This window comes from Lissotriton vulgaris, chromosome 4_1, assembly GCF_964263255.1.
Source record: "Lissotriton vulgaris chromosome 4_1, aLisVul1.2, whole genome shotgun sequence".
Classification (NCBI taxonomy): Eukaryota; Metazoa; Chordata; class Amphibia; order Caudata; family Salamandridae; genus Lissotriton; species Lissotriton vulgaris.
In genome coordinates this window covers 1,552,705,052-1,552,777,140 of record NC_141691.1, presented here as the reverse complement: position 1 = coordinate 1,552,777,140, position 72,089 = coordinate 1,552,705,052, and positions in this window count along the sequence as shown.

Sequence of the window (72,089 nt, the reverse complement as noted above, 5' to 3'; positions counted from 1 at the left end):
CATGCTTCTCTCGTCTTTTTAAAAAAAAATGTATTGAAGTACCTGACATTCTACATCAAAACAAATGATACACAATGGATAATAAGGCTTTAACACTTTAACATAACCCATATAATGAAACTAATATTAATATAGGAATAAAAAAACTTACTTGTACTTTTCTTTATCTACTGACAAACGTATCCACTAATCAAAATATGATTCCCATATTTTTGAAAATTTTCTCAGCCCCCGATCCTTTGTGCATATACATATTCACTTTTCCTGACTCTTTTAATTTTTTGAAACAACTCATCTGCAGTAGGAACCGTTTCTGACCTCCAGTACTAAAGTAACAATGATCTTGCCACTGCAATTACGATATAAATAGGTTTAGCTAGCGATTCAGACAAATTAAGTTCTGGATCAAAACCATATAATATTAAGTTAACATAGCAGGGAACGAAAATCTTTAAATAATTTTGAAGCAAAGCAAAAATTTCCTGCCAAAATATCCAAATTTTAGGACAATGGACCATTATATGAGACCAGTTAGCAAGAATCCTGTTGTCTATATCTAAAACAGGTAGATGGAGTGTTAAGATACATTTTAGAAATAACCGCTGGAGTGCAATATAAGAGTCATTTACTAAAAAAAAGCATTCTTTGCTAATTGGCGCCTCTCAAAACACTGAAAATAAATTTATTTATGGTTTTCCTAGTATTAGGAGTCAACTCCGAATTTTCGTGTTTCCGCCATTTCCTAATTGCTTTAGAATTTAAGTCTCCCTCCCTACTTTGCGCTAAGCAGCGTCTCCACTCTCCGGGTTTCTTAGAGCATGAGTGCAAGAAAAGATCATTAGTCAGATGAGAAGATTGATTGATCTGTGCTAGATCAATTTGTCTCAAGGATTTATGAATCAATTTATACGAGCCTATCAGCAAAAAATTCCCCGGGATTAAACTTGTCATCTCATTCAAAGATATCCATGATCCATTTTTCACAAAATGTATCAACGTTGAAAACCCTGCTCTACCCCAGTTAGCAACAGTTTCAGACCCAATTTTGATACCTATAAAGGAAAAAGCATTACTTAGTGAAGTTGTTAAATTCAAGAGAGAAAGTAAATATCTTGTAAGTATGGCCCCACGTTTAAAAAAAAAAAAAAGCAGGACCTTGTAATTCACAAATTTGGGTGATTTAAGGACCTGCAGCAGAGAGGGGATTTTAATTTCTTGACATATTAGGTCAAACATTTTTTTTTATAAATAATGTCTGGCTATTGACTGGTTGTTTAAATCTTGACAGATACTGTGCAAAGTATGCGTTGTAGTAATCTTTAAGATTCGGTAAAGCAAGACCTCCTTGTTCCGTAACTGCATACAGTGTATTGATTGCAATTCGGCCCAAACAAAAGCTGAAAATAAGGACTCTACTTTTGAAAAAAATGAACCAGGCAAAGAACAAGAAATCGTAGAAAACAGAAAATTAAATAGGGGAAGCACTGACATTTTAATTAGAGCCACCCTGCCCAAGATGGATAATGGTAATACGTTCCAGCGTGCAAACATGTTGCGAACCTTTTGAATGAGGGGATCAAAATTCAATGAGTACAAATCTCTTACTGAGGTAAAAAAAAAAGACCCTCAAATATCTTTTTGATCTATTATTAATACAGCTGTGTATATCGGGATGAAGTTTGGGATCTATACCACCACAAACCAAGATCTTGGTTTTCTTTTTATTGATTCGATATACCCCTAGAGCTTCAAATTCTTCGAAGATTAAAAGAGCCTGTGTTTGAGAATGCATCTCAGGTTTAATCAGTAACATTTTAGCGTCCGCATATCATTTAATCTTGGCCCTGGAAGTTATGGGAGGAGAAATATATACGCAGTTCCGAATTGCCACAGCTAAAGGCTCGATAAAAAAAGCAAAAAGGGCAGGTGACAATGGGCAACCTTGCCTCGTGCCTCGCTGAACTACAATCGAGCCCACAAAAACTGCATTAACAATAATATTAGCTTTTGCACCCCTATATAAATTCTGAATTAAGTTAATCATTTGTGATGGAATCCCAAAACGCTGTAAAATAAAAAAAAATGTGTCTCCCAAACCACCAAATCAAAAGCTTTTTCTGCATCCATAAGTAAAACTAAGGCAGGAATCTCTCGAGTTTGAAAATAATCTAATGCTTCAATCAAATAATGTGTATTAGTAAAAAGTTGTCGACCTACAATAAATCCATTCTGGTCAGGATGAATCAATTCTGCGGAAACATTATTAAAACGAATTGAAAGTAATTTTGTAACAATTTTTGTGATTGGCATATAAGAATTAGGATCCTTAGGTTCCTTCCCCTTCTTCTGAAAACTGGCCACCGTTCCATCTTGAAAGGAAACTGGAATTGGACCTCCCTCCAGCATAGAGTTTAATAATAACAAAAAAGTTCCAAAAGAGAATTTAAAAAAACCAGGAAAAACTCAGCAGGGAGTCCATCCGGACCACATGCCTTACCATGAGGAAGACTTTTTTACCAACAGCTCTATTGCTTCCCTAGAGAATGGGGTTGCTATTGTCCGTTGGTCCACTTGAGAAAGAATCGGAAGAGCATATTTATCTAAAAAGTCATTTAGCCTTTGTTGATCTGTGTTATGTAACGTGCTATAAATATTCTCATAATGAGAAAGAATTATTGACCCTATCTTTCCGGAGTCTGAGGTTTCCGTGTGAGTGATTGGGGATTTTAAGGAGTGAATCATGTTGGCCGCAGCTTGTTCCTTAATCTGCCAAGCTAGAAATTTTCCAGTAAAGTTACTATGTTCATAGATTTGTTATGATTGCCTGCAGAAAATTTCCTCACTTTTTACGAAATAATGCACGCTAAGCTCCCACTTAGCAGCATTTAATTGGTTTTGTACTCTAACAGAAGGATTATAGTATCTTTGTTCTATTAACGCCTGTATTTTTTGCTGCAACAAATTCTTCGTATTCCTAGTAATGGAAGATTCCATTGCATCTTTTCCTATAATGACCCCCCGGATAAAGGACTTCAAGGAGTCCCAAACGACGTGAAGAGGAGCAGTACCAATATTGCGTGCAATAAATTCTCCTATCTCTAATTTAAGTGATGTTACCCATGATTCATCGGACAAATATATCTTATTAAAAACCCATCGTTTAGAAGTTCTCTTATTTTCCCCCCAAAAAAACTCAATGATTAACATAGCATGGTCGGAAAAGCCATTGTGTAAAATCTTCTGGTACAAAACATTTAATTTTGTAGAAGCAAGAAAAAAATCAATGCGAGAAGATGACTTAAATCTTCCCGACCAGCAAGTAAACTCTTTTTTTAAGGGATTCTGTACCCACCATGGATCACAAAGATCGAGTATCTTCGCATTATTAATAATAGAACTAAATGATTTAGGTTTAGACTGTTTTTTTATATCAGTAGTGGAGTCTAATTTTAGATTCATGAGAATGTTGAAATCACCTCCTATAACAATATCCTCTCCCACCATTAATAAGGACTGAAACAGGTCTTCATAGATAAGAAAATTATCATTTAGAGGAGCATACAGGCTAACAAAAGTTAGAAGTATTTGTCTGTTTTTCAGTTTACATGTGGCCCAACACCAACGGCCTTGGCCTCTCTCCTCTGTTTGAATAATTTCAGTGTGCAGATTTTTATTTTAAAAAAGTGCAACGCCTTTCTGAGACTCGGTAAATAGGGAAAAACCACAATATGAGGCCCAAGCTTTAAACATAGTGAAGTCATCAACTTTTGAGACTGGAATATTGATTTTGTGTAGCAATATTACTGCCGGATTCTCAGTCATAATCCATGTTTCTATTGCGCGCATTTTCTTCTTGTTATTTAAGCCATTCACATTAAAAGAAACAATTTTCAACCCAATTCTCGTAGACATTTAACTTTAACAAACATCATTCATTCTCCGTTAAACCGATCAAAAAGCCCCCTCATTCGTATCTGCCAAAAGGAAAAAACAATTCTTTGTCCTCTGTGCCTAGCAAAAGAGAGATTTAAACCATCAAGGACTTCATGTTTTATTCTTTTTACCGCCCAACACCCGTCGACCCAACCCCTTGATCCCCCCCGCTTGTGGCTCTTCTCCTACTGTACTTTCCCTCCCCCACGCTAGCCACAGAGCTCTATCCCTTAACATTGAGGTGTCGTGTTATTACACCCCTTCAGCCGTCCCCTTGATTCTCCTCCCCCCATAAAAAAATAAATAAATAAAATAAAAACATGATGAAGATGATTAAGGATCGAAGGATGGAATTTCCCATCTCATCTAACCATCTTCCATCTCCTTAAGCAGTTCCTGAGCTTCCTCAACATCAGACAGCATATAGAATTTACCCTTAATCAAAACTCTTAGCTTCCACTGCTGAGCTATCATAGCCTGAGCCCCCTTAGCCTTAAATAGGTGTAGAATCTTTACGAACTCCTTCCTTCGTCTAGCTGCAACGGCGGACATGTCGGAAAAAATTAGACATTTCACTGCTGCATTTACTGGAAACTGCCTCTGTTTAATGGCTTTTGAGAGGATTTGTTCTTTAACCCTAACATCTGCAAAATTTAACAAAATAGTGCGAGGAAGGGTAGAATTTGGGAGTGGGGGAGCCGGAACCCGATGGGCTCTAGTAATGGTTAGATCACCTTTAAATTCGGGAATCATGCCCTGCTGAAGAAATAATGTAACCCAGAGAAGCATATCGGATCCCTTGATTCCTTCTGGAACCCCCACTATTCAAAGATTCGATCTTCGATTATAGTTTTCTATATCATCAAGTTTAACCTCCATTATATTCAATACGCTTTTAGCCTACTTTTTGGCCTCCGTCATTTGGTCGTCCAAATTAGAAATTCTCTCCTCTGCTTCTGATAGACGGGCAGGAAGAGTGGATACTAGTTCTTCAATTTTATCCATTTTATCCAGACTCTGATGTATAGAGGCAAGTTCCGTATTTTGAGACCTCTTCACCTCCCTTATCTCGTCTAAAATTAAATTTAACATGTCTTTAACGGACATCTTATTTTCGCTCTCAGTATCCATATCTAGAATAGGGCTAAGAGACTCCACCTCATTTCCAAATTTTGCATCCTGTATTACCGTAGTACAGACTGTGCTCGCTGGTTCTTCCGTATTTTGATCTATAGTGGCTGAACTTTTTATTCCATATGCGAGGGTGCTTACAGAAATAGTATTAGGTGCCAGTTTCGTCTTTGAGTTATCTAAAGGGACAGTGCCAGCCGGCATATCTGGAAGCTGATTTGAATTGGAAGGCAGGGGAATCAAAGTACTAGGAGGAGACACAGTTAATTTCTTATCAAACAATGGGAATTGCTTTGAGGGCTGGGGGGCCCGGTGTCTTAGCCTTGTTATCCATACTCAAATTGTGATGAATGAATTGATTAGGTGACAACTCTCGAATGTTGATTTTCCCAATTCAAGTTTCCCAAAATTAACTCCTGGGCTGGATTGAACAGGACGTTCTGTAAGTGATTCCTACAGCTCATCTGAGCTTGCCGAGGAGTGTACCGAATTTTCTTCCCTGGAGTCCCCTTTCTCCGCTAATTTGGCAGCTGCTTCTTTAGCCTGCTGTTGCCAAGCCCACGCCTTACTTTGAGCAGTTAAAAGCTTGCCCATATTACAAACAACAATTATATAGGTTACAAGACCTAATTAGTGTTGGGGGGGGGCTTACCGGACAACAAATGGAATTGCAGGCTGGAAGTCCTCTATGCCCACGATGCAAAAACAAAGCCCAGATCCAGATGACTCTGATGGTGAAATGTACTTTTTCCACAGCCGTGACTCCTACAGTTGTCACTCCTTTCACATGTTAAATTGAGAAAAAAGAAAAAAAAAGGAAAAAAGAGAAGAGAAAAAAAAAGGAAGACGTAAATGTTTTTCTATTCCTTTTCCTTCTCCGTAGCCGTAACAGCCATCTGCACACTAGCCGTTGCACCCTTCACGCTTTAGATTAATAGCTTTATTATCGCTTCATGCTCAAAAAGAAACCCGAGCTGTGAGCAATAAATTCTTCAACTCCGGGTGCACGATACTGTGAAGCCGTGTAGTCGAGATTGAGTGGACCTGTTATCCTCCGTGATGCACTTTCCTCTCTCTGCCGTGAGAGAAACGAACAATGAGAAGCACGCAGAAGTGCACTTATGACAGAAGTTTTCTCCCATGATTACTGCCGTTTTTTCTCATTCCGCTGAAGCGCTGTCCCAGAGAAAGCGAGCATGCAAGCCAGAACAAACGGCAGGCCACTCACATTATTCTTCACATTTTCCAAAATCCTAACCAGCCATCGAGAAGCCGGAGCCGAAGCCGGAGCTGGAGCTGCCGAAACGCCAGCAGCCTCCGCCATCATTATCCTCGAGGGGGGAGGGGAGGAGCTAGGAGCACCGTTCCCAGGTGCTACGTGGAGGCGTGGAACTCCACCATCGGCTTCTCTCGTTTTTGATGCAACCAGTAAATCATCAATATATTGCACAGATACTGAGTATTTTGGAATCACCAATGACTTCAAACATTTTTTCAAAATCTGATTGAAAATTGAGGGACTCTCTGTATACCCTTGATGAACTCAGCACCATGCCAAGACATGGTCTCCGAATTGGAATGCAAAAAGCAATATTGGCTATCCGGATGCAAGGGTAATGAGATAAAATGCTTGGCACAAATCAATTACAGTGAACCACTCTGCCTCACAAGGAATTTGGTAAAGGATCACTGCTGGGTTTGACACTATTGGACAACAAGGTATCACAATCTTATTAATCTTTCTCGGTCCTGAACTATCCTATATTTCCCACTTGGTTTCTTAATCCCCATAATAGATTAATTACAAGGACTTCCTAGTATCTCTCTCAAAATGTCTTGTTCAATCATCTGTTCAATTACAGGCATTAATCCTGCAATGGTCTCAGGACTCATTTTATACTGTGGCGTTTTTGGAAATTCTGCACCTTGTTTGACTGAAATCTGAATAGGATCAACTACTTTCATCAATCCGATGTCTTTCCCTATAAAATTCCACTCATCAGTCATCCCTGTGTCTCTCAATTCAACAGGCAAATCTTTCGCTGTAAATAAAGGATACAAATCATTCACCTCTGTCCCTTGCCTTGCCAGCATTACGTTGAACACAAAATCTTCATCTGTCATCTGAAATGCAATGCCATCTGGTGTACAATAGATGGTGCAATTAATCTTGTATAAAAACCCCTACCTAACAGGTTGACTGGACTTATACCACACACCACAAAACAATGTAAGTCTCGGAAATCTCCTATGTGCACCTTCATTGGTTTTGTCACTGAAGTTTTAATCAACTGATTTGAAATGCCCACAACTTGGATAGTATCTCCTGGAAGGGAAAGGTTTGGGATTTCCACATTTCTCACACTGGAACGGGTAGCACCAGTGTCTACAAGGAATCTAACAACATTACCTTCAACTTCTCCATCCACAAAAGGACCATACTGATCTACCTCTAAGCACGCGTTCCTCCCTCCCCCTCAGGCACCATTATTGAGATGTATCTGATTCACTCTCATGGCACTGCAACCAGTATTGTGAAGCCATTTGCGCATTGTATCTTTGTACTTGAGCATTCACATCATTTGGCATTGGCGCTTGTGGTATTTGGGATTGTGTAATTACCTGTTGTTGCTGTTGTTGATTCCTGTTCACCTCATTCTGCATTTGCTGATTAAAATTCTGATATATTTAATTATTCTCTAGAAAAAACATACGCTCATGTTTCCAATGTCCCAATTTACGGCACGCATTACAAGGACATTTCTTTTTCATCTCTTCTGTGTTACCTCTTCCCCTACCTCTTCTTTGAGTGGAAACACCACAACTCATCATGACACCTCCCAAGTTAGAAATCTGGCCATTTTGAATATTCTGATTCTGACCTTTTCCTTAGAAACCTGTTTGACAATAATCCACATAATTACCACCTTTCTGTGCTGCTTTCATTTATGCCCACATTATTTTTTCTTTCACCTTCTTGTGTCTTGATTCAATATCATCACTACAATATTTTGCGTATCAAGTATTTAATCTACACTTTATTCTGACAACAAACCAAATGCTGTTAAATCATGTTACTAATTACTGGCTTCAAATCAAACACAAACTTATATACAAAATGATACATATCTTTTTTAGTTAAGCTTTCAAAATCATTATGCTGTTTAAACACCTGTAAAAGCCTCTCATAATAAGAATGTACTAATTCTTTCGTCTCCTGAGACATTCTATGTATTTTTACCCAATCTCTCTCTTCTTGGTGAAATCTTTCCCTTCAAATAGGTAATTACTTGATTATATTTTTTCATCACTTCATCTGACGGTGCTCCAGTCTTTGCATCTCTGGGACATTCCTCTTTTGGCCAATCTACCGCAATTTTACACTCAGTCCATAAGTCAGCTGAACCCACAATATCAAAAAACCCATCCAATTCTTTCAGTTAAACTTTTGAAACTTTCACAAATCTGTCTAATTGTTTGTACCATTCAACTGGGTTTTCTCTCAATCTGGGAAACTCATTTGTGAAAGACAGTATATCCTGTCTTGACCATGGAACATGAACATATCCACCTCCTGGTACCTCTCTCATTGGATATATCATTTCAGTTGTTATTGTTCCTGTCCCTGTTTCCCTCACAGGATACATAAATGATGGTCCTTTTTTTGCAAACATTTCTTCTTTTTTTTTAGCCTATCTGCCTTTCCATCGTTCCAATTCACCTTATCAGCTCAATGTATTAATCAACTCTTTAATCTGCAACCATTTACCAGAGTCATTCAAGTTCTCCAAGTCTTTATCATTAAAATCCAATATATATGTATTTTGCAGCTCCTTTGATTTCTCTATGTCAACTTCATAAGTTTGTGCAACCTCAGCAAACCTCTGCATGAAGGCTCTTCGTTCTCATTGTAATATTTTTACATAAGAACAACAATTCTTCTTCCTGATATTTACTCAATCTCTCTGGGCTAATCGTATCAAAAATCATTCCTTCCAAATCTGCTTACATCCATGCTCGTATTCACTTTATTAGACACCATCCCTCTAATCCATTCATCTAACTCTTCTGGTGATGTTCCTACTGAACCTCCTGAAGTAGGTGTCACTTCTCTCACATTCTATACTAATCTTCTAGGTTCCATGTGTACATTTTGTTAGGGTTTCCACTGGTCACTCTGTAATATCAATCAATGTTCCTATTTCACTTGCTTCAGCACCACTATTAACCCTATCATTATTAACAGGTACTGTCAAAGCATGCACTTGTGAAATATTTTGACCCTCACTATACAATGGAACTATGGGACCAATCATCACTGGAACGGATAACGCTTCTGTATTCAAATTTATTGAGTAATCCTTTGTGTCAAATCATCTTTTGACTCATTACATTTGTTTTTCACATTTGTGAAGGTTGAGGAACTTCAACTTGAATCAATGGAGCATTTGGAGTAGTTCTTTCCTGCTCTTCCTGATATGGTGGAGGTCTGTTTTATAATAACTAATCTAGTAACTCATCATCTATTTAATTTGCATCTGGATCTACTATACATTCTACATTTTTCTTTTTCTCCTAACATTTTCCTCTAGCCTGATCATCTACTATAACAACCTTCCCCTCCTGCAATCACATCTTTTCATCTGAGCATCCCATTTTTGCCTCTGAATATCTACTCATGGTATTTCTATATTTGTTTGAAGACCTATCTCTTTCTTTCTTATATGTTTCATGTTCCCATTCTTCATGGGCTTTGTACTGCATAGGTCTAGGATTTGGTCTCAATTGAGTCATTTGATATCTCAAGTTCTCTAAAATCCTCATATTAATAGTACCATTAATTTCCTCTCTAGTAGTTATAGGCTCCTCCTTCCTAAATAAAGTCCTCATCATTTTTAACCACTTCATTCTAATTCTTCGGCTATGCTAAAACTCAAACAAACCAAAGAAAACTCTTCTGTATTTCCACAAACACTATTCGTTCTAAGCATGAGCGAATTTTGCGGATCTCGCGTTCGCGAATTTTGCGGATTTGCGGATTCGCAATCCGCAAAATCCGCGAATTCCCGCGAATTTGCGGATTTTTTTTTTTTGTGTTCGCCCGTGTTTCTGCCAGTTCGCGAGGGTTTTGTACACTTTCGCAAATTGCGAACTTACCTGTCGGGTCGCAAGTTTCGCGAACTTGTTGTTTCTACGTGTCCAGCCTGTTTGGGACACTCTTCTTCATCACTGCCACTCTCTGTCACCACTGCCACTCTCTGACTACTCATGCCACCCTCTGGCCCACCCATGCCACCCTCTGTTTCATCACCACACCCTCTGGTTGTCCAGTGTACATTATTTTCGGCAAAGCAAAGCACACCTTCCCTGCCTCAAGTGACCTGAATTAATTTGGGGCTGATTCATGTGTCACAGAATATTTTTTTAGCTGGCACCTGCTTCCTTAGTGCGCCCTGATTAGTGATCTTTTGCACTTGCTAAGTGCTTTCATTGTTGCAAAATTAGTTACAACACCTGCCCTGCCCCAACTGACAATAATGAATTAGGGGCTGATTAATGGATTTTAACTTCCAGCCTGGCTCCTGCTTGTCTCCCTTAGCTGTAATTCAGGACCTTTGTGGCATATGTGTAACTATTCTGAGGTTCAGAGCAGGGTCACATAATAGTTTCAACTGGCAACTGAACTCTGGAGGGGCCCCTCAGGAAGCACTCCAGGAAATGGCTACTAATGATGAGCCTGAACTTTTGAACCTGGTAAGTAGTTACTTTCAGTTTTGCTAAGATCGTATTTCTGCAATTTTGCACTTATTCGCGGGGCGCGAACTCACGCGAACAGTGCGAGCAGTGCGAGCAAAATCCGCTGCTCGCGGATTTGCGGATTTTGCGGGAAATTCGCAAATCTCGCGGATTGCGGATTTCCCGAAAATCCGCAAAATCCGCGAGCGGAACGGATTTTCCGCCCACGCCTAATTCGTTCACACTGCCCAATACCAGTGCGATTCACACCAACCAACCAATAGCAACACAACGTCCTTCTGTGACGATTCACACTAGCTGACCAATGCTAGCGCGGCTCTCTGTGAGATCAGTATAACTCCTACAACTGACCCTCCGTTTACAAAATATTTTGGCAGTAAATTACAAACCTTTCTAAAAGAAAACAAAATTAGAAACAACATAAAACAAACCCGCTTTGCCTGCCCACTGAAAAAAATAATAGATCCAATCATAGAAATCTTTCGCTACTAGTGGAATATCGACCAGCGTTACTCCACTCTCAATCAAGTAATAATTCTCTGAACTTTTTCAGCTGCTCTATCTAAAGGTACCCAAATAAATCTCAACTATACTAACTTCAGAGTTCCCGATGCAATATTAAACAACCTCATTTATTACTTAGTATCACACCAGCAGACAACGCAATACTTAAGGGTCCATTATGATGTCGGGCGGTGGCACCACCGCGGAGGTGGCGGGGCGGAAAAACAGCTTTTTCCACCTGCGAGCAGCGGAACTCACGTCCGCCACATTAGGATAGGTAAACATAGGTCAAATCCTGTCCGCCGCGGCGCGCCGCGCACTGCCATCAAAGGGCGCACGCCACCACGGCATAGGTAGCCAATCGAGACTCTCCGCTGTGCTGAGTGACGTCCGCCCCGCACGACAAATCAGGATGGCTCAAACAAGCAGACGCACCGCAGCAGAGACGCCGCCCAGTCTGAGCAGGCGGAAACTCGACAGCGGAGCAAGATAGCCAAGACCAGGTCCTGAACGCCATGAACCCAGCCCTCCATATGCATCCGGTGATGTTCCTCCTACAACACTATCGTCAGATAGGCCGCTGCGGATGTCGCCGCAGGTACGCAAATACACAAAAGCAACACACAACACACAGGCCGACACAGGGTCCAATCACCACACAGACACCCTGCTGGGGGTCACAACGCATCCACAAGGGCACCCACACATCACCCACCTCACAACGAGGCACCCCTCAGCATCCGGGACACACATCGACCGCCAACCAGCAGCAACGTCCCGGTCCCGGTCACGTCACCGGCGCGGTCAACACATGCACACTATGCAGAAGGCAGGGCCAATCCAAGGCATGGGCAGGGCACAAACACCACAGGGATACACCACCCCCAACCCCAAAGCAACACACCCCATCAACCCACAGGCCTGGTGCCCATCCCTTGCAACTCCATGCACACCAACAAGCACTGCAACAACAAGCACAATACACACTATCTGCACCACACAACACACAACCAGGGAGACAGCCACTGCAGGATTGGCTGACAAGGAACACACAACTCCACTGCTACACACACTCAAGGCTCACAATCCTTGTCAGCACATACACACACACACAAAGAAACACACACCCTGGGTGCAGCCACAAACACAACACAAACACAGGGATGCCTCAACAGATGCCTGCACAAGAACAACACTACAACTACACATGCACCACTCTGGGATACAAGAGCACAGCCACCTCCACCAGAGCACTGGCCAGCACACACAGCTGAAGTGCACATGACCACTACAGAATGGCCAATAGCACAAGGACGTCACACATAAACCATTGGGGCAATGTCCAGAGTGGAACAACACTTATGACCCAAGAACTGCAGCACAAAGCACAAGTCCACATATGAAGTGATGGGGAGGCACACACACATGGAAACCAAGGGGAAAGCTGACATCAAAGTTAAACAGCCTGCATGTCAGTAGCAGACATGTAAGGGGTGTACCACACACAAATAGAGGGACTGAACACCCACAATGGCCAGGCACAAGTGGCACACATAGGGGATGGCCTAAACCATACACACCATGCAATACAGGAGTCGAAAAACTACCATGTGCCTGCAATGCATGACAAACACAAACACAATGCCAGTGTGGAGCAGCAGGGCCACACAGTTCACACAAAAACCCCCAAGACGCATTGAGGATCAATCAAACACAACACTGATGTGCAACTCACACACTTTGTACACTTCAAACTTACAAACACAACAAGGAGGAGTCACACACAACAATATGGACACACCAACACACAGCACAGTGCACTACAAACAGCTCACACAAGTGCATACAATCCTCTACCCAGGGCAAGACAAAACAAACAACAGGCATACAACTCCTGGGTGACACATGTGTGTCTCACACAATACAGGGGCACACACACATCCACTACAAACAGACACCCGTCACACTGCACACCTCTGCTACACCGAACACCACGCATCTCATGTAGGCCATGGCACCAGGACCAAGGGCCAACACAAGATGACCATACACATACAAGGCTGGGAACACAGAAAGCAATCCACACACATACTTCATTACATATCCCAGCAAGCTCCAAAACATTTGCACAGCATCACACCCTGTGCTGGCAGTGTCCCCCAACCAGACATGTGAACAGTGTAGGCAACAACAGCAAATCACCAACAAGATGGCTGCATGCCAGGTAAAATAGCCATCACAGTTCACACAATTCACAGGCTCAGAATGGACTTAAGACCCTTTTACCCCTGCCCAAAAATATGATGGCTGCAAAGAGCCTTGCAATGTTGATGTGATACATGGAGCATGGTCCACAGGTAGTCAAATGCGAACAGAAACAGAACTGTAATCAGCAAGGACAATGACAAAACACACACCAGAAGTAACTGTATTTATTCACATATTGCACAGATGCAGCGGTACAACAATAGTAGACAACAGCAAGGCTCAAAATGATGTAAAAATGCTATATACCATGCATTGGTGAAACACAAACAGGAAGGCCAGTGTCCATGGCACAGGGGAGAGCACGACACAGCAGAGCAACAGGGTCAGTGTCCAAGGCACAGGTGAGAGCACAACACAGCAGAGCAACAGGGCCAGTGTCCAAGGCACAGGTGAGAGCACGACACAGCAGAGCACAGGGCCAGTGCCCATGCTTGTAAACAATGGCCAGTGTCCAAGGCACAGGGGGAGGCCAACACAGCAGAGCAACAGGGCCAGTTTCCAAGGCACAAGTGAGAGCACCACACAGCAGAGCAACAGGGCCCGTGTCCAAGGCACGGGGGGAGGCCAACACAGCAGAGCAACAGGGCCAGTGTCCATGGCACAGGTGAGAGCACGACACAGCAGAGCAACAGGGCCAGTGTTCAAGGCACAGGTGAGAGCACGACACAGCAGAGCAACAGGGCCAGTGTCCATGCTTGTAAACAATGGTCAGGGCCAGTGTCCAAGGCACAGGGGGGAGGCCAACACAGCAGAGCAACAGGGCCAGTGTCCAAGGCACAGGTGAGAGCACGACATAGCTGAGCAACAGGGCCAGTGTCCAAGGCACAGGGGGGAGGCCAACACAGCAGAGCAACAGGGCCAGTGTCCAAGGCACAGGTGAGAGCACGACACAGCAGAGCAACAGGGCCGGTGTCCAAGGCACAGGGGGGAGGCCAACACACCAGAGCAACAGGGCCAGTGTCCAAGGCACAGGTGAGAGCACGATACAGCAGAGCAACAGGGCCAGTGTCCATGCTTGTAAACAAAGGTCAGGACTAGCACACCTGTATGAGGCACAGGCACATGAGGGGGATGTCAACTCACTCCTGGCAGTCATGCAGACTTGGACCTGGCTGTGTGTCGGGGACAGCTTGCCCACTTGACTGGGGTGACAGAGCCCCAGGTGATATGGGGCTAACAGTCGCTTGGCAAGCTGGAGGGCTGTGTGGACCAGGTGGCATAGTGGCACGTGGAGGTGGAGTCATGCAGACTTCTGACACAGTGTGGGTGGGAGAGGTTGGAGGGGTACCCTTCCACTTTTTGGGAGTATGAATTGGCTTCCCTGTCTTGGGGTTGATGGGAAGTGTTGATGACACAACAGGCACACACATCTACTGTCCCACATCAGGTGCAGACACTGGCATTGGTGATGTGCTGGATCCTGCGGAACGTTTGGTCTGGCTACGCCTCTGTACCTCCTTCCCCTCTTTGCCTGGAGTACCCCCTGCAGTGCCCTGCTTTGCCTTTTTGCCAGTTGTGGTGTCTACAGTGCCCTCCTTTGCCTTCTTGCCAGGAGTGGTGTCTACAGTGCCCTCCTTCATGGTGCAGGCAAAGTAGGCATACATGAATTCACACTCAGCAAGTGGACACTGCTGTTTACCCCATAATAGATTACCCACACCATCCCAACGCTGAATGACCATGTAGAGCCCAACACATCTGGCAATGGGAAAGTACAGCAGGGAGTATCTGCTCAGTAAGGCCAGGGTGGCACAATGCCTGATACAAGCACACATCACAGCAGCCACTCACATGACACAGCACAGCACAGCAACACACGCACATCACATGGCTCACCGCTGTCACAGGCCCTGTACACATGCATCCACTCAAAGCAAAAGTCACACTCCCCAGATACTCACCACCCCTACCTTGCTGGCGATGCTCCTTCAGACGTGCATCCAGGTCTGGATGAGTCACTGCCAAGATGCAGCCCATCAGTGGAGTCATGCTGCGCCGTGCCAAACGCCCTGTGCGTGGTATCATCCCCAATGTCATCTCAGCCACGGTTCTTGCAAGCCGACTGATGTCGTCCCACCTCTTGTGGCAGTGTGTGCGTTGGCGGTTGGATATCCCCAGGGTTCACACCTTTGCTGCAATGGCCCTCCACACGGCCTTACGCTGGTTTACCGATGCAGGTATTAGAGAAGGGTAAATGACCAGTTACACAATGTCAGGTACCAACATCTATCAGTACAGTAGCAAGACCCAGACTCAGGACCAATTTTTACCTCCCTCCATCCCAAACTGGGGGACCCCTCACAAGGGCACTTTGCATGGCGCACACAGATGTGATTGCATGCACAGATTGGGGCATAGAGGGTCCAGGATCATCTCACAAATGCAGGATGCATCAACATAATATGCATCAACAGAAGTGTGTAAGTGCAATTACACAGGGCACAGATGGGGCATATCTACTCTTCAGTGGGAAGGACCATGTAAGTCTGGTGGTGTTTTTTCGTTTGGGTGGGCAGCCACTGGACCTACTCTCTGGGTCACACTGAGTCAGACAACAGGGTCACACAGAAATATTTACACAAGCAATTACTGTCCTGGCACCTACATGGCAAACATTTGGTGGCTCTCTATGGCTGACAATGTAACACTCCCCACTCACACATACAGGTGGAGGCATGGAAACAAGTGACATTGTGACACACACACTCCCTCGCCCTAGAGACAGCTTGTCTGTCAGTGTTTGACACAACCCCACACCCTCAGGCACATACTGCAGCAACACAACTACACGTCTGACACCCCCCCTGCCCGACAGCTACCTTCATGGTGACTTACCAAGACATTGGGATCACCAAACAGCCTTGGGTACTGTGCCAGCACCTCGTCCACAAGGACCTCTAGCTCCTCGCTGGTGAATGGACTGGCACGGATTTTCTCTGTCCTTGCCGTCCCTGTGGATATGGAACACCTGTGGCGGAGGTGAGTGGTGAGGGATCCCAGGCAGCAGGCTCATGAGGCAGCAGCAGGAGAGGGTCGCAGGCAGCAGTCTCAGGAGGGAGCAGCAGGAGAGGGTCCCAGGCAGCAGGCTCAGGAGGCAGCAGCAGGAGAGGGTCCCAGGCAGCAGGCTCTATGAGCAGTGGAAATGTGAGGCTCACTCCCACAAACTTATAGCCCCCTGGGGTCGTCTGTAAGCTGCAAAGCTGCACCAATCGGTAGTCCAGGTCTGCCTCTTTCAATATCATCCAATGACCGCCTACGTGGTGGCGGAGCACACCTTTAGTGTTTTTCAAATCTGCATCATGCCACCGCAAACATCGTTCCCATTGGCTGTAGGCAATGCTCCATGGTGGTGATGCACCGCGGGTGCCCGGGGTGCGCTACCCCGATGGTGCATCATTCAAATGCATCCAATGACCGCCTACAAGCTGGCGGAGCACACCTTCCGCATTTTTCAATTCTGCACCATGCCACCGCGATCATCGATCCCATTGGCTGTAGGCAATGCTCCATGGCGGTGATGCACTGCGGGTGCCCGGGGTGCGCTACCGCGATGGTGCATCATTCAAATGCATCCAATGACCGCCTTCGCCCTGGCAGAGCATGCCCACCGCCATCTACACATGTCCATATGCCAATGGCTTCCGCACTTGTAAAGGGGTGGTGCTGGTGTCGCACCGCCGGGGACAGGCGGTAGGTACCGCGATTCATGCGGCAGAGCATGCCCACCACCATCTACACATGTTCATATGCCAATGGCTTCCGCACTTGTGAAGGGGGTGGTGCTGGTGTCACACCGCCGGGGACAGGCGGTAAGTACCGCGATTCATGCGGCGGAGCATGCCCACCGCCATCTACACATGTCCATATGCCAATGGTTTCCGGACTTGTGAAGGGGGTGGTGCGTGCTGGTGTCACACCGCCGGGGACAGGCGGTAGGTACAGTGATTCATGCGGCGGAGCATGTCCACCGCCATCTACACATGTCCATATGTCAATGGCTACCGCACTTGTGAAGGGGGTGGTGCTGGTGTCACCGCCGGAGACAGGTGATAGGTACCACTATTTTCGTAACCATTAATGGCGATGTCAATCTAGAACACTGTATCAGTAACCAGCAGCAACATGGTGAAGGGCACATCATTGTACACAGAATACCAGACTTCCATGTCATCCACAGGTATACTCACATTCAGTGTGACACACTTTGGTCTGTGGTCCCTGCCATGTTAGTTATGCATATGATGGCTGATGATGCTTGACACTCTTGAGCTGGTGTCAATGAAGTGGTACAAATCAATTTGTCATGGGTCAGTGCTGACCTTGACAAGGCTTTTGTCACTGCATTGTATCGTACCAGACTGGTGCTTTCACAACAGCTCATGCACACAACTGAACGATTTCCTGCTGCTGTGACCATTGTGTTGATGGATGTGTGCAGAGTTTACATGATGCATTGAGGTGTGACAGGTACAGCAGATGGGTATGATACAGACATGGTAATTTCAAAAACATTGGCGGATGTTGCAGCACCTTGCCTGCACATGAGAATTGTGTTCTCCAGTATGTGCGCATTCACATTCCCCAATGTGTTTGTGGCACTTGTGTATTGTCAGTGGAGAGGTGTGCCCTTTGTATGTATCAAAAGGCCAGCCATGTAACCTGGTGTGCCATGCATCTCTCAGGCAGTCGATGTTTTTCCATGACATCATTGATGGTATGTGCTGTGTCCATCTCATGATGGTTGTCACTGACATTTTCTAATTTATATCTCAACTAGGAGGAGGCTGAATCTCCTATGTCACCTGACAGTGCTTGAGGACATGGAGAATGAGGCAATAATCTGGAAATTCTGCCTGGATAAACAAACACTGAAGATCATGTGTGATCTATTGGAGCCCCCCTGCAGCCTCGCTGTCACTATCCAACGGCATTCACACCCACATACAAGGTGATGGCAGCACTCCACTTTTTTGCGACAGGTTCCTTCCACTAGACCGTGGCTAACGCTGGCGGGATGTCACAGCCCATGTTCAGCATGGTGCTGAGGGATGTTCTTGCAGCCATAATGCTCTATCGGAATCGCTATATCCATTTCCCTAGGGGAGGAGAATTGTCTGCCGTGAAGAGTGACTTCTATCCCCTTGGGCACATCCCACATGTTGTTGGTGCCATCGATTGCACCCATGTAGGTCTGGTGGTACCACAGGCGACGGAGCACATATATAGGAACCGCAAACATTATCATTCCATCAATGTGCAGGTGGTGTGCCTTGCGGACATGACCATTTCTCATGTGTGTGCAAAGTATCCTGGCTCCGCGCATGATTCGTACATCATGAGGAACAGCATGGTCCCACGGATGATGGAGAATCTGCATCCCGAGCGTGCTTGGATTGTGGGTGAGTATGCCTACTGATATGGTGTGCTGTGTGTTACCTGCTGCACTCTGGCTGTGCAACATTGCAATGGGTGTTTGTCATTCACAGGTGACGCTAAATATCCCAATCGGCCATGGCTGTTGAGCCCCCTCAGGAATCCCAGGACCCCGGCTGACATCCCTACAATGACGCCCATGGCAGGATCCGACGGATAATTGAACTGACTTTTGGCCTGCTGAAGTCTAGATTCCGCTGCCTTGACAGGACAGGAGGCGCACTGGCATACTCGTCTGGGAAGGTGTGCAAGATTGCTGTGGCATGCTGTATGCTGCACATCCTGGCCATCCACAAGGGGGTCCCCCTGCTTCTGGACAATGGTGAAGAACCAAGGCCACCACCTGCTCAAGGACCTGAGTCCAGTGATGAGGAGAGTGGAGAGGATGAAGGAGTAGACCTGCGCCAGCAGCTCATCAAACGCTACTTCACTTGAAGGTGGGTGACGAGGTACAACGTGTACATTGTGCGGTGTGGTTGCTGTTGTTGTAAAGGGCTATGCGCAGTGTAACAGACAGGCACACGTTCAGTCACCTGTGTGTTGTAAAAGTGACATTGACGTTCCATATGTGAGCGTATGCTGGACTCTATTTGTTCACACCTGCAGCCCATTGTCTAGTATGCCTGTAGTGTCTTGTGTATGGTTTGTGTAGTGTTCTGCCTGTGATGCCACAATGAGACCAGTGACTGTTGTTCTGTTGTGTCTCCCTAGGTGCTACAGATGAATCCTGCACTTCATATTGTACATCCTTTGGACACATCATGGGCATTGTCAACATTGTAAATATTGCACTAAAAACGATACTGCACAAAATCTGATGCATCAGGTATTTTATTTTGACAGTGGACATGTGATTTGTGCTGGAATATTTACATGACAGTGGGGAATGAGCAGTGAGTTGACAGTCCTGTTCGATGAGATGCAAGAGTAGAGTCCACATGGATGTGGTGACCCAGTCCAACAGACAGGTGCCATTGCCAAGGAAATGTGGGTTAAGACAGTCCAAACAGTCAATGCAGTAGGGAAGAGGGTTGTCATGACGGCTGGCTCCATGACTGGCGTATGGCAGGTGCTTTGCCTCTGGAAACTCCCAGGCTCTTCTTTAGACGCCCCCTAGATCTTTTTGGTGGTGGGGGGCCTGCTGAATGGCCAGCGGCGTGAGGGGACTCATCCCTCTCTGTTGGCGCAGGGGAGGATGGTGCACTGTCATCCTGCGGCACAACAGGATGGGACGGAGGTGGTGGTTGGGACACAGGCCTGTCCCTCTGCAACGCCACTTGCTGGCCCATGAGGTCCCCCATCTGTCCCAGGCGGTTGTCGATGGACCTCATCAGCAGGATGAGCTCCCTTAAAAGTTCATCCGACCGGCCACTTTGTCCCTAGACCTCTTGGTATGCCTCCACTACTCTGGTGAAGTGGTCCAGGGATGGTGTCCACTCCTCCTGAGGTCTGGTGGTGACCCTGGCCCTCCCACCTGCTCTGCTGCCACGGACCTGTTGCCTCGCCACTGTGGGACCACGCACTCTCTCCCTGTCCTCCACAGTTGTTGCTGTGGGCTGGTCATCTCCTGGGACAGGGAGGGTACTGCAGGCGGTACTGGTGGTACTAGTGGTAGTGGCGGTGGCGGTGGTGACGGTGGTGGCTGAGGTGGAGGCAGAGGCCGTGACAGCAGGGGTCTGCTGCGCTGTTGTTGCAGCAGGGAATGTGGTGGGGAGGATGGGGGCCTGGGACCTCTGGGTCTGTGGCACACCAGATGGGCCGGCCTAGAGCTCATCGTCCAAACTGTCCTGGGTCTCCGCATCTGATAGTCCTTGTGCCGGGGGTGGAGACTGGCTCTGCTGGTCGTTGGTGTGGTCCTCAGCAGTGAGTTCTTCATCACCTGTGGAGTAGATGGGGAATGGTCAGTGTTGGGCACTGTGCAAGTATTGTCTCAGCTGCGTGTAATGGACTGTCTGTACACTACACAAATATGAAGTCAGCAGTAGTACAATTCATGGCAACACTGTGTGTAATTTCATAGTGCAGAGGAACATTATTTACTCATACATGTTGGATGTCAATGCATTGCATGCAATTGTTGCTGCGTTTTGGGATGCAGGTCTCCCACACACACATCAGGAAGAGTTAAGATAACTACCTACCTCTTAAGTGAGGGAGAACAGTGCAATGGCTGACACTTGCTCCTGGGTGGGGGAGGCCTGTATCCTGCTCAGCTGTGGACCAAGGGGCATGCTGGGAGTGGTAGTGCAGGACTCCCACCCCCAAACAGTGCTCCAATACAAGATGGATACCGACCTGTTAGGTGAGGGTGAACAGTGCAATGGCTGACACTTGCTCCTGGGTGGGGGAGGCTTCCATGCTGCTTGAGTGTTGGCCCTGGGACATGCTGGGAGTGGTGACACAGGGCCTCCCAGCCCCAAACAGTGCTCCAATACAAGATGGATACCGACCTGTAAGTCTGTTTGGTGAACAGTGCAATGGCTGACACTTGCTCCTTGGTGGGGGAGGCTTCCATGCTGCTGGAGTGTGGGCCAGGGGAAATGCTGGGAGTGGTGATACAGGGCCTCCAAACCCCAAACAGTGCTCCAATACAAGATGGATACCGACCTGTTAGGTGAGGATGAACAGTGCAATGGCTGACACTTGCTCCTGGGTGGGGGAGGCTTCCATGCTGCTGGAGTGTGGGCCAGGGGAAATGCTGGGAGTGGTGATACAGGGCCTCCAAACCCCAAACAGTGCTCCACTACAAGATGGATACCGACCTGTTAGGTGAGGATGAACAGTGCAATGGCTGACACTTGCTCCTGGGTGGGGAGGCTTCCATGCTGCTGGAGTGTGTGCCAGGGGACATGCTGGGAGTGGTGATACAGGGCCTCTCAACCCCAAACAGTGCTCCAATACAAGATGGATACCGACCTGTTAGGTGAGGGTGAACAGTGCAATGGCTAACACTTGCTCCTGGGTGGGGGAGGCTTCCATGCTGCTGGAGTGTGGGCCAGGGGAAATGCTGGGAGTGGTGATACAGGGCGTCCAAACCCCAAACAGTGCTCCAATACAAGATGGATACCGACCTGTTAGGTGAGGATGAACAGTGCAATGGCTGACACTTGCTCCTGGGTGGGGGAGGCTTCCATGCTGCTGGAGTGTGGGCCAGGGGACATGCTGGGAGTGGTGATACAGGGCCTCTCAACCCCAAACAGTGCTCCAATACAAGATGGATACCGACCTGTTAGGTGAGGGTGAACAGTGCAATGGCTGACACTTGCTCCTGGGTGGGGGAGGCTTCCATGCTGCTGGAGTGTGGACCAGGGGACATGCTGGGAGTGGTGATACAAGGCCTCCCAACCCCAAACAATGCTCCAATACAAGATAGATTCCGACCTGTAAGTCTGTCTGGTGAACAGTGCAATGGCTGACACTTGCTCCTGGGTAGGGGAAGCTTCCATGCTGCTGGAGTGTGGGCCAGGGGGCATGCTAGGAGTAGTGATACAGGCCTCCCAAACCCAAACAGTGCTCCAATACAAGACGGCTACCTACTTGTAAGTCTGTTTGTTGAAAAGTGCAATGGCTGACACATGCTCCTGGGTGGGGGAGGCCTGTATCCTGCTCAGCTGTGGAAAGGGGGCATCGTGGGAGTGGTAGTGAAGGCCTCCCTCCCCCATACAGGCCTCCTAAGCAAGATGGCTAGCTACCTGTTGTGTGAGGATGGACAGTGTAATGGTGTTTTGGTTTCGCAAGGAAGTACTTCTCAGTTTGTTGTTTGGCATTTGTTTGTACTTACCAGCCTCCGCTCCCCCAGCTACTCCTGTGAGACTCTCAGGAAGCAGTATGGCAAGCACCTTCTCCTCCCATGGTGTGAATGTTTTCTGTGGGATGGGAGGGCCAGTGCCAGTCACATTCGCCAGTGTCCAGTTCTTACTCATCCTCTCCTTGACAACCCTCTTGAGATCATGCCACCGCTTCATGATCTCCTTCTTGGATCTTGGGGTGGTCCCTACTGCATTCACCCGTTGGACTATCCTTTCCCACATTTGTGTCCTCGTGGCTAATGGTGTCTGTTGGACCAGGCTACCAAACAGTTGTGGCTCTACTCTCACAATCTCATTGACCATGACTGTCAACTCACTCTCGGTGACTTTGGGCATTTTTTGTGTTGTCATGGTGTGTGGTGGTTGAGGTGTTTGTGGGTGCAGGGATGTGGGTGCAGGGGTATGGTGTTGAGGTGTGAGGTGTGTTGTGTGCTGGGGGATTATTTGTGCTGGTGTAAAGGTGGTGGTGATGGTGGTGGTGGAAGTGTGTGTGCGCTGTGCTCTTTTGCCTCCCCTGTTAGATGTGGGGAATGGCCTTCTATTCTGGAGTGTTGCTAAGGAATATGGTTAGTGGAGGGGGTGGCTTTATACTCAGCTGTGTGGGTGTGTCCAAGTGGATTTTGGGTGGCAGGTGTGTTGTGGGAGTTGTCCTGTTTTTTTTTTTTTTCTTTATTTGTTTTATTCGTATGTATGTTATGTATTTGGGGGGCATGGCTGATTTTATTTGTGCACTGTTTGGCATCACTGCAGTGTTTTGGCATCGTCCGCCATGTTTTTAATGTCCTGTCCACTGCGGTGTCTATGCTGCTATTTTTCCCATTCACTCCTGTGTGCGAACACGGGGGTCGGTACCAGCGGTCCCGACCGCTACACCCTCAGTGTTATCTTAATTTCCTGTGCAGTGTGTCCGCTGTCCTTGCGTGGGTTGTTGCTTTTCCGCAGCTTTTTCGACCGCCAAGGTCGTTTTTTGGCCATCACCGCCCGCGTCGGACGGCTTTGCTTGGCCCACTACCGCCGCGGTCGGTCTTTGGTGGCGGTTCATCCTAATGTGGCCGCCGGTGTATCCGCGGTGCAGGCGGGCGGTTGGTTTCCGCCTCCATGGTGGTCGGGGTGGTTTTCCGCCCGCCATCCTAATGACCCCCTTAGTGTATGCCACAGTAAACCTGTCCATTAGACTAATATCTTCTTGGGATCTTAGGCCACTCCAGACCTGTCTTTTCTTAAGGTCAACGGCGGACCACTACATATAACAATAGTACGATATGTTAAAAACCAAAATATTAATTCTGACTTATTAATTTGCAATTTAATTATTAAAACCATCAGGTCTGCTACCAAAAACTGATCTAGCGCTCAGGGACTGACACATTTCTAGCATCTGGTCCCAATGTAATACCTAATCATCACTTTCATGCTGGGTGAGTTTAAACCAAACTCACCACTTTGTTCATCCTATTCATCCTCTTTTTTGGTGATGAATTTTCATTTAGTTAGTTAAAGATTGGCAAAATAATATCTGAATTCACCACAGAACGGAATAATCATTTCATATAACTAAAGCAATGACTCTAATAATGACAAACTCTTTTTGAAAGTTTAAAATTGCTTTATCTAAATAATGTGAATTGCTCATCAAGTACAATACAGCTCGAATCAAGAGAAACATTAGCAAATAAACATCAATAGTACATCTCAAATATCAGCGCAATGAGTGAATGGATATGCGTAGAGATAAAAAGAAAAAACATTTGCAAATAGATTTATGCAAATTCAGTATATCGTGCTAACCAATCTCGCTAGGTTTCTAGAAATATGGAAAGCTACCCTCTGGCCATGAGAGTAAGCTGGGCACCTCAAGATGAGTTGAGGAACAAAGTCAAAAAGTCAGGTTCAGCAGATCAACATCCAGCCCATAGAATTAGGAAACAGCAACACAGCTCTCCCCTCTCCCAAAGTAAGGAAAACGCGCTATAACCCCCACCCTCTTACTACTACTAATTATACTCTAATTTCACTTAAGGTCCAACCCTCATTTTGTCATCTTACATGGATTTATTAAATTTCATTGGTTCAAAACAGGGGGTGTTCAGTCACACCACTCTCGATGTGTCTCACTTTTCAAATGTCCGATTGTTTTAACTTCGCACATTGTAATCAGCTTCTAGCAGAGGAAACTCTAATATCAAACTTTCCTTCCTGTATGTTTCTCCAACTCACTTATGTTTCAATTTGTATGTACAAATGTCCTCATACTTCGCTCGGCAAGGAAATTCCATTCATTTATCTTATTTTCCTCTGCGCAACCTTGGCCACTCATCAGGAACTTGCGAAGGACAGATCACAGTTTCTCCTTTTTACATTTCTAATATGCCATGTTAATTCTAAAGAGTCTCTCGGGCCTCTTCTGAAGGGCAGTAGAATATACTTCTAGGAAATGTGAATATAAGCATTATTTATCTTTTATTAAACTCTACTAATAACTTTCTTTGAATGCTTTCACTTACTTTTTTTTTACGCACTGCTTATTATTTTCTGTTAGTAAAAAATAATCTGTCGACTTTTTAAATGTGCATTTTCTGCGTTAATCATGTGCATTTGCGGCCTACTTTAACACTCCCAGCACATGCTTGTGCAGTATTCATATTTCCTCTTTAAGTCTTGCACTGTTAGTTTCATGCCATTTGTTTGGCAATTCACACAATGAGGATTTCAATCCAAGCAGGTTTTATTTCACTAAAGCCCTGCTCCATCACTGGCAAGCAGTCATATGGATGAGGGAGGCAGAGAAGAAAGGTCAGGGGCAAGCAGCAACATGAACATGCATGCAGGGGTGACGGCAAGCAGCACCACAGATGAAGGAGGAGGATGGGGCAAACAGCAACACAGGGGAGGGAGAAAGGGCAGGTGTTGGGCAACCAGCAACATGGGAGAGGGAGAGAGGGCCGGTTGAACGCAAGTAGCAACATAGACAATGGAGGGAGGGATGAACAGGGAGGGGTTAAAAGTACCTGAAAGATGCAGTATTGTAAAGCGCTTAAACAAAAACAAAAAAAGTAGCGCCTAAAAGAATGAGCATTGAAAGGATACAAGTAATGCATCCATGGTCCAGGGAAGAGAAACCTATGGCATCTGACCTCTAAGAAACGAGTAAATGCAATTGATAACTGAAGCCAACTAATAGTACCCTACCTTTTGCATACTGCTAACTTTGCTATTTTGGGCAATTTAAATCTGCATTTTGAGGACCCTACTTGCAGGATCAGCTCGACTTTGGTTTTAGACTTAGCAGCTATGAATATTCAACTTCATAATTCTGGTGCCACCAAATGGGCTGGGCATTTACTTGATCCTATTTTCTCCAATCTTTTAGAGATTAACTTTTCCCCAGCTCTCCCTGTGACGTGGTCAGACCACTATCTTACTAGCTTTAGTTTTAAGCAAGTTTCGCCTAACTTTTCCATGCCTGACATAAATGGCAAAGTTAAAGGCAGAAACTGGGGAAAGGTGACTCTTGAAGTTTTCAATAAGCTTTTAACTAAAAATGCTCCTGACGCTAACCAGGTCTCTTTGGCTGACTTACAAAACGTTCATTGTTGGCTTAAGGAATCTATTGATATTTGCCTCCCTCTTTCTACGAAAAAATTTAACAATCATCGCCCTCCTGCTCCTTGGTTTTCGGAGCAATTAAAGCAGGAAAAAAGTAAATGTAAAGTGCTTGAAAGATGCTGGAGGAAGGACTATTCAGATAAATCTAAACTTATTTATAAAACGGCAATAAGAGCCTATCATTCTTCCTGTAATATTGCAAAAGCGGAATATGTGAAAACTATCATATACAATGCTCAATATAATCCTAAAACCCTGTTTAAAGTTGTACAAAATCTGTCTGGTACTGATAATCGACCCAGCCCTCCTACACTTACTGAAACACAATGTGAGGTCTTGGCAGAATTTTTCCTCAGAAAAGTGGAAAAAATCTACATGGCTCTGAATGTTAAACAGAGCAATATTCCTCAGTCAGCCTCCCAGATTCTTATTACATCGAATTCAGCTGAACAGCTGAAGGATATGCCTGCGGAATCTGGTTCTTCACTTGAAAACTGGGCACCTCTAGATACTACATCTTTCAAGCAAATTTTAGGTAGCCTTAAATTGGGTTCACCAGGAGATCTATTTCCGGTTAAGGTCATGCAAAAGCTGGATTTGTCCGTCCTGAAAGTTATTATGGAGTTACTTAATGCTTCCATTCGTGAATCCATTATTCCAGTGGAGTGGAAGCATGCTATGGTTCTCCGGCTTTTAAAAAAAGCTAATGCTGATCCGATGCAATTAGCCAATTTTCGTCCTATTTCTCTGCTCCCAGTATATTCCAAAATTTTGGAAAAACATATTAACTCTCAGTTAATCAAATATGTTGCCGCTCAAAAGTTCCAACACTCATCTCAGTCAGGATTTCGGGAAGGCTTTTCATTTTCAATGGAAACTGCGCTTCTTGGGGTCACTGAGAAGCTACGTAGCCTTTTGGATGCTGGAGATACGGCGGCGCTTATATTAATAATAATAATAATAATAATAATAAAGAGCTTATAGAGCGCTCAGTAACGCCATCACGGCGTGTCCCCGCGCTGAAGCTATCAGTGAAGCAGCATAAAGCCCAGGCTCTAAGCAGAATATAGATGCGTTTTAAGCAAAGCCCTAAATTCATTGCTCTCCAATCTCAGCACAGGAGGGAGTTTGTTCCATTGTTGAGCTGCTTGGAGCGCGAAGGAGCGTCCACCCATTCTAGCCCTCCTAATCCTGGGGACTGTCAACAGTCCGGTACCCTTTGAACGGAGGGTCCTAGTAGGTTCATATCGGCTGACTAGATCCTTCAGGTATGTCGGTGACTTATCCCAGACAATACGGTGACAGAAGAGAAGGCACTTAAATAGCACACGCTTCTTCACAGGCAGCCAATGAAGCGCATCCAGCGCCATTTTCGAGCTGGCTCTCCTGGGTCTTCTTAGCACCAGTCTGGCGGCGGAGTTCTGTATGACTTGTAGGCGACCTATGCTGCCCTCGGTTGCCCCAAGGAACAGAATGTTGCCATAATCTAACCGCGAGGTCACCAGTGCCTGCGTTAGTGTCCTTCTGGCCGATAAAGGGAGGAGGTCTAAAGTTTTGTTTAGGGTCTTTAGTACTCCAAAACATTTGCCCACAAGACGCCTTATGTGGCCATCATATGAGAGAGAGGGATTCATCCAAATTCCTAAGTTCTTCGCCTCCTGACATGGTATGGGGGTAGGGCCCAAACATGAAGGCCACCACTCATCCGACCATTTTTCGCTTTTTCCCCCTACCACCAGCACCTCTGTTTTAGAGCCATTGAGTTTTAAGCAATGGGCATCCATCCACTCTGCTAGTGCCTGCATACAGGATTTAAAGTTGTTAGGGGTGTTGGAGGTGCTCTGCGATAGGGAGATCAGCAGCTGAGTGTCGTCAGCGTACGACACTAATTCCACCCCAAAAGCGTGTACAACTTTCGCCAGGGAGGCCATGTATAGGTTAAAAAGAGTGGGGCTCAGGGCTGAGCCCTGAGGCACTCCCTGGTCTAGTGACATCTCCACTGAGCGACAGGTCCCTTGCTGTACCTGGAAACATCTTTCCGTAAGAAACGATTGCAGCCAGCCCAGCGCAGGACCAACGACCCCAGCTTCGTTCAGACACCGTAGCAGGATGGAATGCGCTACGGTGTCAAAAGCCGCGCTTAGGTCGAGCATGATCAGGGCCATGGTATGACCTGCATCTGCCCCTGCTCTTAAGGTCTCAGTGGCTCTTAGGAGGGCCGTCTCCGTAGAGTAGCCCGCCCTAAATCCTGATTGAGAGGGATGGAGTAAATTCCATTTTCCCAGGTGCTCCGTGAGCTGAGCGTTAACCACCTTCTCGGCCACCTTCGCCACGTACGGCAATAAGGAAATGGGTCTAAGGTTTTCTAGCACCTCCAAGCTGACATTTGTTTTTTTCCTTATTGGCAGTACTATGGCCTTTTTCCACTCCATGGGGACTTGTTGAGTGGAAAAGGAGGTTTGTAGGACGCGTCTGATGTGAGGTTCCAAGGCTGTCAGGCCCTCAGATATGACCCAGGCCGGGGCCGGATCATTAGGGGAGCCGGATTTCACACTTCGACAGATCTTTATTAGCTTGTCAGCTGCGGGAACCTCGAAAGTTAGTAGTGAGGAATCCGGGGCTGCCAGTGAGCTGTCTGCTCTGAAATCTATGCCCTTATCTGGTAGATGAGAGAAGGAAGCATAAATCTTTTTGACTTTGCTAGAGAAAAAGTCAGCGACTTTATTACATCCCTCCTTGGAGGTCTTTGTGGGGGTATTGGAACTAGAGACCAAAGATATTTCTTTATATATTTTAAACAGTTCTCGCGAGGAGCTCTCGGCATCCTCAATACGAGTCTGAAAATGTTTGGCTTTTGCTCTACGCACCGCATACTGATAGCTCCGGTGTGCTGAGCTATAACTGTTTTTTGCTAGCTCACTCGGGTTCCTTCTCCAGCTCCTTTCAAGCTTTTTGCATTTAGATTTAATTTGCTGGAGTTCAGTAGTGAACCATGGGGCAGTACGTTGTCTGCCTTCTCTGGCTTTCCCCTTGCACATGGGGGCTAGCTCATCCAGAGTTGCAGTTACAAGTAGGTTAAATTCCTTGTTCGCCTGATCACTATCCGAGGCACTTATTGGTTGTGCTTTCTGGATGGCACCTATAAAGTTTTCTTTGGAGTATTGTCTCCATTTGCGTTTCATAATATTTCCTTTTCCATTGTCTGTAGTCCTAGCAGTCTGGTAAAAACATTGAAAAGGGACCAGAAAGTGGTCAGTCCAAGGGAGCTGACGAGGGGTAAGTACTTTTATCATATCCCAGCTCGCGAAGATAGGGTCTAAACAGTGACCCCTCTGATGTGTAGCTGCGACACTTAGCAGGTTGAGCTGTAATTCTTGTAAAACAAGGCGAACATCCTCTGCCTCCTTCTGTACGGGGTCCTCTAGGTGTAGGTTCAGGTCACCCAGCACCAAAACCTTATTGTGTTTAATTGCGGTCTGAGCAACCCCTTCAAGTAGGCTACTACGGAAGTTGCCCAGGGACCCAGGAGGTCTATAAATTAGGATGCCAGAGATAGTGTCATGTGGAGTCAATTTGATACTAAATTCACCTGCTTCGCTGTCATCAATTTTTACTGGCTTTAGAACACACTCGAAAGGGTGTTTGACGATAATAGCAATACCGCCTCCCCTTCCTTTTAACCTATCAAGTCTGTAGAGGGTGTAGCCAGGTGGGATGGTGTCCACTACATCTGGATCAGAATGTTCTCCCAACCAGGTCTCAGTTAGGAACAATATCTGCATATCCTCATCCAGTATGAGATCCCACAGCTGAAGAGTGTGTTTGCTGATGGATCTGCAGTTTAGGAGACCCCCTTTAGCCAGAATCGATTCAGAGTCAGGGACAACTGGCACTAAGCAGCTTCCTCTAAATGAACAATGAGGGCATGGACCTAGGTCCAAGGGCTCCATCGTATGATGACAGTGGGTAGGTAAAACGGGGCATAAGTCTCTCAGCATCTTACTTGTGTAGGATTGCCTGCAGCACGCCCGAGAAGCAGGGGTCTGGGCCCCTTTTATAGGTGATTAGGAGGGTGGGAGGCCGGCGCGACTAGAGCGCTGCCCCTGCCCACACCCAAGATGGCGCCCGCCGCCGCCTCAAACCGGGAGTAAAGATCGGCTGGGCGAGGCTGTATCAGGAAGTAGTGTGTCAAGAGGTGTCAGTGTGCCTAAAAACAATTCCCTTTAACTTCTCAGATTAAAAGCCCCCCAAAGGTTTAAAAATCACAGAGTAAAGAAACACGATCTAAAATTCGCAAAGCTGTCGCAGGAACTCGATGCTGATCACCTGGTAGCTCGCAGCCCTAGTCCTCCCTCTAGGGAGAGCTCTAACAGGCAGCGAGCAGCTAAGACACCCTGACTCAAATAGTCTGGGAGGGCAGGAGGCCGGCGCGACTAGAGCGCTGCCCCTGCCCACACCCAAGATGGCGCCCGCCGCCGCCTCAAACCGGGAGTAAAGATCGGCTGGGCGAGGCTGTATCAGGAAGTAGTGTGTCAAGAGGTGTCAGTGTGCCTAAAAACAATTCCCTTTAACTTCTCAGATTAAAAGCCCCCCAAAGGTTTAAAAATCACAGAGTAAAGAAACACGATCTAAAATTCGCAAAGCTGTCGCAGGAACTCGATGCTGATCACCTGGTAGCTCGCAGCCCTAGTCCTCCCTCTAGGGAGAGCTCTAACAGGCAGCGAGCAGCTAAGACACCCTGACTCAAATAGTCTGGGAGGGCGGGAGGCCGGCGCGACTAGAGCGCTGCCCCTGCCCACACCCAAGATGGCGCCCGCCGCCACCTCAAACCGGGAGTAAAGATCGGCTGGGCGAGGCTGTATCAGGAAGTAGTGTGTCAAGAGGTGTCAGTGTGCCTAAAAACAATTCCCTTTAATTTCTCAGATTAAAAGCCCCCCAAAGGTTTAAAAATCACAGAGTAAAGAAACACGATCTAAAATTCGCAAAGCTGTCGCAGGAACTCGATGCTGATTACCTGGTAGCTCGCAGCCCTAGTCCTCCCTCTAGGGAGAGCTCTAACATATTATTAGACTTAAGCGCCGCTTTTGACTCGGTGTCTCATTTGGTGTTAATGAAAGCCCTGCGCTCATTGGGCATTGTTGGCCCATCTCTCAATTGGCTTACTCATTTCTTGACTAACCGCACCTTCCAGGTTTTTCTTCTGAGGCAGTCTCTAAAACTCATTTTTCACCTTATGGAGTTCCTCAGGGCTCGATTTTGAGTTCTTTATTGTTTATTATTTATGTTAAGCCTCTGGCAACTATAGCTGAAGAAGCCGGGTTGTCGATCTTTTCCTATGCCGACGATACTCAAATCATTTTTTCTTTGTCGGCAGATAGGACCTCTAAAACATCTGATCTTCAGACAGGTTTAACTAAAATTGCTGGATGGATGGAATCCAATTCACTTAAACTTAAATGTGACAAAACCGAGGTATTATTCCTGGGAAAGAACAAGGACCTTTGGAGCCCCCAGCACTGGCCACCTGAAATGGGGATCTGCCCCCAACCCACTGCTCAAGTCAGTAATTTGGGGATTATCATTGATGACCAACTATCAATGAAGCAGCAAGCAGTTAAAGTGGTATCAATCTGCTTCACCCTCCTAAAATGTCTCAGAAAGATTCTTTGGATGTTGCCTAGCTCTACCCAAAGAACGGTAGTCCAAGCCCTCATTACATCTAGGCTGGACTATGGCAACATCCTATACCTAGGAGCCAATAAGGACGTGTTACACAGGTTACAAGTGGTGCAGAATGCAGAGAATGCAGCGGCCAGGTTGCTCTGTAAGATCCCAAGATTGACCTCTATCTCAAGCTCTCTTCGGGAGCTTCATTGGCTCCGGGTTGAGAATCGTGTAAAGTTCAAGACCCTGAGCTATATGTTTAGAGTGAAGTCTGGCAATGCCCCTCAATATTTAAGGGCCATCGTCCATCCCGATACTCCTGCACGATCACTTTGTTCCTCTACTCAGGTTAAGTTTTTAGGCCCTAAGGTTAGACTGTCTCGTATGGGAGGTTGGTCTTTTGCTTACCTGGGTCCCTTTCTGTGGCACTCGCTCCCCCATTTTCTTAGGGATGGAACGATTTTCAGCAGTTTCCGTAAACATTTTAAAACCTGGCTGTTTAACCAATAATCTTCAACCTAATCTGGGTCATTTTCTTTTCCTTTCTAGCGGCGCCGGGAAACCTTTTTGATAGCTGTGCACCTTACAAAATTAAAAATAATAATAATAGTGAGCAATGGGGGTCTCTAAGCTCACTTTACAGAAAACAAAAAATCATCCACGGTGTAGCAACTCTTTTAGGTGAGACCTAAATAACCATCCCCCACACACATTCAGCTAGTAGTGCCAAAGTGCCTGATACTGCAGTCCTACACTGGGTGAAAAGATTAGTACTGGCGACAGTGTAAATAATGACCTGGCCGTGGTCACCCTACTGGCAGTCCTGGTTTGAAATCCATTAGTAGTTACATTACTGGCCAACGTGGAACTGGCAATGGCATTAACCTCAGGGAAATGCTCAACTAAGGCTTCTGGTAAGCAAAATTTGACCCTTTCTCTCCATAAAAGATAATACCTGGCTTCGTTTATCCTGTGCTGAGCATCCTTGGTATGTATTTGCTGTGCACCCTGAATTCCTATCTTCTAAGAATTCATCTCTTTGGCAATTCTGATTTTCTATTTTTGAACTGATAACTCCTGAAATCAGAATAAATATTCTATGCACATGTTCTTGGAGTGCAGTTTGTGGAAGATTTGTATCTCCGGCTTTGCGTGTGTCAATGATGTCAGCTAACTTAAAATCCCTATACATGCTAGTGGCTGTATTGAACAGTTGTCTTTCAGCTTTCACAGGGCAGTACTCCTGTATGTCATAGCATATCTCTATTCTCAGGAGTGTCAGTAAGCAACTCGTATGTGTACCAGTAGTTTTGTGGAAAGCACATTGCTTCAGTCTTTTAAAGCGTACCCAGTGGCCTCTCTTTGTCAAACTGGCTCAAAGGTCCAAAGGGATAAAGAGGAACCCTCAGAGCATGAGCAGATGGTGGTACAGGGTTCTGAGCAGAGAAAGTGATGGAGCTTTAAAAATCACAATGTCTTCTAATCTGTAAGCTCGGTCATGCTTCAAGTTTATCCAGATCAATTCCATAAGATACAATCAATATGGGCCCAGGCCACAGTGATAGTGATAATGAACGTATACAGATTGAAAAGTATTTGCAGGCTACTATGTCCTCCTCTCACATAGCCACTAATGCAGGGCTAATCTCTTTCCAAGGAAACTAAAGGGTAACCAATGCAGTTTTTACTGTATAAATCAGCTGCACTTATTACATCGAAAATTTGCTTGCATAAGAGATCAGCCCCCTCCAATGCCCAAACAAGTCATGGGAATTCTGTACTAGATTTTCGCATGGCTATCGTACACAACTCTGTGTGTCATGCTTGTATGCTAGGCTGGGGAGTAGACCTAGGGGAGCTTACCACTAACCTGGGGAATCTTTGACTGGACTGATTCTCTGTACCAAATCATGATGCACCTGTCTATTTTCTCCACTTCATATAGCAGGTAGATTTACCTTCAAAGCATAAGAGACTAGAGACATTGAGTGCATGTGGTCAAAACCTTTGGCACACATACAAATGCCGGCGCACAAGGAAAGGAAACAAGCGCCGCTGTGCATACCCTCTGAGACAGCCTGCATAAGAGGAAGGCAACCCGTAAGAGAAAGGATGTGGGATGTAAACTGCATACAGATGTCTTGTTTTCATTAACAGGCAGCAATAAATGTAGAAACAGGGCAAAACAGAGTGAAAGGGTGACAGTGATCATCATGGGAGCAGCTATTTTCAACCCCATGTGGAAGGACTGCGCTGTGAATGCACTCATGGGCTTAATACATGCCGAAAGAAAACAAAAATAATCAATCCGAGCCATTGCAGCTTCTTTGGCTCACTGATGGCACCTGGTACTGAAAAAATAGACATGTATTTGTCAAGTCCTATTTTTCAATAAAATCATGTTATCCATATGTTTTAGTTTGCCTTCCATCACGCACAAAAATAACTTGCATTTGGTAAAAGTGGTTGCAATTTGCACACCGACGTTTGCTAAGTGCATTGTTTTTTTGCAAACCAACATATGTTCAAACATGTTGCTTTGCAAAATTCTGATTAGTAGATGGAGTTACAATTTGACCTACGTCAATGATATGCTTGAGTAGGTAGTAAATTGTGATCCACTACAAATAGTTGACATCTGCAAGGAGGGCAGATTCAAATCGGGGAGACCACACACGTGGTCTTCCACTATGCTGATGACACACTGCTATAACTGTGTAGCCCATCATATTCGGTCCCCATCATACTAGCAGTTCTAGCCGAGTTTGGGGAACTCACTGGGCTGCATGTGAACCACAATAAACTGAAACTGTTTCAACTGGAGATGCTGGTAGGTAGGCCGGTACAGGATTTGTCGCAACTAGACCTCCTTTGGGAAACCTAGATGGTAAGTTACCTGGGGATTCGAATAACACATAGGGCTAAAGATTTTGAAGCAGCTAATATAGGCAGAGTGATTGATAGGCTGAAACCTACATTATTATTTTCCTTGATGGGGAAGGTTGCCTTGGTAAAGGTGATAGCATTTTCCAAGGGACCCTATTCTATATACACAGGAAGTTCTTTTTGGACATAGATAGGTTGATAGTATACTTGCTGTGGGCCAACAGGAGAAAGAGAGTTAGCCTGGCTACTCTAAGCATACATGGTAAAAAAGTGAAGTTGAGCTATCCTGTATACTTGGCTGCACAACTGCAGCACGCAGTCCATTGGTTGGATGACCAAGGCAGCTGGGAACGCAGACTATTGAGGGGAGTTATTGATGATGGGGACGTGGGCCCAGACAACCTTACCATATTTGATTAGACTGGTGTGCAGGGCATGGGAGCGGGCAGTTAAGGTCGTTCTGAAGTTGGCTCTACTTGTGTCCGATATGAGAATTTGGGCGTTGCACCCTTTTAAACTTATAGAATGTTCTATGACCCTACACTAATGGTAGGAGGGCGACTGTGACACTTTAAAAGAGCTATATTCTAACAATAGGTTTATAACCCTGGCGAACACCATAGATGTGTTCCAAGTTGGAACTGGACAATTTTTACAGTTCACTAAAATAGTGGGTACTGCATACAAGCTTTGCACGTTGTTCCCCGAGGCTCTATGGACCTTCCACACACTAGAAACCCTGTTAGCCATGTCTGGGGACAGAAGGTTAATCTTAAGAAAGGATGCTCTCTTAACCAAGCTCAACGTGCAACGTAAATGGCATGAGAACCTAGAGGAAAGACTGGTAGGGGATACATGAGTGAGTAAAAGCCACATCTGCCAACAAGCAGTTTGAATTGCAATAGAAATTCAAAGCCGCATCTGCCAACGAGAAGTGTGTATTTCTGCAATACAATGTGATGCACCAGGTTTTCCTTTCCCCCAGTAGACTGCACGCTATAAATCCGGCGCGCTCCTCGGAGTGCCCCCGATGCATCGGGCAGGCAGCGGATTTCCTACATATTATCTGAAGGTGTCCAAACATAGACGACTACTGGCAGACAGTTCTGGTGAAGCTAAACACCGCCATGAGGTGGGGATTTCCCAGGGAGGTGGGCCCATGCCTGTTGGGACACATCCCTGTTAGGAAGTAAGTGGAAAATTCCTTATTTTGGGGCTGGTGCTAGCAAAGCGCAGGATAGTAATAGGGAGGCTGTCGTCGAAAGCATCAAAAGTTGCTGATTGACTGAAGCATATGGCTGAGTGGACAAACGCTGAAGGGAGCCTATGAGTAAAGCACACAAGGAAGATAAACTGGCAGATGACCTGTGGGCTTGGGCAGCAATACTCTCAGAGTTGCTGACACCGCTGGACGCATTGCCTCCATAGATAAAGTGAGTGACATGGAATGAGGTGCAGAAATGGTTGTAGTAGACACTTTGCAGAGACCTACACTTTGTGCTCTATGTATGTATTACTTGCATTGGTGTCTTTTGACCCAATATGAGAAAACGTCGATACGACACTGTACTTATTTATTTTGCAAAGAATGTGATAGAGCCTGAGGAGGGTGGGGGGAGGCATGGGGACTATGGAGAAGTTATGTTTGATAACAAAACTGTGATGCAATGCTTTTTGTCAATACTGACAATGTACTTCTGGAAATGCCAATAAAAATATGTACTAAAGAAAAAAGAATCCCTGTGTCTTATATGAAACTGCAATAACAGAACCCAGTGCACATTACCCATACATAGCACAATGTAAGGCAAGGGCATGGACTCCTATAAACCATTTAATTGTAATGGATGCAGTTTCTAAGCAAAATGTATGTATTTATTGATTTAATAGCTGTATTTTTTACAGTACAGATTTAGCCACATGGTCAATATGCTCTTTACAAACAAATAGAACAAAAGCAACATTGTAAGAGAAGGAGTAGAAGGAAACAGCTAAGTTTAAGTAATGACCCTGTTCATCTTCGATGTGGTTTAGACTTCCAATATTTTACAAAATGGCGTACTCAGGCATGAGGAGTGACTCCTCACAATATGGTGAATTCAGGAAGTGATACGTGCTCTTCCAGCACGAAGGCAAACCTCTGGCAGGACGTCTGCTAGAACTGGTGCGGCGTAGAGGAGGTGGTGTAGTTCCGTAGTTCGAGGGCAAGTGGTTCGGAGGTTCCGAACCCGTTCAATAAAGGTCGTCGGATATAGACGATTTTGGTGTCAGCGAACCGCAAATCACGAGGGCGGTGTGTATGAGTGTTTTCGTCTTAATCGATCAATGAGAACACTACGTATTTGGGATTTCGTTTGAACCCTCGGGTTCCATTTTGTGTACGGCAGCCATTTTGTGTGGTGGCCCTCACATAGGCCGATGACTGCGGCCGAACGAGTCCTTGGGACACGTACACCTTAGCTGACTCTTGAATGACCTGGCCGAACTGACTCCCTTGCCTGAGGCTGACCTCGCTGAGCCAGTTCCTTGTTAAGCAGCTGGTCAGATAAAGATCAAAGAGCAGGACATGCCGAAGTTTATAGTACACTGCACCCAACTTTCTATCTTGCTTCCATCTGTTTCTGCTCCTTCCTTTATGGCTTAATCACTGACTTGGGTTGAGGTTTTATGATGGGTTTGTCTGGCCTGATCGAACAGGATATTGGAATGTGCTTGGTCATTTCTGGTGGGCTGGACAACGGAAAATGGGATTGTCGTCATGCTCTATTTTTGAAATGTCACACTGTGATTGGTTAGTTTGTATGTTACTGATGCTAGCCTGGAATGTGATTTTTGGCATAAAAGACCATGCTTCGCTCATTGAATTTGTGCAGTCTCTAGCGAACCACCCGTGTTGTGCTTCATAGACCTCTGTTCCTGGTTGCAGCCAATAAATTTGTTCTTTGACGTCGCCAAGAAGTGTCCCGTGTCTCTGTTTACCGAGGCAGGGGAATCCGAAGACATCGAGCGTTATCCCTGGCGCTGCTGGGTTCTAAAACTCGGTTCTTCAGTGGACATATGGCAAATGGGTTGGGACATCCACCAGAAGGCTTGTGATCACCTACTAAAATGTAGGTGAAGTTATTTTAAGGAAACTATGGTATTACGCTATTTAATTTTTTTTATAAGATCGAAGAAACTTGTTATAGTAATGTAAATTATTTGCTTATGCCATTTGTCGATAAAATGTATACCTTTTCCACCAATATTATTGAAATAGCCTTTTAATCACAACACGTGTAGCAAATATAGAGCAGTGTACCCAAATGCATTTCCCAAACCAGTTATTGAGGTTTTATGGTACTTTTGTTAAATGCCAAAAAGGGCTCAGAGCTGTTGTTGGGGGTGGATTATATCAACCGTATCACTTGAGATGTACTGCCTCTGACTGATGGTTTTAACAGCTGTTAATTGTCCATCCTTAAGTCAAAGGTGTGAACACTTAATTAAATAAAAGGACAACTAACAGTTCTTAGTCTGTGACAGCATTTGAGTAAAGTACAGAATTGTAGATGTCAGTCAAAGTGGATAACTACGAATAACAGGGATGTTTTTCACACAGGGGTCTTGATTGACATCACATAGACAACGAGAATGAGCGTCTATGAGGGCACTTAGAACCCTAAGGTGAAAAATATCCCTGCTGTTCAGTCTAGTTATCTATAATCTTATGATATATATATATATATATATATATATATATATAGTGACCAAGGCGGCTGGGTCCGTCAAAACGCGTCTACGGTATGGAATAAGAATAATCCTTGAAACTTACCTCACGGAGTCGGTGCCTACTTTGTATGCTGTGGAGAAGGAGTGAAAGAATATATATATATATATATATATATATATATATATATATATATATATATATATATATATATATATAAATATATATATATATATATATTCAACGATTTGGCTATTTGCACAATACTTTGGCGCTCAATCCACCGGTGCCGTGACTCCTAAGCAGAGCCCCGCTTTGGAAATATTTTATACAAATCCCTTTCCTCAAGGGAATGAGTCAGCACTCACGGACCAGTTTCTCCCAAAGTACTTTATTTCTTTTTGTTCAATCTCCACCGATTAACACAAACCAACGCGTTTCGCAACAGAAGTTGCTTGTTCACGGATCGATATTTTTTCACGGACTTTGGAGGTGGCTGCGGACTGGGGAGCGGAGAAGGCAGCTGATGTTCGGCAAACCCCCTGGGGGCACTATAATTGGCTGGGACAGGACTTACCCCGCAAGACACCAAGAAACGGCCAAGTTAGGTGCATTCTGGGTCCTGTAGGCACCGCACTACGAGCAGCCTGCAGGAAGTGTCATGCGATTGGTACTCACCTGGAGGGGCGGAGTCACGTGTCCTGCAGCAGGAGGAGGCAGAGACATTTTAAGTCAAGCAGGTGCCTGAACCGTGCATGTACCCATTGCGCTGAGGAAGGCGAACTTCAAGCCGAAATGCATTCGCCACTGTGGGTGTTTTACCGAATAAAGAAGCCTTCATTGTTTCCCCTGGTGTGGCCTCTCTTCTTCCTATGGAGGAGTTCTGGATGATATTTCAGCGCGTGTACCAGAAGTCGCGCTTTGAGAGGTCCCCGCAGCATACAGTTGGCCCTGGCTACGCTGGTCTTCGCTTTTGCAGAATTCTTGTTGTCCCTGGTAAGGGAAAGACCGGGGCCCACCACCGAACCTGGGAAGATATTGGGCGATGTAGCAATCGGCTAGATTGCACTGTGGGCGTGGAGGACTTCCTACTTTGCCCCCGCCGATATTGTTTCACGGACTTTGGAGGTGGCTGCGGACTGGGGAGCGGAGAAGGCAGCTGATGTTCGGCAAACCCCCTGGGGGCACTATAATTGGCTGGGACAGGACTTACCCCGCAAGACACCAAGGAACGGCCAAGTTTGGTGCATTCTGGGTCCTGTAGGCACCGCACTTCGAGCAGCCTGCAGGAAGTGTCATGCGATTGGTACTCACCTGGAGGGGCGGAGTCGCGTGTCCAGCAGCAGGAGGAGGGAGAGACATTTTAAGTCAAGCAGGTGCCTGAACCGTGCATATACCCATGGCGCTGAGGAAGGCGAACTTCAAGCCGAAATGCATTCGCCACTGTGGGTGTTTTACCGAATAAAGAAGCATTCATTGTTTCCCCTGGTGTGGCCTCTCTTCTTCCTATGGAGGAGTTCTGGATGATATATATATATATATATATATATATATATATATAGAGAGAGAGAGAGAGAGAGAGAGAGAGAGAGAGAGAGCCTGATTCCAAGCCATCTCATTGGCTCAGCCATCTCAGCATTCTAGTGTGGCTATTAATTGTATCCTAGTATTCTAATTTGCACCTTTTCAGTGTCCCCTTCTTTGCTACCTGTTCTAAAATTAAAGGCTGGGGGGGTGTATCTGCAAAGGAGTTATGTTATGTTACATGGGTATTTGTATAGCGCACGTACACAACAGGTTTCTTGGCGCTGTGGAAATGACAGAAGAGTGCAGCTTAGGCCAGAAACAGCTTACATGGTGAAAAGCCAAGTCTTCAGTTGTTTTCTGAACCGTAGATAGTCTCCCTCAAGCCTGGGGAAAGCAGGGAAAGCATTCCAGATCGTGGGACCTAGGAAAGAGAACCTAGTCCCACTGATGCGTTTGCGTCGGATTCTGGGCACCGTCAAAAGTTTCTGGTGCGAGGATCAAGGAGTGTGTTATATCCTTATGTTTTCTCTTGTTATGCATTTGCTGATTGCGGGTTATGCATTTGTTGATTGTTGGTTATGAATATTGGTCTCTTGGAAGCTCCAGTGGAGTTAGTTAGTTTGAGACTGGTGGCTGATGATGGGAGTTGCTTGGAGAGTCCTTGGTGCTGGACTCCTACCTATGTGAATAAACATATCCATTATTCACCATCTTCTGTGTGGACTACGTTATTGAGGTTACAACAAAGTGCCACAAAGTAACACAGGAAGCAAAATTTCTGTGTTGTGTTGCATTACCTGGAGATCCCAGAACTGAGCAATATCTTAAAAGAAATGGCCCAGTTCTGCCGCCTGGCACACTTTGGGCTGCTTAACGCCAGTGCAGGCATCCTTGCACTAAAGTGCAAGGGTGTTTGCGTTATGGTCAAGAACGTGTTTGTGCCCCCTTCCTACACATAAACTATCCTTGGAAGCTTTTTCATCTTGGTATGTATACTGCAGAATGGAAAGAGGAAATAACAAGAAGAAATAAAGATAGTTATCCTTGTTACAGCAGTCAGTGGCAGGCGCATCATGTTGACGCAAACCCAAGTCTACAAGGACTTGCGTCAAAATCCATCGATGAATACACAGGAACACCCATGCACCACTAATGGAATCCTACCTAATGCAAAGTAATGCATTTTTTTGCATCATCTTTTCCCTGAGATTGTGTCTGTGGGCTGGTTTGTTACTTGCACAGTGTAAATGCATTGTTCTGTGAGATGATTCTTCATGTTAATATAAAAATACGCGTCTGCGTCGCCTTTCAGGAGGTTGCTATTGATTGCGCTGTTAGAGCCAGCAGCCTGCATGGTTCGACAGAGCCAGCTCCACGCTACGGCGCTTATCATATTTCCCGCAGCTGGTAGCCTGTCACCCACCTGCCGAGATGAGCCTCTGCTGTTTTAAAGGCTGTGTGGGCCCAACAGATGGCCGCTCAGATTCTGATCTGCGTCCAGATATTACGTTCGCTTTTGCTGGGGTAGATTTCCATGTTTTCTTCGTCGTCACCTAGAACACTTTTGAGGCTGGAAATTGAAAGTCCCTGCCTCTCTTTTCTCGTCCTCCATTACTGGTTGGAGCCGTACCTCCATGCGCCCTGGGGATTTTGTTTTTTTCATATTAAGTAGTAAACCCAGGTGGGCTCTCTAAATCGAGACAATCAATTAATATGTATCAGGAAGGACGGCAGAAGAAAAATGCGTGAGTCACCGTTGTAAAACTCGATGACTGAATTCACTTGAAATGCGTCAATTGGACAGTGCTCGTACTACAAAGGGTGCTTAGAAGGCAAAGGCCTCCCCAAATCAATGAGCTTTGATTTTAGGGGGATAAATAAGGCTGATGCACAGGCCACTTTTTTCCTGGCTGTGGGCACAACCCAGAACTCTTCACCGACACCTTGGTCTGGCCCACAAAACGCCTAAAACGTTTTTACCAGGAGCATGCTTGGTGTTCAATTATTATGCCAGACCCTAGGGAATACATGCCAACATTTTAGTAGGGGAAAGTAGGAGATTTAAAAAAATATATAAGTAGAATGTATTTTTCCCATTGACTTCTATTGTGGCCTGAATTGGGTCTATTGTCATGCACTAGGACTAAATAAAAATATAGGGGCATATTATCAAGGGGGTTTATCTCCGCTTTTTAGCTTTAAAAGCCAAGAAAGCGGAGATAAAATTATCTCCCTATTACCTAGCTGTCGCTAACACCAGTTAGCGACAGCTAGTAGGAGATAGCGACCATCTTGGGCCCCGCTTTGCATATCAGTGATATTTATCACTAATGACATGCAAAGTGGGCTTGCCAAGATGTTAGGGACTAGAAACAGTCGCTATCATCGCTATCTCATATTACCAACTTTTGGAGATATTCGTGCTAAGCCCGAATATCTCCAAAAGCTAACACCTGCCCTGAGCAGTTCTTAGCCATGTTATCCAATGGGAGGTGGATAACATGGCTAAGAGCATTTGCTCGGTAATGCATGAATATCGCTGACTTTTCAGCGATATTCATGCATTTCGGCCGATTTTTATCGTTTAGGAGATAAACCTTGATAATATCAAGGCTCCTAAGCGATAAAAATCGTCGCTACACTGCGATAAAATTCTTGCCGCTAAGCCAACCTAGCGATAATTATCGCTAGTTGTTGGTAATATGCCCATAGTTTTTTTTACCTTAGGAGCACGGAGAAAGCGCAATGGAAGGCAGAGTGAGCGTGACAAAAATGTTATGCACTAGCCTGCAAAGCAGGCTGCTGGCACTGCATACTCAGAGCCACACAAAACCAGGCCCACGGAGGCGGGAGACTAGCTTTGAAATCCTTAGTCTCCGGTCTGAATCAGGGGGGTCATAGGCATACCAGCTTTTAAGTGCCAAATTAAGACAATACGGAGGGAGAACTAAGAAAAAATGAGCTCTTCTGACTTTATTAGCATCACACAATTATGCAAAGAAACAATGTTATTTGTTTTTCTTACCCACTTATTAGGAAGGCCCTAATCTTAAGTACAGTCCGTATTAGGGTTGGTCAACACCAATTTAACCAAGTCCACCGTGCAGCATGTTGGAGGAGGCTGTGGGGGACGTGGCTAGCCAGCCAACATGGCGGACGTGAGCTTGTAGTGCTCCGGCTGATAGCCCCAGTACTCCGCCCAAATTATCCTTAGACTGTGCCATCCATTGCTGCAATTGGCGTGAATCGCCAGCCGGAGCAAGTCGGAGTCTGGGGAACACCTGGGGAGTCCCTGGGGAACCCCTTCTGGTGTGGCTCCTGTGGCCGAGGATGGAGCGATCTGAGGAAACGAAGCTGGGGCCTGCGGGAGGCGAGCCCACAAGGCGGGAACCCCTGCTGACTGGAGGCCTCCCGCGCTGCCGAGATACCCACGGAGAATGAGGTGACACCGGTGACTCGGAATTCACAGCGGGCCTCTGCGGTGTCCTGTCCTGCCTCCTGGAGCGGATCCGCCAATTACACGGACACGGGAGGTGAGGAGCTTCTGGAGGGCGGCCCGTCCATTGGAGGTGCGCCGAGACACGGTTAGAGAGCCGCTGACCCTGACAGAGGAGAAGCTCGGAGCGTTCTACTGCAGCGAGGTGCGGGGGACCCCGGGAAGCATACGGGCCTGTCCCAGGTGGGAGTCTGGGTGGGCGTGAGGAGCCTGACCCGTGTGAAGACAGTGCGGTCCGCTGGCCTGCGGTGGGGCACACCAGGGAGCACATCGCAGAGAGGGTGGAGGCAGCCCAGAACAAGAGTCCCCGAGTGCGGGAAAGGCCTGCACGCCGCCGAGAAGGGAAGCCTGTGCTCGGAATGCCGGGCGGAGACCTGCTGTGAGTAGGGGCAGTTGCGGGGATGTTATGAGCCATCTCGGGCTGACCCTGCATGAGTGCATGCCCACATCCCAACGGAGGGGAGCTGAAAACATCCTCAGTGACGAGGTGAGCATGCTGCCAGGCCTAGAACTTGTGAATCATCGTGCTCCAGACGGGAAGGTCTAGAGACTGTACATTTGAGGGAGCAGGCTGGTGATAGTGATGGTGAGGTCTGTTGGGGCAACACTGGATGGGACCCACATGATCGCCAACGACTGAACTTTCTGAAGAACTTTGTATGCCGGTGGTCACCCCGCAGACCGCAGACGGGTATCCTGGGATGATTGGGCTGATAGCATGAACATTGAACAGGACTATACACGCAATGTACCATAATGTGGCATATGCTGGTTTGTGCATGATGCGGAAGAGAGGGGGGAGGGGCGGATGAGGCAATTTGTGGCACTTACGTACTGTAGCTGGTAACCTTGCTAGCTGGTACGTTGGGTGATGGAGGTCCCTTGGGGCAACACTTCATGCGTCCCTGAAACTGAGTTGATGACCTAATAGACTGTCAGTTACTCGGCCAGCCAGAGACACATTAGGGGACGCACACAGATCTGTTCGAGATGTTATCTTGCATACTGTTAATCGCCACAAGATGCTTTCAAAGTTCGGGCAGATGACACGCTTAATTGCCAATGTTACTCCAACAACCACTGTTAGGGGGTGTGTGGGGTGGGCTGGTGTGGTACCTGGCGCCGTATGCAACCCATGTAGGCACAACTGGGTTTGTGGTCACCTTGCTGCCGCTAACCAGAGAGTGAGGATCTGGGTCTATTCGATTAACCGAGACATACACACCACACTAAATTGATGAAGCATGAGCACTTCTGCCTTTAATGTAGCACACATGATCTGAGCAAACACGCTCCTGCCCGCCCCATATCAATGAGCCAGCAGCATAATGGTAATGTGAGATGGCTTCCAGATTTAGATAGATGGCACATCGCGCACACTCGAATTGAGGGGGCGTTCATAATATAACACCACTAGTACTCGCACCCCAATAGGCAACACGTTGGCCTAGTTTACATCACTCATTTGTTATAGGAGGTTTGGACAGACATCACGCAATGCCTGCACCAGATGTTATGTTGTTGTTGTTGTTTCTAGCACATTCAGTGTTATTGATCTTATCTTGGCACGCCGGCACACTCATGCACGCCCCTGCCTTCCATGCCCTATGGCGCTCCCGGCCCCTGATGTCCCATCACCTAGTCTCCACCAGATATGACACGAGCTGACATACTCACATGGAATGTACATGGTATGTACACGCCTTTGCGTCGCTACTCCATATTTGCAATCCTTCAGGGGCATTCTGCTGCAATCACCCTGCTACAGAAAACACACATGACCCAGATGGAGTTAGAAAGGTTGCGCAAGCATTGGAGGGGGCGGGTATATGGTACATCATACTCAGTTCACGCAAGGGGCACATTATTCTGGGTGAGGGCGGGTACCCCATTCATTTACACGGACACTGTAGTAGACCCTGCAGGCAGATACACCCTAGCAGAAGGGACGCTCAATGGCCAACAGATACTTCTAGGGTCCATATATGCCCCGAACACAGACCAACCCTCGTTTCTGACAGACACAGCTGTCTGTTGCACTGACACCTTATGTTGGCCTTCCATGGCTGTTGGGCGGTGATTTTAATTTAGTACTAGATGTACACAAAGATAGATCCTTCCCACCCCTCCAGACGACGACAGCTAGATCGAATGCGCATGCGCTTTTGGACTGGCTGACACAATGGGCATTGTAGACCTCTGGCGAGCCCTCCATCCCACGGACCACATCTACTGATATTACTCGGCAATACATGACATGCATGTGCGGCTAGACAGAGGGGTGGGTTCCAATCGCTGATTCTCCTGGGGGAGGTAGCGGAATACTTGGGGCGGACACATTATGACCATAACCCCCTGTCGATTTGATAAAACTGGGACCTGGCCGCCCCAGTGCCCACCTAGCGTCTCCAGCCAGCCGCACTGGAAGACCCGGAGTTCCGTACGTCCTTAGAGATGGCGGTTCTTGAGTACTTTGAACTTAACGAGGAGTCAGCAACTACTCCGCTCACACAGCCCGCACCCATGCCAAGGCGGACAGAGCGGGTCACCTGTTGGCCTGGCTACTGAAGCAAGAAGGCAGAATGCACCAATTGGAGCCATACGCACACCGGAGGGACAGTTAGTGTACACACAGAGGAAAATACACAAAGTAATGTCAGATCACTACTCTATATTATATCAGTCCAGAATACGTTGCTCCAGCCCAGACCTAGAAGGGTTCCTAGAATCTGTTCAATTGCCCAAGGCCACAGGAGCGCATCAAGAGGCACTCAATGGCCCCCTCACACTGGAGGGAATAAGCGAAGCTTTAGGGTTGTTGGCTTCCGGTAAAACGGCAGGCCCAGATGGATTACCAGCCGAATACTACAAGGCCTACCGAGAGCCACTGGCGCGCCATCTACATGCCATCTACTCCATGGCCCTAGAGGAACACACACTACCCCCGTCGATGCAGGAGGCCTTCCTAGTGTCCCTGTTGAAACCAGGCAGAGACCCTGAAAGCCTGAGATCATATAGGCTCCTAAATGTGGATTACAAAATCCTCACCAAAGTACTGGCGGAATGATTGGCGCCGGTGGTTCCTGAGCTGGTCCACACCAACCAGAACGGATTTGTGCCTAAACTTAGCACATCATTGAATTTATGAAGTTTCTTTCGGCTGCGGACAGGGTGAGGGATTGGCCTTGGGCGGGGTGCCTGGTGCTTGACCTCGAGAAGGCCTTTGACTGCCTGGAATGGAGCTACCTAGCAGTGGTGCTTCTACGGCATGCAAAAACCACAGTTGATGAACAGAATGCAGAACAATGTCATACATTCACCCCAGTACAGAGATTTGGGCCCCAATCCATCGTTTTGTTGCACTCCACACCACCCCAGTTCAGACATGGCCATATGCAAATCAGCCTGACCCTGTGCCTCATGGGAACAGTCCAGCCCGAACTGCCAAGCCATGCCTTCCCTGGACCGGAAACAAGCTTCCGAGGACCGGTTTCTGGCATTCCAGCCGTCTTCAGCCCGGCTTGCTTGAATTCAGTGGTGTGGAGTGCATGGGACTCACGTCTGAGCATACCCATCCCACTCGGGGTGACAAATGCTAAAACCACAGTTGATGGACAGAATGCAGAACAATGTCATACATTCACCCCAGTAGAGATCTGGTCCCAAATCCATTGTTTATTTGCACTCCACACCACCCCAGTTCAGACATGGCCATATGCAAATCAGTCTGACCCTATGCCTCATTGGAACAGTCCAGCCCGAACTGCCAAGCCATGCCTTCCCTGGACCGGAAACAAGATTCCGAGGACCGGTTTCTGACATTCCAGCCGTCTTCAGCCCGGCTTGCTTGAATCCAATGGTGTGGAGTGCATGGGACTCACGTCTGAGCATACCCATCCCACTCGGGGTGACAAATGCAAAAAACCACAGTTGATGGACAGAACGCAGAACAATGTCATACATTCACCCCAGTACAGAGATCTGGGCCCAAATCCATCGTGCAAATCAGTCTGACCCTGTGCCTCATGGGAACAGTCCAGCCCGAACTGCCAAGCCATGCCTTCCCTGGACCGGAAACAAGCTTCCGAGGACCGGTTTCTGGCATTCTACGGTATGACCTGGGTTGGGAGTTCCTCCAGATGGTCGACCTACTTCACAAAAACCCTACAGTTAGAGTGCGGTTGGGCCCGCACTTTGCGTACGCCATTCCAGTAGGTAGGGGCATGAGACAGGGGTGTTCGCTGTTGCCTCTCCTGTTTGCCCTAGCGATTGAGCCTCTAGCTGTGGCCATGCGTGCGACGTTAGGAGATGGCATACCTCTAGGAGACGCAAACCACCAGGTGTCGCTGTACGCGGACGACCTCCTCGTATTTGTGAGGGACGTGGGAAACATACCGGCCCAGCAGGAGCGCACGCTGCGAGACTTAGCTGCTCTGTCGGGCCTCCGAGTGAATGTCAACAAGTCCTGTCTCTACCCATTCAGAGGAGACACACAGGATCCGGGCTACATTTTGGAGGGAACGAGGGTGCAGTGGACCTTTACATTTTACATTTACAATGCGGACACTTTCCGCTATCTCGGCATCCAGATATACCGTCAACCAGCAGACCTGTTTGACGGTAATCTGGGGCGGGCAGTGACAGCCATCAAATCACAAGTGAATCTTTGGAGTACGTTACCCCTGACAGTCACAGTCAGGGTGGCATTATCGAAGATGTTGATCCTCCCTCAACTCCTGTACTGCTTTGCCAATCTGCCCATTTATGTCCCAGCGGCCTTCTTTGCCACGCTCACTAAGATGCTCCGAGACTTCATATGGGGCAACGCGTGTCATAGACTGGCGCTAGCAAAGTTATACCTGCCCATTGATCAAGAGGGACTTGTTGCGACCTGATTCAAACACTACTACCTAGCTGCACAACTGCAGTGGATAGCCCGCTGGCTCGCTGACAAAGGACGTGAAGACACTGCTACCTTGGCCCCCCCAATCTCTTGAATATATCACAAAGCTCTTCCATCCAACCTTCAAGGCCGCGATGCCCACCTCTCTCCTGCTGGCGGTGGTTTATAGGTGCTACTGTTGCTGCCTGTGTCTCACCTGGTTGATAAGATGGGGCTGCCATTGGGGCAATCTCTAAAACACGGTTCACTTATTGCGACACTGTCCTCTAAATGGGGAGAACTGCAAGTGGAACCCAGCCAACACCTTACCATCCAGTACTTGCACGTCATGGGACACGGTAGACACTTGATCTGATGGTTTGCAGCATCCCTTCATACTCATGCAGATATCACATTAGACCCGCTGCGCCGTAAGTGGGAGGCAGACCTGGAACGGCAGTTGGAGAACAGGGACTGGGAAAGGGTGTTAAAAAGTCCGATTCGAATCCCCAGGAACATGAGCTTCCGGCAAATACAGCTATTCATAATCCAAAGGGCATATCTCACACCCGAAAAGATCAACAGGTACTTTCATCGCACCGACGCGAGTTGCCCCAGGTGCATGGAGGTGGGGGTTGGATTAATCCATAGGCTATGCTGATGCCACAGACTGCACTCTTACTGGCAAGCCGTAGGCGCAGCACTGCACGCCTGCACATACCCTTTGAATGGTCCGTTTATTTATTGCATCATTTCCACAGGTCTCCCACCACAAAGGTATCCTCTCTCTTCCTAGACCTAGGTTTGGTGGTGGCCAAGCGACCCCTGACCAAGAAATGGAAGACGAGGGACCGACTGCATATACGGGCTTGGAGGTACTCACTCTTAGCATGGGCTAAAGCAGAAGGGATTGCAATATTGCGGGAGGAAACGCTTGGGCTCCGGAAGATGCCCATAGCAGCCCAATGGGAAGGAATACTTCAAGCCCTGATACACTTTGGGAGGGAAGACTCTGAGGGACAGCAGGGAGGGGGAAGGGTCATCCCGACAAGGGAGGAACGTCCTGATAGCAGGTGGGAGTGGTGACGGGTGGGGGTGCACATGCCACCTGGCATTTAAGGTGCGCATTGGCGCTGAAGATGGCGTGGGGGTGGGATGGGAGGAGGGACGGGGCGACTTGGGCCGGAGGGAGGGACAAGGTGCGACACTTGCGCCTGAACAATGATGTATGCGACGGCTGCCAGTTCTGATCTTTTGTTGGTTGTTTTCTTCTGTTTATAACATCTGTACACTTGCCTATAATTGTATGATATGTAAAGACTCTACACAAAGCGAAACGGGAACCATGTCACCGCATGTCGGTTGTTATCCGAGCAGACTATGCATAACCTGCCGAGACTTAATTCACAAACGCATATATGACATCATCATGTGTATGTTTGACGTAAGCTGCTAATCAACTGTAAGGTTTACATCATGCAGACGAATGGTTCGCTGTATGTTCAACTCGATGTGATACAGATTATCTCTCATATTGTTGTAATCTTTAAAACTAAAAAAGCAGATTAAAAAAAATGGTGGAGGAGGCTGCCCGTGTTTCAGACCATCTGTTCTAACCCTTCTTCAAGAAATGTCCTGCTTTCACAGAGATATTAGCACTGTGATACCCATCAGTTGCATTTGTAGTTTTGGAGGTCATGAATTTGAGTTTCTGAAATCCTGCGATCTCACTTGTGCTTAATACTTGGGTTACTGGCATAATGTAGTCTATCAATAGGAACTGGTACTGTTTGGCAGAATTACACTTTTGAATAATCTATCAGCAAATTTCAATCACCGAGGCGCTGCACCAAAATCTGTCTATTCAGGGAGTCAATTTTTAGAGTGCAATCAATGGCTGCATCTATTTGCAGCCATTGATTGCACTCCTGAACAGGATGGACTGCCTAGTCTATAACTACGCTGACGACACCCAGATTATCATCCGGTTAGATGAAGGTCCAGGAGCGTCTACCAGGCTACAGGACATACTAAAAGCCACGGTTAATTGGATGTCAAAAAACTCCCTAAAAATTAACCCGGATAAGACGGAAGTGTTGCCCATCTCCATCTCGGGCAACCCCTGGAACGAGAAATTCTGGCCTGTAGAACTGGGTGAGCCACCGAAACCAGCGGTCGCAGTTAAAAGTCTGGGTCTGTACATCGATGGAAAACTATCCATGGAAAAACAGGTCACGACTGTAGTAGGAACCTGCATTGGTTTAATGCGGCAACTGAGAAAAATATCGGCACTGCTATCGTTCTCCACCTTGAAACATGTGGTTTCAGCTATAATCTTGGCCAGACTGGATTACGGAAATTCTCTGTACATAGGGTTACCCCAGCGGCTGCTGGATAAGCTACAGGGGGTTATGAACGACGCAGCCAGGTTGATCTACAAGAAACCTAGGATGACCCACTCATCCCCTCTGATGCAGGAGCTTCATTGGCTCCCAATTCGGCAGAGAGTAGCTTTCAAGGGACTGTGTATAGTGCATAAGACGCTGTATGGGAATGCACCAAAATACCTTAAGTCCAGAATTTCCCTCTATACGCCGAGTAGAACCCTGCGTTCATCAGATGCTACTCTCCTATCCCAACCCCGGTTTAAATTGGCCACGGTAGGGGGACGTGCGTTTTCAAAAACACTCCCAGCTCTGTGGAATAAACTGACCCCAGACCTAAGGAAGGAACGCAATTTGTTAACTTTCAGGAAAAAGTTAAAAACTGTTTTATTTAAACAAGCATGGGGCAGCTACTAGGTGTACCGCCAAGATCAAGCAATATGCTGAGCCTTACTAGGTAATTTGGACAATCAGCGCTTAGAGGCCCCGGTGGTTATAACGCGCTATATAAATTAAATAAATAAATAAATAAATAAATAAATGGTATTTGCACATTACTGACTCAACTCATTCTGCTTACTCTGTTGGCTTCTTCAATAGTGTACACTAACTTTCTATCCCAATTACTGTCCACTATGTCATCTGTGCATTCCCGTTGTTCTATCTTTGCACTCAAACTATTAAATCATCGTATGGAACTATTGGGGAGGCAGCTGACCAGACAAATATCACAAGTCTTTGGTACATTGAAGATACCACACTCTACCTCAAGATCTCTTCACCTACGACACTGAACCAGGCTCATTCAATATCAGTTGTATACCACCTACCTTAGATGGTGGAGCAACGTAATTTTAGCTCCACCCTTACACGTCACAGAATTGCAAAAGTTACTTGCACTTAGCACCATATTTTCTGTCTGCCTAACTTTATTAATGACTAATGAAGTATTTCAGTGTGTTACTAAATTGCATTCACTGTACAAACTAGAGATTCATAAACATGTGCAGCTTAACCGTAACGAAATTTAGTTTTGAAACATATTTACTCCTATGTTTCAAGTTATGTTGAATATATTTGAAAGTGCATTACACAATGAAAGCAGGAACTCATTTATTCATTTATATTTCTGCATTTCTTTTGAAGTTATGCATGCACAAATAACCATGTAATCAAAGTGGATATTTTAGTGTTTAACCATGCAATTTAATTAGGCTTGAATTGGTTGCCTTGCATGTTCTGATCTTTGCAGATACAGTTTCAAGGCTTCATTAGTTAAATAAAGGAGTATTATGTGTTATGCGATTCCTGAGAAGAAAATGTTGGCAGAGACATGAGGAGCCAATGAACTGGAAAAGGTTTGTATTCATCATTTATCTGGAATGGTGTTCCATCAAAAGTTGTCAGAATGTCCAGGTTTTGTGAGAAGTTAAAGTTTGAGGATGTTGCCAATGGGCACATGAAATGCAATTCTATTGATTCCTCGAAGAATGGTGTGAAGCTCTCACTATGAGAATGTAACTGTATGTTTTAAGTAATGTATGCACTGTTAGGGAACCCACAGCAATCACATTTAGTTCTGGCTATCTTATATTAGCATTGAGGGCTTCAATCCTGCACTCAACCACTGTGCAAATCTTTTGGCTTCTACAATTACTCTGGCTTATAATTCACATAATATGTAGCCAATGAACCACAAACAGAATAGTTGTGGAACATTCAGTATCTTCGTAGACATTTTGGATTTTTGGCCTTGACTCAAATATAGAATGTGCACAATTTCTCAAATTCAGGGGACTGCTAATACTTAGATTTGAGTATATAGAAATGTGGTTTGGGAGTAGACACCTTTTTTCTGCTTTGCGTTTAGGCCATAGTGGTAGTCCCAGTTTGTTGCATCTTCACTATGGCCTTGTTCATTCCCAAGCATTTATTGAATAAATCAGATTTGTTACATATGTTCCAAAGAAAACCCTAAAGTACTTCAGGGCATCTTTAGACCAAATGAAATTCCATGCTTCAAAATAAAGTGTCTCTATATCTGCTGAAAGTGGCATGATCATTGACTTGGACAATTTGTTGGTATATCTTGAAAATGATCCAAAAGAATCAGTCGTATTTAGTACATTTTGAATCCACAGTTTAGGGCAGGTTCCTGATAGCAGCATGTTATCAGAGTACAGCATACATTTAGTTTTTCTCATCTCGTTGTAACTTTTAATATTTACATTTTCCCTGATTGTAGTCACCAAAGGTCCTAATGCTAATGTAACAAGCATTGGCATAGCCAATAAGTTTCGCCTTTGGGACCCTATAAGAGTTTAGCCATGCAATAGTTTATGTTGTTGCAGTAAGGATATTGTGCTGCATAACTAAATACTTAAAAGGTCCCAAGTGCCAGACCTATAGGCTATGCCAATGCTTGTTCAATATTACATTGTGCATACTTGACGCCACCTAGACTCCATCGAATGTTTCCTTTTGCATCCTCAGAGCGTCCCCGTTGCCATGCCCAAAAGGCCGACTTGCGGCACATGTTGTGGGCTCGCCCCAGAGTGTCCAGTCACTGGGAGGGAATCACAGCAACACTGGTGGAACTGACGGGACTGCACCAATGGGATAGCCCTACATAGTGTATGCTGGGATTGCCCTCTAGACAGACCCAGGAGCTCTAAGTTAGTGACTCGGTTCACAAACATGGCACTGATATTAGCTAAAAGATTTACTAACAAAACGTTGGAAATCCCCAATGACCACTAGGGTAGAAGAATGCCGGGATGAGGTGCAACGCTGGAGACTTGCTGAAAGTGAAGCCTAAGACAGGAAAAATATAACGGCCTGCGTATATCCCTGGTCATCACAGCACAACTCATCTTCAGATTGAAGAAGCCTGCCACGGTGGGCACCATATACCGATAATTTCTCGCACACGCTAACCACCACTCCCCCCAAACACATCTAGACAGCGCAGTAGGTAACTTCTTTTAGTTAACAAGGGATGTGGGTGGGAGAGGCTTTGGGACGTTCATTGCATCTGTATCCAGACTATCTAACTTCTTATTGTCACAATTTTGATTCCTAATGTGTTCTTGAAACAAGTTGCCTTTATTGAGGACAGTCACAATGACTGATTGATGTACACTGTATGCAATAAAATGTGTGCTAAAAAACAAAAAAACAATAATAGTCCACAAACCAGGTTCATCTTCTCTTTCCATTGACATTATGCTTGCCTGTGAACCTGTACAGCTCTTCACTGCCTCTCGGCTAGGTCCGCGCAACAGAAATACCACATGCAGACACACCTGTAGTACATATACGCAGGAAATGCACTATCACGGTTGAGCCTCACCTGCTACCTCCCTCCCTCTCTAATGTTCCCGGGGTGTTTGTGCTCGAAAACAAACAACAAGCAAATAGAGAGGCAGCAATAAACGTAATTATATAGTGTTTCAATACACCATATAATTACGTTTATTGCTGCCTCTCTATTTGCTTGCTGTTTGTTTTTGGATGTTCATGGTCCCGTGGCAGTGGACCAGAGAGGTGGGCAGCTGTTTAGCCCTCTTCCCCGCATCCACTGGTCTTCTGCTATCTAGCGCCATGAAACCGATTCTGGTATAAGTGCGCTCTATAAATATTTTAAAATTCAAATTCAAATTCAAATCCACTGTGACTTCTGTGTATAGCTAGGTGGTGCAACTAGTATTTCCTTACTGCCATCTTTTGATGTTCTATTGTGTTTGTCCTCGAAGCTGTGGAGACAGACAGGAGCCAGAGGCGAGGGGGGTGTCCCCAGGTGTGTTCCTTATCCTGCACCTTTGCTGAGGCTTTCACACCTCCCCTACAGGCTGCCTTAGCCTCCCCTCCCCCCCTCATCCACAGGCTGGCAGCCGCAAAGCATGTGATTAGAGAGAGACGCTGGGACGGGAGTCAGCGACGAGCACGCAATGAGGGTGCGTGCTTTCATTTTACCCCTGCTCTTCCTGGAGAGCTCTGAGAAGAGCGTAGGTGGAGACATCTCATGGGAAAGAGTGGGGCAGAGGATGGATGGACGTATCTCAGCGGAGCTGCCAGCAGAGAGGGTGAGAGGAGGCCACCTCCAGGGGATAGGGAAGGAGAGAAGTGGAGTGAGGAACTCTCATGTGGGGGGAGGGCAGGTTACAGCAAGGAGCGACAGGTAAAGGTGAGGGAGGTGAGTGGAATATCTCAGGAGTCTGGTGACAGAGGACGCTGAGCGTTGACGTCGCTGGTATAAGGACAGATGGTTAAGGCAAAGCTAGATGAGGAGGAGGGGCCAAGTCAGGATGTAGTCACATGGAAGATAACTAAGGTGTTGAGAATAAGGCATTGTGCACCCTGTTAATCCACTACTGCTATCTATGTATAACCAAATTCCACGAGGGCTGACCCAGTCTTTCATTTTTCTTGAGGTCGATAAAAAAAAGTACCACTGAGTATATTAATGTGATATATGTTATGCACTCGCTATTCAATGGTGGTAGCACGTGATATAAAATAAGTATAATTAGTACTCACATGTAGGGGGGGCTTTTCAAATGGCACTGAAAGTTAGAGGTATTATTGAGTATCTGGGAACAGAGCGGACCCACAGCGAAACCTGAGCCCCCGCGAAGTATGTGAAGGGCCCACCCCAGTCACTCAAAGAGACTTTCAGGATGGAGATGACAGCACAGTGGGATGGAAAGTGCGAGTGGAGGCAGGGGGTGTGAGGGGCGTGGGTCTGAAGACTGAGAGAGAGGGAAGTGGTGGCATCTTTGGAGTCTGAGGACTAGAAAGAGAAAACAGGGGGCGGTTTTGCACCTGTCTGAAACACGAGACCCGGAAAGCGGACAGAGGCTATTTACACACTGGACCCTGCCCACTCCTCGAGCCCCCAAGCAGTCACCCTACGCACTGTTTTTTTTCAATCTACACAGATTCTTATATATGAAGGTACTACACATGATTCTTCACAAAACTCCGTGCAGGCACATCTGTGTGTGCAAATGTGTTGTTCCCGCACATACTACCTATACAACATACAGTTACATCTTGGAAAAGCCCTCAATAGGTGTGAAGAAGTGGGGACACCACGGAAATCACTGCCGAAACAGCTACTGAAATGCAATTGGTGAACTTTTTTTTGACTATGCTCAAGACGTTGAAAATTCATACCCTAAGTTGCGAACGAAGTCAACCGATCTGTGAAGCACTGACTAAATGTTTGCAACAAAGGGGTAGCACATCACAATTATCCATGAAATTAGGAAAGGAACTGGAAGTCGAAGTAGTGTAGCAACTATAGCATTTGTGCAACTCTAAGTATTGGTAATGTACTCCAATCAGGGCACAAGTCCTAAACCAGTGCAGACTTCCCAGGCTGCTGCAGACACCGTGCAGCTGATGTCCAGCCGCCCGAGTCGGTGATGAGTGGCTGACCCGGAGCGGCATGTTAAAGCTGAGCTGCCCGGTAGGGTAACATCGAACGTTGCCGGAATTAAAGCCGCCGACCTGCACTACCATCAGCAAAAGCATGAATACTTGCGGCGCAGCAGGTGAAGAACGAGTTTTACTTAAAGTAAACACGATCGGAGTCCGCGAATTCACCTACCTGAAGGGACAGGGGACTTCAGAACCATTGTGGGAAATAAACAAGTATATGCTGAGAAAGAAAGTACCTGCAAAGTTGAAGCCGGTAGAACGTGTGGCAAAAGTGAAAGCAGCGCAATTTAAAGCAAGACGCGGCGTGGGAGGAGCGTTCAGAGAGGAAAGACAGATGGCGCCTGATCGGGCGCTTTGGCTGGCGGTTGCGCACGTGCACGCTCGCATGAACGCAAGCACTAGGCCAGCCAAAGAGTGGGGTAGCACTTTGAAAACCCCCTTACTAAAAGTCTAGCAGAAGCACATGCGCTGCTCTAGGCTCGACCTAAAAATGAGAGTGGATAAAGAACAGCCTTGCCACGTGCCTTCGAATAGTATGATTGGATAAGATTTAGCTCCATTAATACACATTACAAAAGCGAATCCAGGTAATACAACAAAATGCCTTCTGGTATCTAAGCTATGTATTTCCCCCCTCTCATCATTTTAGAAACACATATTTGCAAGATGTGAACTGATTCTCTCATGTTGGAAAAGCCATATCTTCCCAATATGAATCGTATGGGGTCCTTTTGAAGAAGATTACAAATGGAAAGGTCTAGCCTTTGAGTTAATATTTTTGGGAGGATTGTTTAGTCTTTGTTTAGCAACATGATCGGTCTGAAACTTGCACATAATGTGGAAATGGTGTCTTCTTTATGGATTAAAATGATATCTCATTTATTTTTGGAGGAAAGTATTTCTTCTGAAAATACAGTTAAAAAGTTTATTTGAAAGATCATCTGGACATGGCATTGTTTCTAGAGGTGAAGGATTTAAAGACTTTTGGGCAGATGTATCAAAATATCTATTTGCGATTCTCAAATAGCGATTTTTTGAGAATCACTATTTGAGAATTGCAAAAATGGTATGTATATAAAAAATCGCAATTCTTTAGCGATTTCTTAAAATTCCTTAATTGCGATTAGCAAATTGCTAATTGCTATTAAGTAATAATTTCCCATTCATTTCTATGGGACAGGAGGCCCATAGGAATGAATGTGAAGTTATTCTCAATTTGCGATTCTCAATTAGAAAATCCCAAATTGAGAATAATTTCAAGGGTGCAAAGGTGTCATAAGGACACCCTAATGCACCCCTGAAATTTACATGTGTGCGCATATGGCGCACATACATGCCCTAAGACAGAGGTCTTCAAACTTTTTTGCTCAGAGCCCCCCCTAAGTAAAATGTTTTGAGGTCGGGCCCCCCTCCAAAATTTATGGCAAGGATTGAGGGAGCAGGAGGGACATGGCTGCGTGCAGGGGGCAGGGCTTATGAGATAATTTCAGGAGAACGTTTGCTATAGCTTATAAACCGCACTAACTATGAGATTTATAAAACAGCAAATGCATCAAACAAAAACATGTATTATCCCAAACATACTTATCCCCATAATTGGGGTGTTAAGCCCCTCACACTCTTGGACCACACCTGCTGCACTAATCATAACTGTAGTCCTGAGTAGTGGGCAATCTCCTCTGAATCTTTTACCTCTTCCCCACCATAACCGACCATCACCTCGGTCCTAATGCTAGAAAGGAAAATAAGCTACCATGCCCTTTTTTTAAAGGTACACTGTCATAATTGTGATGCAGTGGGCCCCTGAAACCTCTGGACCCCAGTCCGGCCTCATTTGCTTCCTTAATGATAGCCAGCAGTCACCACTTACACACCTGGCAGCAGTACCACCATCACTACTGAATGTCCCTTTAAAAAAAACGGAAAAAAAGAGACCAATTATATTGTCCCCTTTTTTGGAGTACCTCTCTGAAGAAGCTGTCTCTGGCCATTTGTAAACATAAAAATGAGCCCCCATACCATGCTCCCTATTCTGGGCCTTCTCTTTGACAAAATCTAGTATCTCAATCCTTTCCTCTGTCTCATAGACCTTTACTGCGAGGCCCCACGTGTTGAGAGGATTGGGGCTCTGCATCTGAATACAACCCTGCTGGCCTTCTACCTGCCACCACATGGACTCCGCTTTCACAAAAAAACTGCCCCTGAGTGGTTAATGCGGACTTTGAGGAGCCTTTGCCTGAAAGTGAAAGTTGTGGTGGTGGTGCAGAGAGTTAAAGACGAAACCAGACTTCTGACCACCTGTTAATTGATTAGGGGACTGATGTAGGTAAATCTCATTTACCAACTCTAGAATACCGAATTTTACACATTCGGTATTCTAGATTCGGTAAATGAGATGTAGAAAATGATTTGGTAATTTTTACCGAATCGATATGATTCGGTAATTACCGAATCGGTATTTACCAATTTGGTAATTGCCATTAATTCCTATGGACCTTGAGGCCCATAGGAATCAATGTCAATTACCGAATCAGTAAATACCGATTCAGTAAAATTACCGAATTGTCAAGGGGGACAGGGTGTCACTTTGACACCCTGTTGTACCCAAGATTCAGGCTTGTGTGCCATATGACACACATACATGTCCTTAGAGTATGTATGTGTGCCACATGGCACAGGTGTACATGCACAGATGTACATGTACACTGGAAGTCGTTATTTACCACAAAATATTATTTCATGGTAAATAATGAATTCTTAAGGACTTGTGGCACTGTTTTCAGTGCCACCTACATCTAGATTTACCGATTCGGTAAATTTACCGATTCGGTATTTTACTGATTCTGTAAAATGTAAGGCTCCTACATTGGGCCCTAAGTCCCTTAAAGTCAGGGCTACAGGAACTTTGGGCTTCTGCAGCAGCAGCGTTTTCCACATAATTATTAAGCTGTTATTACATTATTTTATGCTCACTTAAATGACTGTGAAAACACAAAGCACTTTGTATTGTGTTGTAATTGCATTTCCATAGCTTTTGCTAACCCTGGTGTGGTGTCGAAGTGCTTTTTCGGCGAGTAGCATGCTACTCTGGAACCCATACAGTATTAGTGATGAATTAGTATAGTGAAATATGAAAGTAATTTGAGTGGAGGACTGTTAGTCAGGGATTTGGATTGAGAAGGATAGCGAAGGGGTAGAAGGGGTAAAAAGGTTTACATTTATATAGCGCTTGCTCTCCCTCATGAGGTGTTGTAGCGCTTTTTCGGCAGTAGCACGCTATCCTGGAACCCATAAAGGATTACTGGTGAATTAGTATAGTGAAATATGAAATTAATTTGAGTGGTGGACATGTTAGTCTATTATTTGGATTGAAAAGGATAGTGGAGGAATAGAAGAGGGAAGGATTGAATTTTTTTTGTTTTTGTTTTGAGCTCATAGCAGTGGGAGGCTAGGTATAAGTAAAAGGGAGGTGGAAGGGGATGAGGGCAAACACATACCCCCGCAAAGAGCACATTAGGTCACCAAGATACCAGACCCAGTATTGCTTTCCGGAGGGAGCAATTTGCATTTCACACATTTCAAAACCCACTGATTCCCCCCCCCCCCCCCATAGCCCCCACTTGCTACCTTACTCGCGGCAGGAAACAAGCAGAAGTTACCCTGGTATGCACCGAATGTGCACCAGTTCTGCCAGTGCCAAAGAAATACACTGACGAGTGTGGTAAAAACCAAGGAAAATTCACACTTAGTTTGCATTCTGATGTGGAGCACTGTGAAAGACCTAGGGCCCGATTCACAGATGGAACTTAAGACTCAATCCTAAATTTACTACTATTTTGGTATTCACAGAATGCACTTACTTCTTTTAGCATTCACAGAATGCACTTACTACTTTTGGCATTCACAGAATGATTTTACTACTTTTGGTATTCACAGAAGTTAGGATTTTGTCTTAAGTTTGTCTTAAGACAGACTTAAGACAGACTTAAGACAAACTTAAGACATACTTAAGACAGACTTAAGACAAAATCCTAACTTCTGTGAATACCAAAAGTAGTAAGTTCATTCTGTGAATACCAAAAGTAGTAAGTGCATTCTGTGAATGCCAAAAGTAGTAAGTGCATTCTGTGAATACCAAAATAGTAGTAAGTTTAGGATTGAGTCTTAAGTTCATTCTGTGAATCGGGCCCCTAGTGTTGATGACAGTTGTAGAAGAGCACCTAGAGAAGGTGGTATTTAATTTTACAGAACATTGAATATAATGTTACTCTGTTTCGGTCATTAATATAAAAAAAGAAAAAATGTGACATGGTACAGACACTGGTGATACAACCTGCAAGAAGATATAAGCTTTGGCGTTTGAAGAAAGAAGAAAGCAGGTAAATATGTAATATTTGTTTTCTACCAGCAAATTCGTATGGTGGATGCAGCTCAGTTTACTCAAGGAGTCATTTTCTAGGTTAGTTTAATCACACTTCAATTATTCCATGGGTCAAATGTTTTCTGTCACGAATGGAAAACTTCTGGAACACGTTTCATTATTTTTACCAATAATCAAAAAAGAATACTTATTTTATTTTGAAGAGCCCAAAACAATGCTCACGAATTAGGGCAATGAGGTCCCAAACAAAATGCAGTGGCTAGAATATTCTTCTTATGGAATAACAATCTTCCAGACTCTCACCAAACAACCATAGACACATTTGCTGAACGAAAACACACTGTTTTTCATAAGTCTTCAAAATGTGTTATTCACATGCAACCACTGACTGGGAGCCTACTCGTGCCCTCCAGTGATGGTACTCTTGAGTGAAACAGAACATGCAGATGAGGCCTCATGGTGGCCCTGGGATTCGACCTCACCCTGTTGCCATACCGCTGAGGTTTTAACTTTAAGACCATTGATTGACGACGAGTACAGGCAAGGAAGCTTGAACTTGCTGGTGAGTGCTCCACTCACAACATGCAGAGGAAGTATATGCACTAAACAGCTGCACCACATTAAGGGGGATTTAAGAAGATATTAGGCGCTAAATAGCTTGTTTGGAGAACTATGTGACACCTTGTAATCTCAGACCCCTTTTGACTACTACTACATTACACTACAGTAGAAAAACATAGAACACAGCGAGCTAACATTCTACCCTTTTCAGAGAGTGCCAATATAAAAATAGCCTACACTGCTACAGCTTGAAGGCTAGATCGGGATTTTTTTTTAAAGTAACCTCTTGACTCTGCCAGCACGCTCACTGACCCCCGCCCCCACGCCACTCTGCTCACCGTTCACACTTCTCTGATCTGAGTAAATGAAGACAGCCTGGAAAAGCGGCCAATAAACATCACTGCATTTCCAGGCCATCTTCATTTACATATACTTGCAGAGGCATTTGCGCCCCCCTGGGAACCCATTGACGCCCCCCCAGGGGGGCGCACCCCACAGTTTGAAGACCTCAGCCCTAAGAACATATATGTGCACCATATGGGACTTTCACAAATGCCAAAAAGTGCATTTGTGAAAGAAATTGCAAATTACCACCAACGTGAATTGAATGCTTGATGCATAGCATCTAAGGAATCGCAATTCACAATTCCTTAAATGCTTACGCAAAATTAAGGAATCACAAATTTTGCGATTCCTTAATTTTGCTATGCAATTTCCTTCATACATACCGTTTAGCGAATTTTTAGTCGCAAACGCTGCTTTTTTGAGAATCGCAGCGTTTGCGACTAAAAATTGCTTTGATACATCTGCCCCTTAATGTCTGTTATTCTAGTATCTTTATTTAGCTGGTCCTGATCTTTTTCTATTACCCTTGGGATTTGTGAGTTCTTAAACAAAGCTTCCCTATTTGAGAAAGCTGCTTGGGCATTAGATGAGTTTGAGCAGTATTTTTGACATTCCACTCTAATTTCCTTGCCCAGTGGACTGATATACGTTTGTTGTTTTTGCTCTATGTTTTGCTTTTTATTGGCCAGTTTATTTAATTTTTTGATTTTTGTACTATTAAGAGTGGAAGGTCAGCTGTTTATTATGAATATCTCATTTGATCTAGATCTCTTCACAATGAGTCATATATGCTTGGAGATTGGCTGCGTTTCAGTTCAAGCTCTTTTAGTTTATTTTTCTAGAGTTATCAGTTCACCTCTTTCTTTTTTAGCATAAAATAGAAGATTGTAGTACCCCTGATGCCTCCCACAACAAGTAGAGCTCTGAAACACTATTCAGCTCAGTGTTATGACTCGTTAATACATTTCTTCATTTTCTGTACATGTGAATTATCTTTTAATACATATCCATTAAATCTATAGTTTTGCATTTCTCTTCTTTCCGATTGTATTTTGGCATGCTCGCTTGAACTGAGATGGGTCTGATATGAAAGCAGAGCTGCTATCAGTCTTTTGTTTGAAACACAGATAGGCTGACCAGGAAATAGTCAATTTTAGAAACGTGCAGGGGCCAATCAATGAAGGTGGCCTCTTGCTTATGGATTAAAAAGTCTCAATATGCTGATAAGACCTAGATCTGATTTAAATATACTTAGATCTGATTGATTTGTCCGATCTTTTATCATAGTTATACCACATCTATCTTTTACATGGTCTGAGGGTAGGTTGCAGTCTCTCCTTCTTATCAGATCAATGTACTAAAATGTAACACTCTCTTTGTAAAATCTCCTACGTGTGGATCTAGAGTTCTGATTGGGGACATATATAAATGTTGACAATCAAAATCATTTTGTCCTTTAGATCTAAAGGAGTCAGTAGCTATTTTCCATCTGTTATTATCCCTTTCAGGTTTTTATGAAATAATGTACTAACACATTATGTTTTTTGATTAGTCCTTGATTAGTTCCGTTGCCTCTTATTGAGTAAGATGAGCCTTCTTCAAGAGAGCTCTTTTTAAATTTGAAAGGTTTTCTTTTCTTTTCATCAGATTATGTAAGTGTCTCTGATTCCAGGAGGTTGTGTGAATAGTGGATGCTATAATGACAAAAGGGAAGAAAATAAAACCACAGAGCTATACTGTTCTTCATTTTTGCCTGTATTTGGAGTGACTAGAAATAGATTTGTACTTGCCATTTGTACATGTAAGATTCATCAAAGAATAAAACAAACTAAACTGTGAAAAAAGACACCACAAATACAGATAACTATTGTGTTGTAATAAACATTTTTAGTAGTATGTATTATAATTCATCCACAGCTACCTACATCTAACATATACATACAAGAAGCTATACAGGTAAATACCTTCATATATTTATCAAATATATGTACACTTGTGATAAGAATTGAAGTTAAAAGAAGTATTTCACAAACTCAGGGGTTGTGTATTCTGTAGTGTAATATAATCTAAAACAATATGATATATTGGTAGTAACTGTAGTAATGCTACTAATAATGTAACAAATAACATACAACAGACAGTAATTATGTTAATTGCTTCCTTAGGAAAGTTGTAACACCAACTACTGGCAGGAGTTGGAGATATGGTAAAAGCTAAGGATACTTTTAAATATGTCAATATGAGCACTGTAACAGAAAAGTATATATAATATAATATAATATAATATAATATAATATAACACAAATATATAATATAATATATGATTGATATGAAATGATACACTATAATGTAAAATAATATAATATAATATGCAAGTACTGTGGTTACAGAAGTGACTATTACACCGTCAATACTGAAGAATCAGTGAGCTAAGTGTGGTCAAGTTGCTCCACCAGGAGGAACTATCACCTGAAGTATAGCAGAGGAATGTGCTCAGGATGAATATAAACCGCTTGTAAAAGGGGTATTCTAAAGTACAACATCAAGCTATTAATGATCTGACACAATGAGACCAACTTGCTGTACAAAGAAGCAGGACACTCTATTACCTGCTTGGTGAAACTATATTTAACCGTGGGGGGTATGGATACAATGGATAAGAGAAAGCGTGGGAAGATACTAGAGGGCATATTTACAAGAGAAGTGGCGGAGCTTGCCGTTAGCCTCCTTGGCTTAACGCCACGCTCCGTCACTTCTGAAACGCAGGTCTGCACTATATTTACAACAATATGATGCAGCCTCATGTTTCTCTCTGCACAGGCGCTAAATTTAGCAGCCAACGCATGCACTGTATGCGTTGAGGTGAAGATTTAAATGGCTTTAAATGGTGTTTTGAAACTTCTTTGTGTGCTTAATGCAGCACACATAGAAGTTGCAAAATGTAATTTTTTTATTGATTGTTTATTTGCAGGAAGGGACACCTTCCTGCACATAAACTATCAAAGGCCTTTTGCTGTTTCTATGTGTGCTACACAACGCAGCACAAATGGAAACAGTAAAAACAAGGAGAAAATAAACATTTCTCCTCGTTGCGCCTGTGTATTTCCCAGGTTTTCCCTGGTCTTAATTTTTTACGCCACTCTTGTAAATGTGGGGCAGCGTCAAAATCAATGGGTGTTGCAGTGGAACGCCCATCGTTTCACCCATTCCCCACCCCTTTCACGCCAAGTACAGTGTTAAGCCACCTCAAGTGGCTTAACACTGCTTTGCAAGTAAGGCGAAGCACATATCACCACAGGAAAGTCACTAAAAGTGACGTTCGAATGGCGATAGGGCCTTGTAAATATGACCCTGGGTGTGCAATATAGTTTACAGGGGGAGGAGAAAACAAGAGCAAATGGGCTGCAGACAACCAACAGAGGACAAGGGGACTCTAAGTAGGAAGATTCCTCATGAGGGTGTAAGATGGACACTGGAAGACAGCATGCCATACATCAGGAGAAGATGGGTAGTGTAGAAACAGACAGAAATGTAGAGCCAAGGACAAAGGAGTGTGGCAAGGCTCCATGGCGAATGCTGTGGGCAGAGAAAGAATTAAGTTGGCAATGGGAAATAGGGCTCAGCTATAAAGCAGGGATGGTGCATAACAGAAAGGGGTAGCAGCGATGAGTGGGTTGCATGGCAAAGAGTAATGATGGTCCCATAGGTAGGAAGATGGAGGGGAGCAGGGCCAATATACTAAAATGTTACACTCTCCTCGTAAAATGTCATACGTGTGGATCTAGAGTTCTGATTGAGGACATATACAAATGTTGACAATCAAAATCATTTTGTCCTTTAGATCTAAAGGAGTCAGTAGCTATTTTCCATCTGTTATTGTCCCTTTCAGGTTTTTATGAAATAATGTACTAACATGTTTAGGGAGGCTCTTCCAATAGTTCCAGTATCTAAAAGGAGTTGCTTTAAGAGTAGTGCCTTGAACTCTCTTCTAAAGTGGAGAGGGAATGGTACTGAGCAGATTTCTACTGTACAGGAGTTCTATGCTGTTAGGACAAAACTGGGGGAAAGCCTGGTATCTGGTCTTACCTGCAGTTCCTGGGCTCTAATAAGGCAATGCTGCTGATCTGTGTCATCCAAAGTCCTCTGGATGTCGCTATGTTGGACGCTATGCAAGGCTGGGTGCCATAGTTGACTACCTAGGCGAGGCAACATGTCTTATAGGAAATGTAAATGAATAGAATGCGCTAGTTGACTTCTCTGAGAATCAGTGAGAGATACTGTCAGACTAGCAGAAACATTTCATCAGCAGTGACACAGCATGAAGAATAATCTTTGTGTAAGTCAGAGGAGTTTCTGGGATCTTGGGCAATACACCATTGCACTTGTCAATGTGAAACAAGACCATACTTAAATAACAGTCCTCAAGTTGTGTTCTGGAAGGAATTGCTTCACGCTACTGAGAATGGTAACTCTTGAAGCTGATGTCAGTATTGATGTGAGAGCCTGGGAAATTGGTGCTGTTGGTGAATCATAGTGTCAAACCATCAAGATTAATCTCATGAAGCTATGTTGGGCCTTGTGTTGCTTGCTGGTTTTTGCTTTGAGAATAAAATCTGACTTGGATTCAACTTGAGATAGGTCCTGCATATTCAGGCTTAGATGACACTGAGGCAATTTCTTCATATAGGTGATGTCAGAAAATGGTTTGCACCTATAGTAGCACCTACAGCAGTTCACCTTGACTGGATTGACTCTGTTCATAAAATACTACTCAAACAAATATAGCTCAATGACATTTAAACCCATTTCAAGTAGCAGAGTGTCAATCAGGGTCTGGTGATCCAGGGCTTCAGATGGTGCAGACTTCAAGATGGATAAAAAGGTAAGAGTCAACGTTGTCTGATATCTGAAGGGCATTGTCGCCACTTGAATAGTTGTTGTGGCAATTCTGCAAACAAACTCATACTTAGAACAATAGTTCTGGAGAAGGGCATTGACTTTGATGCTAAAATAAAGCTTGCTTACTAACACCTTCTTGATGATCTTTCTGCTGAATGTTATGTATGTAATTGGACTGTAATTCGCAAGGATGTAGTCTAAGAGGCTAGGGCGGTCGATCTCAAATATGGGGAACCGGGTTCGAGTCTCAGCAATGGCGCTCAACATCCTGTGATTCTGGGCAAATCACTTAGGGCCCGATGTAGGACACCAAATACCGGTCGGTAACAGCCGATTTCGGCCATTCCCGACCGGTATTTGGTTTTTGATATGTAGGGGCCTTAAATTTTACAGAATCGGTAAATTTACAGATTTGGTAAAATACTGAATCGGTAAATTTACTGATCCGGTAAATCTAGATGTAGGTGGCACTGAAAACAGGGCCACAGGCCCTTAAGAATTAGTTATTTACCACGAAATAATATTTTGTGGTAAATAACGAATTCCAGTGTACATGCACATCTGGGCATGTATGTGCGCCACATGGCACACAAGCCAGAATCAGGGGTGCAACAGGGTGTCAAAGTGACACCCTGTCCCCCTTGACAATTCGGTAATTTTACCGAATCGGTATTTACCGATTCGGTAATTGACATTGATTCCTATGGGCCTCTAGGCCCATAGGAATCAATGGCAATTACTGAATCGGTAAATACTGATTCGGTAATTACCGAATCATACCGATTTGGTAAAAACCACTGAATTATTTCCTACATCTCATTTACTGAATCTAGAATACCGAATCGGTAAAATTCGGTATTCTAGAGTCGGTAAATGAGATTTACCTACATCGGGCCCTTAATCTCCCCGTGCCTAACAAAAAAATGAGTGTGTCCCTGAGTAAGCAACTGGTGCTCATGTAAAGCGCTCTGATACCCAATACTTTTGGCTCAGGTTTGCGCTATATAAAACTCCAAAACAAAAGGTCATCAGGATTCAGACTGGGCTTTTTCAGGAACAGCACAATCTGCCAGTTCATGAACGCATTCCGGAAGGCTTCCTGCAAAAAGACCTCTTTGACATCCAATAGAAGTGTGAATGGATTTATCAATAACCTCTACTCTAGCGATGATGGGATGATATTGTCTTATAAAGATATGGCTTGAAAGACTGGAATGGGCTTGCTAGGTCATTTGCAGAAAGGGTATCGATTGTAGATGATTGTGAATCCTCGTGGGGATGTAAGGAGTGGGCGTGCTGCCAATGCCCAGTCCAATCATGTCTTTCTTGCATTTGAAAAGTTGTTGATGACTGATCACTTCTCTTTGAAAAGGATGAGGATAATTTTGGGATTCACACTGCACTTGTTGGCTTTTAAAGGTTCCCTGCTTTTTGTAGGCCTCATTGAGTATATTGTCTTAGTAGGCATCCTTGCTCTCTTTGATGAGCTGTCTGCAAATGACAGAGAGTCGTTTTAAGAAAATGACGTCTATGGAGTATGTGAAGTTATGAAGTTTGTAAAAGTATGAGTAGCTATTGATCAATTGGTAGCTGATCATAATTAGCATTTTACATAAAATAGGGGCTGCTCAGGGCACTTTCACGCAGCCATTAACTCTGTGCGCTATTTTAAGCCTGCTGATTGTATTTTATTTCTTAGGCCAAAGGGTTAGGAGAAAAATACTCCAAGCATGCCCAAACAGCCCAAAGTCAGCTCCCTGGTCCAATTTACCCATTACTCCTGCAAGCCCATAGTCTGTCCCCCACCGGGGTACCCTTTATTTTAATGGCTGCTGGTGTCAAAACGTGGCTGGGATTACTATTAGCATGAGCTGAAACTATTTTGTTTTTTTTCATCCATTTTAGTTAAGTCATGAGCTTACTATGTACTTCCCCTTCTTCGCTGTTGCCTGCTTCTCTATTACCCCTGAGTCATCATCTATAGTTAGCTCCTGCAGCACTGGACATGAGTACTGCGCTGTTAGGATGCACCTGTCATGTATTTAACTGTCAGGCTATTTTAACTGATGTCAGCAGTATTATGGCTCCACACATTTTGTTGACTAAGCGATTCTCATGTATCCTTGTAAGTGAACATCTAATTGTGTGTACACTTGTACTGCCTCTTTTTGACCCACCATGCTTACACTGCACTTACTACAGTATACAAGGCCCATGGTTTCCGTACTCTGTGTGCTTTCTCTTACATTACCTGAGGGTTGTGTATAGACATATTCCACCTCAAGAGGTTTAATAAACTCTTTGTTTAATATTACAGCTTCCACGCCAATCTCTACTTTGTCAGTCTAAAGGACCAGTGCGCAAAAAGGCTCACCCCCACACTGGGTCTAGAAACAAATGCAACAACAACCCAACCAGTTAGTTCTTTCAAGTTCCGCCCCTTGATAAAGCCTTTTTGGTCCTGATGGATCAACTTGGGGATAACCCTACTCAATCTGTCTGCCAAAAGTTTTGAAAAAAACTTGTAGTCACAATTTAGAAGTGATATAGGTCTGTACGAATCCATACACCTAGGTGACTTTCCTGGTTTAGGTATCAAAGAAATCGTTGCATCATTCCAGGAGCTGGGTATAGCTGCTCTACCAGTAAAAACCTGATTAAACAATTGACACAATGTAGGAGCAAGCACGTCTACCAACACTTTATATACTTCGACCAGAAGGCCATCTGGGCCTGGGACCTTCCCCCTTTTACTCTCTTTAATGACCCTGACCACCTCCGCTCGAGATATTTCCTTATTTAACACCCCCACCAGGTCACCAGAGAGGGGTTCCATATGTTGTAGCCACCCCTCCATCTCAGATTGTCTTGGGCATAAATCTTCCCTATATACACCTCGGTTATAATAACTCCAGAATGTCTTTTTAATTGCCTTTATTTGATTCCGTACCAAATCTTTTTTAGCTTTCCACGCTAACAGTATGCTACACCCTTCCCCGTAAGAAAAGTGGGCCAACTGACTAACTTCCCATTTTGGGTGCATTGTATTTTAAAAGTAGGACGTGTTTTTTAAGTTTTACATGTCCTGGTGTTGAAAAACTCCTCAATTCATGTTTTACTACTATAAGGTCTATCTCTCCTATTGGATGCAACTGTGTTTGAACTCAAATGAATTGATGAATTGTAATACAAGACCCTCTTTAATGGTAAAGCTGGACTTTAAGTCATGATTCTGAAAATGACATTTTTAGAAAGTTGGCATTTTCTTGTCCTAACCATTTAGTGTCTGCTACCTGTGTATTGGGTCACACGATTGTGAATAGCTCAGCTGTGTATCCTCCAAGACAGTGAGAGAAACGGGGACTAGGTGTTAGCAGGACCGGTCACCCTACCAGGATGGGAGGGGTGGAGCTGTTCCCTGCCTCACATACATTTCAAAGGGCTTCATCCAGCACACATACAAAGGAACCTGATGCCAGTCTTTTGTCATCCCAGAGTTTTTGGAGTTTTAGTGGTGGAAGGGAAGAACTTTCCAGAACCAGTTGTGAGGGTAGGCAAGATGTAATTCTCTCTTCAAAGGCTGGCAGCAGGTACAAATATTTGACCTCCTAAACCACCTCTTCAGTACACTCCTAGACTGGTGGAAGATTTCAGATGGACTGCCCTGCTACTCGTGGCCTGCCTTGGCCTTTAGAGGACTGCCCTGCTGCTTGAGGCTTGCCTTGCTGCTTGAAGGAGAGAGGACCATTTCCTTCAACCCAGGACTACCAAGGTGACTCCAATGGCTAGTTGGCTGGCCTCCAGTGTGAACTACAGGGGCATAAAAAAACTCCAGAGAACTTGAACCCTGCTGACCTCTGCTGGAGTGAGTCCCAGATCCCCAAGTACTGCATCCCCGGGTCCAGACCCTAGGCGGGTAGCAGAGTGCACTCCTCTGTGAAGAAAGGTGAAATCCTGACGTTTTGGGCTCTTCACAACAGAATTGGGCCTGTTTAGGCCGAGACACTGTTGCCAGTGATGACTGCCAACATGAAGTTCCAGTGAACTCAAATCTTTGTGCTACATCAACCATCAGTGGTGACTTGCAACATGAGATCTGTACTTCACACTATAACAACAGCCTGAGATGACCACCAATGCGAATCTCCAGCAACGACTATCGGCAGCTCCTGACATGATCTTCGCAGTACACCGATGACCGGACACAATGTCAGGCCTGCTATTTGTGTTACAGTGACGACCATCTGAGATGCTCTCCCTCCACCTTGTGACCTCTTTTACCTCCAACTGGACTCTTCGCTCCAGAATTAGAGAAGAACTTTTTCAGCAGGACTAACCTGGTCCCTGCATCCGCCCGTGCCTAGCCTGAACTTGTCACTTGCTCCCTGTCTAGCACGACCAGATGACTGCTAGTGGCAAGTTTTAGTGATTAAATTGTATGTTTCTGTGTTGTGTTTTCACTTAAGTACTGTTTTTGTGTTGAATAAATATTTTGCACTTTGCTACTAAGTTAATCCAGACTGCTTTTGTGCCAAGAAGTCAATTTAGTCACTTTTCTGGTTCACCTTGACAGAGATTATGGTTGTTGCTTGGGTATGATTTTGAGCGGCCTCAATCAATAACCAGATTTCTTACATTTGTCACCTGGGAGTCAATATAATTGGTAAATATTCTTTGTGAATATATCACATTTTCTTGTTTTAAAATTCCTCTTACTACAAGTTTTGATTTTTTGGGAGGTGATTAATACCTTTCTTAGGCAGGTGAAGGAATACTGACTTGCCATAATCAATCCTTGATTTGATAAAGGCATTGGCAACAGAGACTTCGTGAGAAAAGGACAGGAAGGGAAAGATCCTGTGTAGGGCTGTCACCTGGCTAAGAAGAGTTTTAGTTATATCTGAAATTTGATAGACCATATTTAACTTAGTACCTGTCAGAAAGTCTAGGGGGCATATTTACAAGGGGATGGCACCACTGAGCGCCACTATTTTCAACGTTTCGGTGGCGCAATGCCCTGTACCATATTTACAAAGCGACGTTAAGCCACTTTGTGTGGCGTAATGCATCTTTGTAAATATGGTGTCCTTTCACACAGGGTTCTTGTTGAAAAGGGCGTCCAATGGGTGTCGCTGTGAGCATTCCTCCGCAACACCGATTGCTTTATGATGCTGCCCCAGACTTACAAGGATCTGGAATTCTGAGGCAGTGCCAAAAACTAAGTCCATGCAAAAAGTAGGCGTTAGATTGGCACAATGAGAGGAAATGCTTCTATGTGTGCTGCATTCTACAGCAGACATTTGAGGAGCGTATCACACCTGAAGACAAACAGATGCCATAGAGCAACTGAACATGCAGCACGGACACCCAAGAGGGCCACAACACCGACCAACACCACACCCAGGACCACCCCTCCCTGGCACCCCCGACCAAAGACATGCCACATCAGCTATACCTAAACATCTACAC